This window comes from Dama dama, chromosome 5 (assembly GCF_033118175.1).
Source record: "Dama dama isolate Ldn47 chromosome 5, ASM3311817v1, whole genome shotgun sequence".
Lineage (NCBI taxonomy): Eukaryota > Metazoa > Chordata > Mammalia > Artiodactyla > Cervidae > Dama > Dama dama.
The window spans coordinates 29,010,783-29,082,871 of record NC_083685.1 but is presented as its reverse complement, the minus strand read 5'-3'; the positions used below and the strand labels follow the sequence as shown (position 1 = coordinate 29,082,871).

The 72,089-nt window shown below is 40.6% G+C and overlaps 2 protein-coding genes and 1 non-coding gene across 3 annotated transcripts; 2 read left to right on the top strand and 1 right to left on the bottom strand.

Moving 5' to 3' along the window:
- Positions 1-14,826: 14,826 nt before the first annotated feature.
- CTSO (cathepsin O) lies at positions 14,827-40,802 on the top strand. Its single transcript, XM_061140704.1, has 9 exons — positions 14,827-15,017; positions 16,204-16,528; positions 24,703-24,811; positions 25,361-25,500; positions 28,156-28,323; positions 30,048-30,169; positions 35,146-35,309; positions 35,947-36,039; positions 38,850-40,802. The coding sequence occupies exons 1-9, from the start codon at positions 14,827-14,829 to the stop codon at positions 38,882-38,884; spliced, it is 1,347 nt and encodes a 448-aa protein (XP_060996687.1). The 3' UTR covers positions 38,885-40,802.
- LOC133058096 (U6 spliceosomal RNA) lies at positions 38,367-38,470 on the top strand. Its single transcript, XR_009693219.1, has one exon. It is a non-coding gene; the product is annotated as a U6 spliceosomal RNA (small nuclear RNA).
- A 9,166-nt stretch (positions 40,803-49,968) lies between the features above and the next one.
- Positions 49,969-66,260, bottom strand: TDO2 (tryptophan 2,3-dioxygenase). Its single transcript, XM_061140876.1, has 12 exons — positions 66,226-66,260; positions 65,895-66,000; positions 63,998-64,088; positions 61,761-61,831; positions 60,585-60,712; positions 59,063-59,249; positions 57,695-57,802; positions 54,760-54,871; positions 54,130-54,187; positions 52,763-52,842; positions 51,841-51,931; positions 49,969-50,122 (listed from the first exon to the last, which is right to left on the bottom strand). The coding sequence occupies exons 1-12, from the start codon at positions 66,258-66,260 to the stop codon at positions 49,969-49,971; spliced, it is 1,221 nt and encodes a 406-aa protein (XP_060996859.1).
- Between the last annotated feature and the right edge of the window lie 5,829 nt (positions 66,261-72,089).

The following is a 72,089-nucleotide window of genomic DNA, read 5'->3' as shown; positions in this document are numbered from 1 at the left end:
CCTCTACAATACCGCCGCACACACTGTTAGCGTATAATAAAACGTCCTTAGTACTTACGTGCTCCAATAACGCAATTACTATTGCTTCCTTAGCGCTGTGGGCTGGTTTTCTGCTCTTCGGCCGTAGATGCCGCTGTGTGACAGGGGACTTGCTAATTGGCCTCTTCGGACCGCAATTCCTTCTTTTTAAAAGGAAAGTTTTTTAGAGAGTCATTATGAAGTCTTCCGTTTTAATTTTGTGCCTATGATTTCTATAGATTTAATACTAGATATCCCACCCCCCCGCCACGCCCCCGCCCCAGCCAGGCACTTCTGTTTTTAAAAGTACCATGCTGCCCTCATGTGGTCAGACGTGAAATGACACACATTTAAGGAAACCACAAGTACGATTTTTGTTTTAATTAATGTCAAGTGAAATCCTATACTTTAAAATAAAATTCAAAAATAGTAACAAAATCCATTTGAATCACCTGTCCACTAAAAGCGTCAAGGCTTTACCCACTCACACGGATGCAAAATTTCCCTGTAGGAATAATAATACAGATTCTAACGTGAGTTAACATGAATGAGCATTAGCTAAGAGCCAGGCAAGGTAAAATTTTACATACCTCATCTCTCTTAATTTTCAAGCATAGGCTGTTTTGATATATTATTTTTCAGTTGTGGACACTAAAACACAGGCTGTTAATAAATAAATGTAAAGGCCAGTATAAAGCTGATTTTTCTGACTCAGAGCCCAAATACTTTCACCATCATCTTCTTGTCTTGTTCCATTCTTTTATATTAACAAAAGTACATTTTCTAATATTCCATTATCAGGAGACATGCATAAGGAAAGGGACAAAGAATTCTTGAAAATAGGGTGAGATAATATATATGAAAACTATACAAATGCAATGCCTAGTATGAAAATAGGAGCTCAAAATATGTTAACTTCTTCCTGAATTAAGTATCCTATTGCTAACAGAATAATACTACTTTATTTAATAACTAATATTCACTACCAACCTATTGGGATGTGAATCAAAAAAGAGATTAAGTATCTTAAATCAACCAGTGAGTAATGATCTTCTAAACAGTTCAAACCCTATCCCTGGTAAGTGAAAAAAAGATCTGTTAAGAGCTTAGAAATGAAAGAGGATTTATTTCAGGTTTATATTTTTACTGGTTGACTGCACAAGGCAGATCAGCAGTGACTGCATTTCAAGTTGCAAAAAAAGAACTATTTTTAGTTTAAGAATGAGAGGACATGTCTACTCAGAGAAGCAGTAGCAGCCAAAATACCGTGTTAATCTCTCGCTCTCCGGGGGCTGACCATGTGAAATTTAGGAGTATTTCATCTCATTAGAAAATTTCTCATCTGCAAATTAAAGAGATTAGATTCTAGGGTTTGATCCTAGTGATTCTAAAAAGTCTTGAGTTCAGATCATCTTCATCTTTGGTCTACTTTGTTTCATAATTCTATAGTCATGTGACAGGAGGATTTGTGTTTGCTTAGGCTTCATTTAACTTTTTCAGTTATTTGTCAACCACCCACCTGAGATGTGAGGTTAACACTCATACCTTTGCCCATAATAAGTCAATGATAGAGCATGTGCTACCAGATCTTTTTAAAGCATCATATGGACAGAGAAAGCCAGTGACTGAATTTCACATGCCAATCTCTCTCCCCAGATCCCATGCAAAAATAGTGCTGCTGGCTCTGCCAGTCATGTTTCCTCTGCTTTGTTTCAAATTTCAAGAACCCTATTTCTTTAAACATCTGTAAAGGAAGAAATAAAAACATCAACAAAAAAATGTCCACATTTGTTGGGTCAGTGAGACTATCTAAGAAGGAATTATTATGGTATTTATAAAACCTAAACAAGTTAGTCATTAGGAAGTTACCATATATCCCTGATAATAATAATAGCTAGGTTTTATGATGTATGACTACTAGTCCACTGTTGAGATCAGTGAAGGTCACTAAGATGCAGAAAAGACAAGTAAGGCTACCATCTGCAAATATGGAACGATTTTCGCATAAGGACTTGACAATAAAGAGAGCAAAGTCTACAGATGTTGGTTCTGCATCTTATCCCAAAGGGAAATTTTATAGCCAAACAACCATAGCTGCTATTATGAATCAACGGCTATGGCTTAAGAACTCTTGACCCATTATCTCTATTCCTCATAACAACTCCAGAACTAGGAATTATATCTAACTTATACAGAACGTAATTGAGGCCCAAGAAAAATAAATAATTCTTTAAGGTCACACAGACAATAAGCAAACAAGAAGGGTTCATGTTTACCCAAATCCAAGGTTGTGTTTTGGGCTTCTCTGGTAACTAAGACAGTAAAGAATCTGCCTGCAATGCAAGAGACCAGGGTTCTATCCCTGGGTTGGGAAGATCCCCTGGAGAAGGAAATGGCACCCCACTCCAGTATTCTTGCCTGGAGACTTCCACTGTCAAAGGAGCCTGGCAGGCTATAGTCAATGGTGTTGCAAAAAATCGGGCATGACTGAGTGACTAACACTCAGCTGTGTTTTATCCACTTTTTGTCACATGCATTCTGGTATTGCCTAGGGTCTTAGTTCAAGAATTGTCTTAAAGACCATAATGAACAAATATAGTATTAAAAATGGTAATCATCAGGAACAAGGTAAGGATACTCTTTCTCAGCACTGCTTTCAGCATCATACTTGAAGTCCTATCTAATGCAATAGGACAAGAAAATTAAGGCTATGAAGATTTGAGAGGGAAGACATAAACTGTCTTTGTTCACAGATGACAGATTAATCAATGTAGAAAATCTGAAAAAATCAACCAAAAAAACTCCTGGAACTAGTAAGTGATCACAGCAGTGTTAAAAGATACAATGTTAATATGGTTAAGTCAATCTATTTTATGATAACAGCAATGAACAACTGGAACATGAAATTAAAAACATAATATCATTTATATTAGGACCCCTGAAATTAAATACTTAAAGAAAAATTCAAATATATTACAAGATCTGTATGAGAAAAACTACAAAACTCTGATGAAAGATACCAAAGAAGAACTAAATAAGTGGGAAAATATCTCACGTTCATGGATAGAAAGACTCAATATTGTCAAGATGTCAGTTCTTCCCAGTTTAATCTGTGAATTCAACAGAATCCCAAAGTCCCAGCAAGTTATTTTGTAGATATTGACAAACTGATTGTAAAGTGTAAATGGAGAGGCAAAGGATACAGACGAGCTAAATCAGAGAACAGACACTAACTGACTTTGAGACTTTGTATGAAGTTGCAGTAATCAAGACATCATGGTATTAGTGAAAGAACAGACAGCTTAAAGAAATAAAAACCTCAGAGAAGATCCATATAAATATAATATAACACACAAATTATAATCAACTGGTCTCTGACAAATAAGCAAAGGCAATACAATGGACTATCTCAACAACTAATGGTTCTGGAACAGCTATGCTTCCACATATAAAATAACAAACCTAGTCACAGACTTACACCTTTCACAAAATAGAGACCTGAATGCAAAAAGCAAACTATAAAAATCCTAAAAGATAACATAGGAGAAAACCTAGACTACCTTGGGTATGGTGATGACTTTCAAAGCGCAATACCAAATTCACAACCTATGAAAGAAATAAATCATAAGCTAGACTTCATTAAAATGTAAAAGTTTTGTCCATGAAAGACTATGTCAGATGAGTGAAAAGATAAGACACAGACTGGAAGAAAATAGTTGAAAAAGACACAGCTGATAAAGAATTGCTATTCAAAATATACAAAGAACTCTTAAAATTCAACAATAAGAATATATATATGTACACATATATAAATATATATGCTATATAAATATAATATATATTAAATATATTGTATATATATATATATATATAAACTACCCATACAGAAAATGGGCCAAAGATCTTAACAGACACCTCACCAAAGAAGATACATAGATGGCAAGTAACACATAAAAGTATTCAATATCATATGTTATTAACAAAGTACAAATGAAAACATCAGTGAGATACCACTTCACAGCTTTTAGAATGAATGAAATCCAAAACACTGACATCACCAAATGCTGTCAAGCCTGTGGAATGGTAGTAATGCAAAATGGGGCAGACACTTTGAAAGACAGCTTGACAGTTTCTTACAGAAGTAAATATACTCTTACCATACAAGACAGTAATGGCCCTTTGTAGTATTCAAACAAAATTGAAAACTTCTGTTCACAAAAAAAAAAAAACCCTGCACGTGGATGTTTATATTGTAGAAGCCTTAGTCACAATTGCCAAAACTTGGAAGCAACCATGATATCCTTCAGTAGGTGACTGGATAAATAAGCTGTGATTTATCCAAACTAAAGAATATTGTTTAGCACTTAAAAGAAATGAGTTATTAGGCCTTGAAAAGACATGGAGGAAACAAATACATATTACTAAGAGAAAGCTAAGTTAATTTGAAAAGGCTGAATTATGTTATGATGCCAACTATATGACATGCTGGAAAAGGCAAAATTGTGGAGAATATAAAATGATTGGCAGTAGCCAAGGGTCAGGGGTTGGGAAAGACAAATAGGCACACAGAGGATGTTTAGGGCAGTAAAACAATTCTGTGTGATTCTATAATGGTGGATACATGTCATTACACATTCATTGAAACCCATAGAATATTCAATAACAAGAGTGAACCCCAATGGAGAAGAGTGATGAGCTAATATAGATCATTGATTATAACAAACATACTATCCAGTGGGGATGTTTATGGTGCGGGAGATCATACCTGTGGGGGTAGGGACAAGAAATATATGGAAATTCACTGTGCTTTTTGTTCAATTTTGCTCTAAACCTAAAACTCGAAAAATACAATTTATTAATTTGAAAAAGACAGTGATCAACTAAAAATTCATTTAAGCTGAGTAATCCTTCAAAGCCATGAAACTGTGCCATTCTGCAGTTAACTGCCTCTGTAGTTCGGCTGCAAGTAGTTCTCTTTTTCATATACCTCCTGGACTATAGATTTTTCTGTGATTGTTGACTGTAAGGCTAGATTTATGGTCAGTAAGAGCCACCCTTATTTATGCAAATTCCACCTGAGGACAGTATTTTCTCCCTGTAAGTCTTCCTTTTTTCTCACATCTTATCTTTGCAGCACTGTGATTTTTGCACAGGCAATAAAAGTCAAAACATATGTAATTGTTCCAGGCTCCATCTAACTCCAGGGAATGGAGAAGTATTAAAACAGAAAATACATTAGTACTAATGACATGCAGATAATAAAGGATATTAGAATTACTTTTCTTATATTATGAAAAGGACACATTTTTGATACTTAAAATCATTACATGAAAGAGAAAGGGAGTTTTAGGCTCTTGCAAAGTACTACTGTCATGTGAAAAGTATTGTTGATACCTATGAGTCCTAGGTTTTTCTGAAATTCTTAAGACTATGGAATCACCCGGAGCTTCCCAGCTGGCACTAGTGGTAAAGAACCTGCCTGCAATGCAAGAGACTTAAGAGATGCGGGTTTGATCCCTGGGTCAGGAAGATCCCCTGGAGGAAGGCATGGCAACCCACTCTGGTATTCTTGCCTGGAGAATCCCACGGACAGAGCAGCCTGGCAGGCTATAGTCCATAGGGTCGCAAAGAGTCGGACCCAACTGAATTGACTTAGCACCGCACAGCACACAAGGAATCACCTTAAGTCTATGAGAAGAGAATTGCTACTATTTTGCAATAGTTAACAATGGTTTTAAGATAAACCCATTAGCTGTCACCATAGCCTACTTGCAGTGCAGCAAAGCTAAAGCTTTTCTCTGCTCACATTTACTCAAATGTCAGCCACATAGAAATGGATTGAAGTTTCTATGGAAACCATTTGTGGTTTCAGTTGTTTCTCGGGGTATTTTATTTCATTAATTGTTTGGAGAAAGGAGATATACATTAAGGCTTTTTATTAATGACATTTTCCCTCCTGGTTGGAAGCTGATGAGTGGAGTTACCACCTCGATCTTTGTTTTACCACATTTTTGGCAGCCCCCAGCTGCAGCTTTCCCTGTGGCTGAGAAAATGGGATGAACTACTTTTAAAGCCTACAGATCCTACCCATCAGCAGTGACTGTTGAAACAGCATCTCTCTTCTCTCGCCTGAAAGGAAATTTGAAAGTCTGTACCTAGAGATTTTTGTAATTTATTTTCTCTTTCAGGATTTATGTAGTTCCTATGATTCCCTGGTGGCTCAGATGGTAAAGCGTCTGCCTGCAATGCGGGAGACCCGGGTTCAATCCCTGGGTCAGGAAGATTCTCTGGAGACGGAAATGGCAACCCACTCCAGTACTCATGCCTGGAAAATTCCACGGATGGAAAAACCTGGTGGGCTACAGTCCATGGGGCCGCAAAGAGTCGGACACGACTGAGCGACTTCACTTCACTATGAAATGCAGCCAATGCAGGATGTCAATACAACTTTGATGACTGTATGAATTCAGTTAGCAACAACAACAAAAGGGGATGCATGGTGGGGGAGGGTTTTGTGGCATTGATAAAGCTTTCAGTGCAAAATTCAAGACCGAAGAAAATAAAATATTTCAACCCAAACATTAGCTAATTAATTGGCTGGAGGAATAGAATCCCCTCCTGTGCTGGGTGGAGAAAAGTCAAAAAGGAGAAAAGCAGCTCTTCAACCCAGAGGTGATAGAAGGACTCGAATACACTATCGAGTGTCATGTTGTCCTGTAATCATATCAAAACATAGAAAACTTGTGGTAGACTACAAAAATATTAATAATAAAGAAAAGTCAACACAAAATAAAACTAAGAAGAAACAACCACAAATGTTCCTTGGAATAACTGAGGGCAATATGGGCTCTGAAGCAAGAGCTTAATTTACATCTCATCACAACTACAGACTACCTAGGATCTTAAATAATTTTCTTTCTCATTATGCAAGTCAGTTTCTTCATCTGTGGAGGGAGGATGAAAATTCCTACCTTGCGGAGATGTTGTAAGGATCAGAGGTGGTGGGTAAGGGTCCTTCTCATCAGTATATTCATTATCTGAAATCCTGAAATCGTGAGGTTAGATGTTACACAATTCCCCATATCATGAAAAACATCACTAAAGTACTAATCTCTTACAAAATTAATATCCATTGACGCATTTCCCCCAGTTTAAAGCTAGCAACTTCCTCAGCTTATGCTTGACAAACTTTAGCTGATTAAAGTTTACAAAATCTCATTCAATGAGTACTGTAATGCATCTCTTAAGAATGTTCAGAATTTAATAAAGTGTTCAAAAATGAGGATGAAGAACTGGAAAGGCTGCATACCAGAGATGAGAGCCAGACTCCGCTGATTCAGATGGACCAATTTCAGATGCACAACCTCAAGCAAGTACCTCAACTTTTCTGTGTCTCAGTTTCCCAAGTACACAGCAGAAATAATGATAATACCATCTCCTACAAGGGTTTGTATGAGGATTTAATAAAGGTAATACTTGTAAAGTACCTAGAATAATGCTTAGAAAATCAAAAACATGGGTTTTTATTAAGAAAAAATAAAAGCAAACAAAACAACTCTATAGCAAAGTCATTTTATTTATTTTCATTTTTTTAATTGAAATTTAGCTGGTTTACAATGTTGTGATAATTTCTACTGTACAGCACAGATTCAGTTATGGATATATATATAATTTTTTCATATTTTTCCTGTATGGTTTATCACAGAATATTGAATATAGTTCCCTGTGCTACACAGAGGACCTTGTTGTTTGTCCACCTCATACAAAATAGCTTGCATATGCTAATCCCAACCTCTCAATCCATCCCCCCCACACACCCCTCCCCTTTGGCAACCACAAGTCTCTGTGTCTATGAGCCTGTTTCTCTTTTGTGGATAAGTTCATCTGTGTCTTATTTTAGATTCCACACGTAAGTGATATCCTATGATACTTGTCTTTGTCTAGCTTACTTCACTTAGATAAGCAATCTCCAGGCCCATCCATGTTGTTGCAAGTGGTGTTATTTCCCTCTTTGTTATGGCTGAGTAATATTCCATTGTATATGCGTACCACAGCCTCTTTGTCCATCCCTCTTGTCAATGGACAGTTGGTTGCCTGGATGTCTCAGCTATTGTAAACTGTGCTGCATAGCAAAGTCATCTTAAAGTAAAATGATTATAAGCTAAAGAAAACCCAGAAGGTTTATGACAAGATAGAAGCAATAATAAATAATGATTTGACTGTCACAGAACTTGAGAAGCATTTGTGAAGCAGACAAAGAGCCGGATTATTTTCATGATTATTGTCACACACACACACAGGTGACCGTGTGGGCCGTAGGACCGCTTGTATCCAGATGAGGCCTTGGCAGCTGGTTTCCCAGACACACCAGTGGGCCCAGCTCCTGGTATTCACAGCCTGTGTCCTCTCTGCCCCTCACCCTGGACCAGGCTTGGTCTATGTAACCCTGGGCAGCAACATGCCATGCGACTTCAAAGTCAGGTGGTCCCAGAAGACGCTGCTGCCTCATCTCAGTCACTCCCTTGCCTGTTCTCCCCACACCTCCAATCCTCATGCTGGAGGAACACAGCTTGTAGGCTCCGTGGAGCCCTGGGGAGAGCCCAGGTGGTGGGGACCTGAGGCTTTTGTCCAAAAGCCTGAGGACATCTGAGAACTCCTACCAACAGTGACATGAGCTTGAAATCTCCACCCCAGCCCTGTGACGCTTTCAGAAACCACAGCTGCTCTCAGCAGCTTGTCTGTGTCCACTGGGTTGGGGGGGGGGGGGCGGTGGTGGGGAGGCACAACCAAGAAGTTGAGAATTATGTTTTATTTGGCAGACATCCTGATGAGGTAAGCCTGGGACAGCCCTCTCAGATCACTCTGAGGGACCTCTTCAAAGAGGCAAGGGAGGAGCCAGGGTATATAGGAGCTTTTATAACAAACACCAGGGAGTAGGAACTTCAAAAGATTACTGTTCATCAAAGAAAACCAGACATCTCAAGTTAAGGAATTCAGAGCTTTTCTATGTTTGGGAAGATGCAAGAGTCTGGGCTCACTGAAATCATTCCTCTAATGTACACCTCAGCAGTCTGGGGCCAGTGTCCCGTGTTTTCTCAGCCTGTCACCCTGGGGTGCTTTAATGAAGTTTGGCTTAATGCTGGGTGGTAGGCACCCTCTTTCCTTCCTGTGTTTCCTTAGGACTCACTGTCTGGGTGGCTGTAATGTGAAGGCTTGAAGGTGACAATATCTTTTGCTCAGTGATATGGCAGGCTTCCTCACTGACATCTGCAACTGCATGAGACAGCCTGAGCCCAAACCACCAAACTAGGTCCCTCTTAGCTGCTTGCTCCACAGAGACAATATGAGATCATAAAGGTTAGCGCTCTAAGCTACTAAGTTTGGGGTCACTGTTGTGTAGCAACAACTAACACAGAAGCGAAGGAAGTCCTATGTGCTATTCTGCAAAGTTAATGAGAAAAATTAACTCCCACATAGATGTAATTGATAGTGTTTATTCTTAAAACTAGCAAGCCTTTGACTTGTGGATCACAATAAACTGTGGAAAAGTCTTCAAGAGATGGAAGTACCAGACCCCCTTACCTGCTTCCTGAGGAATCTGTATGCAGGTCAAGAAGCAACAGTTAGAACCAAACATGAAGCAACAGACTGGTTCCAAATTGGGAAAGGAGTACGTCAAGGCTGTATACTGTCACCCTGCTTAACTTATATGCAGAGCATATCATGCGAGATGCTGGGCTGGATGAAGCACAAGTTGGAATCAAGATTGCTGGGATAAATATGAATAACTTCAGATATGTAGATGACACCACCCTTATGGCAGAAAACAAAGAAGAACTAAAGAGCCGCTTGATGAAAGTGAAAGAGGAGAGTGAAAAAGTTGGCTTAAAGCTCAACATTCAGAAAACTAAGAGCATGGCATCCTCTCCCATCACTCATGGCAAATACTTGTGGAAAAAATGGAAACAGTGAGAGACTTTATTTTCTTGGGCTCCAAAATCACTATAGATGGTGACCTCAGCTGTGAAACTAAAAGACACTTGTTCCTTGGAAGCAAAGCTATGGCAAACCTAGACAGAATATTAAAAAGCAGAGACATTACTTTATCAACAAGGTCTGTCTAGTCAAAGCTATGGTTTCTCCCGTAGTCGTGTATGGATGTAAGAGTTACACTATAAAGAAAGCTGAGGGCTGAACAATTGATGCTTTTGAACTGTAGTTGGAGAAGACTCTTGAGAGTACCTTGGACTGCAAGGAGATACAACCAGTCCATCCTAAAGGAAATCAGTCCTGAATATTCATTGGAAGGACTGATGCTGAAGCTGAAACTCCAATACTTTGGCCACCTGATCCGAAGAACTGACTCATTGGAAAAGACCCTGATGCTGGGAAAGATAGAAGGCAGGAGGAGAAGGGGACAACAGAGGATAAAATAGCTGGATGGCATCACTGACTCGATGGACATGAGTCTGAACAAGCTTGGGAGTTGGTGATGAACAGGGAAGCCTGGCGTACACAGTCCGTGGGGTCAAAAAGAGTTGGATGTAACTGAGCGACTGAACTGAACTGAACGTGCAACCTTCCATTTTCAAGATAAAAGCTTTTTCAATCACTTTTCAAAAAACATTTTGATAAATAACTTTGATTCCCCCTTAACCTTCAGAGACTTTTACAGTCTGAGAGTTTCTTGCCCCCCTCATCCTCTGCTCCCTCCCACTTTCTCTCCTCTCTACTTACGCTGTCTTTGATGTTTTGGGAAAGTGCAGTCACAGTCCCACCTCAAGGATGGGCACTGACCCTTCCTTCCATCTGCTACTCTTCCCCCAGATTCAGGAGCATCTCACTGTCACTCCTTAGTCTCTTCCTCAGGGAAATTCATCCCAAACATCTTATTGAAAATTGCAGCCCCACCTGCTCACACTTCTGACTCTCTGTATCCCATTTCATTGCCTTGTAACACATTTTGCTGGTTTTCATGCATATCTTTCTTCACTGGACACCAACTCCATGAGGGCAGGAAATTTTATCACTTTCATCACTTATTTACTAACAGATCCTCATCAATCAGAACCATGTCTGGTACTTAACAGGTGCTCAACATATATTTGCTGAGGTGAGCTTAGGGAGTAAATTTACTTTAAATGTCCCCCCCCCCCATACCAATATTCCTGCGGTAAGGTGGCTATTCTATTTAAATATGTTGACTCAGTAGGTTGTCAATAAACAGTAGCTATGATCTGAATGCAAACTTCTGTTTATATTGGGTTGACCAAAAAGTTCCTTTGTTTGTTTGTGTTTTTTTGGTAAGATATTGCAGATATGCACACATATACACACACAGTAACTCCCCTAAATATGAACAAGTTCCCTTCCAAGAACATGTTTGTTCAACTTGTTCATAAGTCCAATAAAGTTAGCCTGGGTACCCAACTAATACAATTGGCTATATAGTACTGTACTGTAATAAGGTTTATATTTTTCACACAAATAATACATAAAAGGCAAACACAAAAAATAAAGAAAACATTTTTAATTCTACATTACAGTATCTTGAAAAGTACAATAGTACAGTACAACAGAGCTTCCCAGGTAGCTCAGATGGTAAGGAATCTGCCTGCAATGCAGGAGACCTGGATTCAATCCCTGGGTTGGGAAGATCCCCTGGAGAAGGGAATGGCAAACCACTCCAGTATTCTTTCCTGGAGAGTTCCATGGACAAAGGAGTCTGGTGGGCCCACGGGTCACAGAGAGTCGGACATGACTGAGGGACCAACACACACACACACACACACACACACACACACACACACACACAGTGCATCAGCTGGCACGCAGGGACTGGCACGGAGTGAACAGGCAAGAAGAGTTACTGACTGCAGGAGGGAGACGAGGTGGGAGATGGCAGAGCTGAAGCGTCATCAGCAACAGGAGACAGAGGGCAAGCTGCAAAGTCACTCACTCCTGACGTTGATGCCATAGGTTCTGGTTCCTCGACGGATTCAATTCTATCTACCCTTGATAGCTTACAGTGAACGGTGTCGGATTCTTGATCTCCGAAGATTTAGCTTCAGGACCAGGGACCAGGGACCAGGCTTGATCACTCAAGAGCTTTTGTGTAGCAGAGTTTTATTAAAGTATAAAAAGGGACAGAGAAAGCTTCTGACATAGACATCAGAAGGGGATGGAGAGTGCCCCCCTTGCTAGTGTTAGCAAGGGGGTTATACATTTTTTTAATTGGTTATTACAATAAATCAAAAGAATGTCTCAAGGTTGTAAAGATCTCACTAGACCCACTCTCACAATATACATTTTAAGATAACAGGATTAGTCAGAAGTTTTTCAGGAAAGAGAAACATGTCCTCAACAGGATACATTTTTGTTATATAATCCTTACTAAGGAATATAGAAAAAAAAAGTTTGTCCTGTCCTCCTAGAGAATTCCAGACCCCTATCTCCTCCTTGGATACCCCGGACTTCTTGTCAACCTGCCTAAGAATTGACTCTCTCCCCCTCTTGAAAAAAATGACCCAGTAATGTCTGGCTACTGCCGCTGCTGCTGCTGCTAAGTCACTTCAGTCGTGTCCAAATGTGTGTGACCCCATAGACGGCAGCCCACCAGGCTCCCCCGTCCCTGGGATGCTCCAGGCAAGAACACTGAAGTGGGTTGCCATTTCCTTCTCCAATGCATGAAAGTGAAAAGTGAAAGTGAAGTCGCTCAATCGTGTCTGACTCTTAGCGACCCCATGGACTGCAGCCTACCAGGCTCCTCTGTCCATGGGATTTTCCAGGCAAGAGTACTGGAGTGGGTTGCCATTGCCTTCTCCGAATGTCTGGGTAGTAACTCTTTTTTTTCTCATCATAGGTGACGGAGTAGCACTGGGTTGAATTCCGAATGGCTGCTGCAACCTCCGTGCACCATTCTACATTCAGGCCGTTGTGCCTCAAAAGCTAACAGTGCCGCCTCAGATAAAGAAGATTCCCCTGCCATTTCCTGTGTCCTGGATCTCTTCTTAACGGTGCCAGCTATGTCACCGTTGCTTTCACACTTGCTTCTGGACATCCTGAACTTGAAATAAAGATACAGCCCTGCTGTACTCTATGCAGTACTGTACAGTCAGGTACACAAAACACAACCACGTGCAGGGGATGCATGCAGGTGACAACGTACACTAGACATGTGAGCTAGTCTCTGGGATGGAACATGTGAACCCATGTCCGTGTCTCTGAAAGTTCGCCACTTGAAGGTTTGTATATAGAGGACTCACTGTATATATATTAGCCTGAGTGTCTTACAAGGAAGGTCTAGATGCAGAACTGCCAGGGATGATATGAACACTTACGTGTGAACTCACCATTTAAATTAAATCTTTACCACCTACATTCTTAGAGCAATCATCTCATCATATATGCATAAAAAAAGTTTCCATGTCTTTACTCCTAATACATTATCTTTATTAACATACATTATCTTTATTAACAATTTTCTATCAGAGAATAGCATGACTCCCTGTACCTAGGTAAAAACTAAAGACGTAAATCAGATAGTGAGTCTAAAAAGTCTAAGAGGGCTGCCCATGACATCAATTCAGAAGACTTCTGGAAGCCATTTAGAAAAGATTATAGCAGAGAGACCCAGTAAGCTGCCTGTGTGGGTGTGTGGCCTGGGTAGCCACATAGGACCCTGTGCAAGAGAGACTCATCCTTGGTTTAATGTTCTACTGTTGCCATCCTGAAGTCCTTACTAACACTGTTTACACGGGACCCTGCAAATCACATAGCTGCCCTGAAGCCAGAGAAGACAATACTACTCACTACTGTAACCAAAAGTGCTACAGCTGCTCACTGCTCAAAAGCCATTAAGGAGACTAGGTTGGTGAAAAGGAAAATTTGCTTTTGGATTCTGGCAACCTGTGGGGAGGGTGCATGCCTGTCCACACACACACACACACACACACACACACACATGTACACATACACATACACCAACAGTCAGGGGGCAAGAAATTTTATAGATAGATGGAGGGGGCTACATGCAGAAACAGCACAGTCAGCTCTGACCATCATCCTGAAGTTGGTCGTTGGAGATCTAACCAGTGTCATCTTGTTTGTTTTAGGTCCAGTTAATCTTCAGTTCCAGGGTCGGTTTGTTTCCATTTCTTCAGGCCATTTCTCAGAACTGTGGCAGCTACCATGATGGCTACAGTCTGGTCATCACACAGTTAACTTCTCTTACCTGGTGGGGGTTTCAATATCTATAAGACAGCTCACAGGCTATGGCTCAGAATATTATCTATAGCCCTTGAGAAGGAACAAAATGTCCTTGACTTTGCTTACTGACTGAATTATTATTGCTTTGTCCTGTCAGACTGTTTTCCTTTGTGTCTGCATTTTCCCACTTCTCTGATTAAACGTATTCTTTGGCTAAAAGTTTTTCCACAAACAAAGGCAGGCAGAGGACATAAGGGACAGGGACCACAGGACCCTCTCTGTTTCAGTACTATTCACTGCTCAAGGAAATGAGCAGAGGTAGAATGACCAGGAAAGAACATGAATTTTCCCTGGGGGAGACACTCCAGCCTTCTCCCCTGTGTCCCTCCTGAGTTAGGGGAGCGGAGAAACAGCACCAAGTTTGGTTCACTGCTTGCTGTTCCAAACGGGAACCCTGATGCCACCAGCAGCAGGCCCGGGAGACGGTTAGAAAAGCAGAATCCGGACGCACTCCAGAACTCCTGCATCAGAATTTGCATTCAATGCACGCTTTAAATTTGAGAAACAAATCTGTGCCGTTCCAAAAGCCATCCATGCACGATGACAATGCACGTTACAAGTGGCCTGGTCTCCTTGTTACTACTGAACTCAGGTCGCAGCTGCTCCCAGCTCAAAAGCCAAGAGGCAAGTGTGAACAGAAAGGATAGGTGCTTTAATCAGAAAAGCCAGCAATCTGGGGAGAAGGTGGATTCATGTCCTGAGATGAACTCTAAAGATTTTGTGCAGTCACGGTACGTTTTCAAGGGAAAAACAGATGGGAGCACAGAGTCTCAGTAAGTCAGGGAAGCAGGAGGGTGGGATCAGCGTGGTCCTCCATAGCTGCAGGCTGGCTGACTCTTCAGATGTTATCTTGCCTGTGTGATCCACCAGCAGGACTGCTCAGCCGGCTGTTCTGGGTGGAGAGTGAGCCACATTTTAGCTGCTGAATTCTTCATTCTTACCTCTTTTTATTTAGGAGAATCAACAGGTCAGGCTAGGGATGGTGTGCGTTCAGGAGAGCATAAGACAGGAGTTAGTTTCACTGCCTAGGGATCTCATTCCTAGAATTAGGTTTTTAAGGTTCGAAGGCATAGAAACGGGCAAACAAAAAAAAAGAGCAAAAGAGCCACTTTCACCCCTAAAGGGGATCTTCCACCTTCACCAGAACATCCTTAACCTGAAATGCTGCCAGAATGGGATGTTAACTGATTTGAACATTACTTCTGTTGTGTCTGTGGTCCATTCTCTAGGATTAAGTTGATATGAAGTGAAATGACTTGAAAAGATAATAAAAGAAAACATGAAGAATGGGTTACTATGAACTAAGCTGAGCAGGGGGAAAGCAATGTAATGATAATAAGAGGGGGAAGTGAAGTCACTCAGTCCTATCCGACTCTTTGCGACCCCCTGGACTGTAGCCCACCAGGCTCCTCCGTCCATGGGATTCTCCAGGCAAGAATACTGGAGTGGGTTGCCATTTCCTTCTCCAAATAGGAAGAAAGCTACCTTAAAAACAAAATAGTTAATAAACCAAGCGCTTAAAACGTGCTGGGCATCTTACAAAGCGTTTGAAATACTTTATTTAAATCTCAACACAAACGTTAGAAGTGCCACCTTCAGAAACTGATTTCCAAAGTTTGAACTGGCTATGATCTAAATCATCAAAATGTGGTGTATTATTTTCACAACTGTGTGTTTTGATACACAATTATAAACTCCTGCTGAAGGAATGTCTGTGTAAATTCACAAGCATTTTGGGAATTGGGCTCCAAAAGTCAGGGCCCATCACAAAGAGAAACAGAATTAAGGTGCTTTGGATTCCACTGTTGCCTGCATCCTTCCACCTGAGATAAAGGAAAAAGAAAAAAGATCAAACTTCACTTGATGCGGGAAGTGCAGGTCCCACAGCTGTCTGCACGGTCACACTTCCGAGTAAAGAAGCTCTTTTCTAGCAGAAGTGAGACTACCCCAGGGCACGTGGTCCTGGGCAGGTGCTCGCACTGAAAATAGCGTGAACCCTACAGTTTGCAGCCTACCCGACATCCGGGCTCAGAGCCGCCAGGACCGAGGGGGCGTCACCGTCCCAGCCCCGCGCCCCGCCCCGGACCCGCCGGCGGGGAGGAGCTCGGAACCGAAGAGGAAGCGCGGGATGGAGCTGCGGCGCCTCTGGCTTCTCTGCTGCTGCTGCTGCTGCTTCTGCTGCTGGGCCCCCTGCCCCGCCCTGACCCCGCCGCTCGGCCGCCACCCGCTCGCCGCCTTCCGGGTACCGCGCACGCCGGGGGAGCCCTTCCCGCGCTTCCAGTCCCGGGCTGGGCGGGGCGGAGGGGCCGCGCGAGCCCCACCCCCGGGGTCGCCGGCCGCTTCCGGTCCCGGGCGGAGGGCGGGGCCCTGGAGCTCCACACCGTGGAGTCGCCTGTGTTTTCCAGCCCCGGGGGAAGGATGGGCTGGCCGGAGGTGCCACTCGAGCCAGTCCCGGCGGGTTACCAGCCCAGTCCTTTCCCGGGGCGGGAGGTGGGGCTGGGGCACCTGGGCGCCACACCCGGGGCGGGGAAGTATCTCAAGCCCTGTCCTGTCCTGGGGCTGAGGGGCCACGCGAGCGCCACCCGCGGGGGTCGCCTACCCTGTCTGGTCCCCGGGCCGGGAGAGGGGGCACCGGAGCTCCACCGCGAGGGGTTGCACGCCCCGCCTGTCCCCGGGCTGAGCGGGATGGAGGGACCACGCCAGCACCACCAGGAAATACCTGCGCCGTCCTTTCCCGGGGAAGGGGTAGGGGGCACTCGAGCGCCATCCCCGGGGGGTCGCCTAAACTCAGTCCGGTGAGGCGCCCTGGTTGCAGACCCGGACTCCGTCTTAGGGTGTCCCAGGGCATGCTGACCCAGCATTGGTCCTCCAGGAAGGATGTGTGCCTGAGGGTTTATACGACACGTCCCAGGTTGCCCACTGATTATGTCCAAGCTGGTCCTAATTGAAAAGCACAGCCTCCGGGCGTTCTCTCAGCCTCCCCAGACTGTGCATTTCAAGGACTGGAACCAGAAGTAGGCAGAAGAAAACTGGCCGTTTTCGGAGGGAGAACACTGATCACCTCCTCCTCAAATCAGAGTTTTATCGGCCAGGAGCCAGCATTCAGAGCTCAGGGAATCCTGCCAATGATTTTCCTGAACCCAGGCTCTTGGACTAGCTCACACAAGTTCATCTGACTTGGTGGAGACTGATTTAGAGAAGGGGGTAGGGTTTAATTTCCTCTTCAGATTATTTTGAAAAGGCTTCATGATCTCAGATTGCACCCCAGCGTTAAAACTCAGGAGCACACCAGTTAGCAGAGTATCAATAAGGTTTTTCCTCAAACCGAGGAAGCTGCAAGAGAATGATTTAGAGTGTACCTCACTGTGTTCTATTAATATATATCGCATACTATTTAATAGTTTTAAGTTGTGAGAGGTCATCATCTTGGTGTAATTTTGCTGTCAAAGAAAATTCATTCCTAATTGGGAAGTGTGAAGTCAGTAATCCTGCTGCTTATTTGAGTTGTATTTATTCTTTATCCTAGTATTTTCTTGGGGTTTGCCAGAGATTCTGAAGCTGTGCACCTTTCTACCCCTCCTGCTGGTCCCCTGGAGCCCCAGTGTGGGAAGTGCCAACCTCTCCTGATTCTATTTGTATTTTTGCCCAAACCAAGATATATATTTTATCTCCTACTTATTGCTCTAGCTTTCAAAACCAGAAGCACTGGTATAATCGCTTAAGAACGAAGTTTCTGTTCTGTATTCTCTTCCTGCTCTGAGCTTAGTGACATGTGATGGTGAAGTAAACCCCTTTGGGGGAAAATAATCAGTCCCACCTATCCTGGTGATGTGTTCACTGACTGAAGAAATAGAAGCACTGCAATACTCCTCAAAAATATATTTGAGGATTGGAATCACAAGGAGGCCAGAGTAATGAATATATCTTAAATATGTGTTATTTGTATAATTTATAATTATGTGTGCATTTGCTCATATCATATACTCATACTAGAGGCCCTACCCAGACAATGACAGCTAGGAAATACAGCTAGCTCATGTCAAGAGAAGTACAAGAGTGCTTGTTGGAAGACGTAATTTCTCTTTTAAGTGGAGAAGGGCAGAGTGATGAAGATTTTCAGCACATTTTAAAAATCTTGAGAGAACCTGAAAAATTTCCAAAGCAATTGCCCCTGGTGGGACTTGGCTTCATGAGATGTTGTGACTCCTTTCCACACTTGCTGAAAACTGTGTTTGAACCTAGATGGCTGTTTGAGCCTGGAGCAGACTGGACATGAACAGTTAGAAAGGGCCTTGCTCGAGCATTAGGAAGCATCCCTAATGCTAAAAATTTCTTTACTAATATAAATCAAAATCTGAAAGATCTACTTTCTAGTCACTCAGATTCTTCACTCATAATATCCTTTACAGTGCTCATCCAAAGAAATTACTGGAACAGATATGCTAGTGAACTACTGTCAAATCAGAAGAGTACAAACTCTCAAAGATCCACAAGGTATATATACATTGGGGGCTCCAGCATCAAGAAGAACAAATGACACTGCTTTCCAGGAAAAGAGGTGGTGTGGATTAAAAGCAGAATCTTTCTATCAAAAAGGGCATTACGTATTCACTTGCCCTTACCTTAGAAAAATAATAATAAGTTGGTTTGGGGGGGGAATATTACCATTTTAAAGTGAAAAGGCATACATAAAAAATATAACCCTTTAAAGAAATTGTTAAAAAAGAATTCTTCACAATGAATTCTGGCCATTACATTAAAACTAAAGATGCTCCTTATTAAGCTTGACTCCAATGTATAAAACTGCTGTTGTTCTCTATAAATCTTTTAAGACTGAATACAAACACCCAGTTTTTAATGGGTGGTGTTTGATCTCATCCATCTGCTGTGAGCAGTGGATGCTTATATGTACACATGTGAGATGGTCCTTTGGTTTCACACCTTCTAACAACATTAAAGACATTTTCCAAAAATAGTTTGTCCTCATGCCCTATTGGGATCTATTACTATTCACCGCAAGAACAGAGGAGAAGGAAGAGGGGGAGCCTAGAGTCCTTTAGAAACAGAAGAGCTGTTTGTGCTTAATGTTTGGTAATTTTTAAAAATTATTTCAGTCCCCGTCTCCCCCAGCAAGCAGCAATACCTAAAGTGATTTATAAGAAATCCTCCAAAGAGAGCTCTGCAAAAGGGTCCTTTCCTGAAGCTCTGTGAGGACTGTGACTGGAGGGGCTGGAGGCTGCCGACAGCTGTTTTTCTGTGCTGCATGAAAGGATTTTTTCGTGTTGTATTTCTCCCACATCAAGCAGAGCACTAGTTACGTGCAGCGTGTCAGTTGGTACCTGTGCTCCTGATACAGGGCCAAAGGGGTTTGGTGGTCTCATGACAGGCTGGCTGTATATTAAGCTTGGCTGTGTCATTACAGGTACACTTCCCATTTGAGGAGGGATTCCATATCCTATCATGCCTGTTGGTGTAGTAGCAGGATAGGCCATTACAGGGGGGGCCATTGTTGCAGCATTCCACGCAGTTGTTGGTACAACCTTTGGTTGCCAGTTAGATCCTCCAGTTAGCTTCTTTTCACCTGGCTGACTCCAAGTTACATCATTCTTAGTGGTTCCATTTCCAGTGCCAAGATTGCCCACAAGGTTGGCTAAGGATGAATCCAAGTCATCAGATACTAACTTGTTAGGTGGGAGTTTGGCAATGGGAAGACTCTGGTTCTGAGAGGCCACTGTTGGTTTGAGAAGTCCACCCCCAGAATCTACAGTAACATTGGTAGATTTATTTCCAAACACAGATTCAAAGTCAACATTAAGGCCAGCTGAAGGAGGCCTTAATGCCTAAAAGGCCACCCTAACAAGAGGGACTAACATGTGTTGTGACTGATGCTCAGTATAACTCTGGAAAGCTTTACTCCTTAAAATTATGTCAGATTAGGAGTTGGTTGAGTTGAAATTCTCTATTTACCTATCTGGCGTAAATTACAGACAGATTCTAGAAAATTCCCTGGGTCCATAATCAAGTTAAAATTTTAAAAGTTTAAAAATTAAAATAGAGTTATAAAGTGCTCTCTGTGATGTGCTAGGGAGAACCCATAGGTTTTAGGGTGAAAAGTAAATATGGAGGGCCAGGAGCTGTAGTTTTTGGCTCTTTATATCTTATTTAGGGAGACTAAAGAGGTCTCATGTCTGCAAATGCATTGATGAACAGTGGCTCCTGAAATGTAGCGTGGAAAGGTATTCAGGGAACTGCAGCTGTTGACACAGCTGGAGAAAGGGTCTGATTGATTAGTAATTTTTTCACGGTCTTAGGTTCACAGTGAAAGGTTTTGTGCCTGCCTTACCTGTTTTCCTAAATTCACTGTGAATATTCCGTGAGTGGAAGTTAGGTGGCATCTGTGATCCTTGCTCACAGACTGTTATTCAGTTACTGTTGAGTGAAGACCACACTCCTCCTGGGATGATTATGGGATGCCTCTCAGGATAACTGACAGGGAAAGGGGGCGATAGCACTCATGCCCCCCCCACCCAGCCTTTTCACTCCTTAGAAGCTTCTGGTGCTCAGGAAGCCCCTGCTCTTCTTTCACGCGCCTGATCCTTATGCTGGAACCCAGCTGTGCACTGACCTTTATTCCTGCTCCCTATTTGACCAAGAGCAGCTGGTCTCCTGACCACTTTGGGGCTACAAACCCAATAAGGGAACCAATGACCGTTGTATGTACTCACTTCAGAATAATGTTTATATGCCAGTACACATGTGATTTTGCCTAAAATTTCAGAAGCTTCACTTTTAAAATGCTTACCTTAATGATACATGTGCAAGTTTTTAAAAAATTAAATTATACATACTTGGAGGCATGTTTGTTTACATGTAAATAGATCATTTTGCAATGAATGATCCTAATGAATGAGCCACAGACATTTGCTATTAATAGCCCCTGAAGATCTGGATTATTTCCTCCAAATAAACTTTATCCAGAATTCTTTAAACCACAATTTTCATCTAACTGAAACATTAAGAGGTGAAAATGATGTAAGAGACTCTTGTTCAGGTGGTAATTTCTAATGGTTCTAGCTTAATGCATATACTGCCAAAATTAAAATATACCAGAAACTTGAAATCTTGGGTCAAAATTTATTCATTCATTTGTTCATCTGTCCATCTATTTATCTCTTACTTTAACATTTACTATGTATAATGTGCTGACTTTGAAAAAAAAAAGCACAATATAAGAGTTTCAAGTTAAGTTTTGTTTGGGGCAAAGTGAGAACTATAGCATGGGAGACTGCATCTTAGATAGCTCTGAGAAACTGCTCCAAAGAGGTAGTGGGGGAGTTCAGTATATGTGTAATTTTAGTGGAAAGGGAGTACATGCAATCAAGCACATATTTTTTGCAGAAGGTTTCTGCTAATCATGAGGAGCAGATGTCATCATGTAGGAGATGCAAGAATTGGGCTCATAAAATCGGCTCCTGAAGATACCTGTCTGAAGAGCTCTCCTGCCAACTTTTTCTTGAGCACAGGCACGTCATTTCTGATCTTCACAGAGAACTTCTTTCGGGGGTGTTGAAGGTCAGCAGCTGAAACGGCACATGATTTAATCCTTCTAGAGGAAGACATGCACCTGTGGCAAGTGCCAATTTGTAGTTGATGATGAGATGGTCTAGGTTTTCTGATTGATTCAATGGCGTATAAGACACAAATGGATTCTGTTAGAAGTTGGCCTCTGGTCAAAGTAGGCATTTCATCAATTCCTTCCCTCAGGTTGATCAAGTTTCCTTTCATTCACTGCTAAGAGTCCTTATCATGAAAGGATTATGAATTATGTCATATGCTTTTTCTGCATCTATTGAAAATATCATATGGATTTCCTGTTTTTATTCCGTGAGTAGGGTGTATTATGTTGATTATTCAGATACTAAACCAACGTAGTCTCTTTTAATGGACCTCACTTGGTCATGATCTATTGTCTTATAAAGTTTTGAATTTGATTTGCTGATTTTTTTTTTAAGGATTTTACATCTACAGTCATGAGGGCTATTGGTGCATATTTCACTTGCCATGAGGTGTTTCTGTCTGGTTTTGGAATCAGGCCTTATATAACCAGTTGCAAGGGGTTCCCATGAATGTGTGTGTACAATTGGTAGTGGCATTTCTTTTTTAATTATATGGAATTCACCAGTGAAGCCATCTGGGCCTGGAGTTTTCTTTGGGGGATGATTTTCAGTTAGGAATTTAATGACTTTATTTGATAAAAAGTTGTTCAAATTCTCTATTTTTGTTGTATCCAGATTTGGTGATGTAGGTCTTCCTTGGGGATTGTCCATTTTGCATAGGTTATCAAACTTGTTGGCCTCAAGTGCTCAAAATATGATTCTTCTAATGCCTGAAGCATCTTTGTGGTCCTTCTTTCCTTCCCAATAATGATGATTTATGTGTCTTCTCTTTCTTCTTTTTTCTTTATCACAGGAGTCAAGACTGAGAAAGTGCAGGGGAGGGGGCCTCAGGGAGAGCATCTGACTAGAGCAAAGCTCTAAGCTGAGAGAAGGGGGAGAAAGGGCCTGGGGGGTGTGCCCTGGACACCTTGCGGGCGAGGGCAGGGTCAGGAAGCCATAGGGATGCATTAATCACAAACCAACCTTCAGGGGAGCCCCTTACCCTAGTAGGACACCTGAGTGCTTGGTCGTGGGCCAGGTTGTGGGAACCTGGGTCTCCTCGCTGCAGTCTGTCTGTGAGGCCCACCCTCGTGGCTGCATGTACTTTCCTGTGCATCCATAAAGGTCCTGCACCCTCAGGACCTCCGTCATCCCTCCAACTCGCAGTGAAGTCCAGGATGCCTTTAGGACCTAGGAACCCTCTGAACTGCTCAGCAGTTTGCAGTCACTGGCTTATATTTGTCACACACTCATTTTGTGGTCCAGTTCTATTTTTAGATGTATACATCTTCTTCCCAAATTATATTCAAAGCCTTGCTTCATCAAGATTATCTTTTGAATGCCTGAAACTCGATAACTGTTGATAATTTCATAGATTAGCAATCCTTCCACATATGCTCAGTAAGGAAAAATACAATCATGATAAATCCCAGGAATAATTTGCTTAAAAATAAACAGCTTATGCCATTTGCAGCAACAGGAATGACCCTAGAGATTATCATGCCAAGTGAAGAAAGTCGGACGTTGAAAGCCAAATACCCATATCACGTATATGTGAAACCTAAAAAATGGTACAAATGAACGTGTATATATAAGCCAGAAATAGACTCACAAGACATAGGAACCAAATTTATGGTTTCCAAAGGGTAATTGGGTTGGGGGAGTTATAAATTAGGAATTTTGAATTAATGATATACACTACTATATATAAAATAGATAACCAAAAAGGTCCTACTGTATAGCACAGGGAACTATATTCATTATCTTGTAATAACCCATAATGAAAAACAGTCTTAAAAATAATTATATATACATATGTAAAAAAAGTAGCTTAGAGCTATCAAGGGCATGATGTATATAAAATATAATTATGCGTTATTCAACAAAAAATGCTAATTAAGCATCTGTTATGTGCCAGGCGTGTGCTCAGTGAGGCGGAAATGGCGATGAATAAGACAGACCAGCCTGGCCCTCATTTTGCTTATAGGTTGATGAGACAGACACACAATAAACATATAAGTGAACAAGTAAGTTTAGAGTAGCTGAAGTTAGAAACTTAATGAATGGTGGTCTCCTGAAGTTGTTATTTACTCCACACAGTTGGTTAGTACTAGCAAATTGAAGCTTGTTTGTGTAAAAGATGAGCCTAACATACTTACCACAAAATTCAAAGTGGAGGAATCTGTAAACAAAGATCTAATTTTCAGACAGACAAACCAAGCCATTTTCCTGGGACATTTCCAGGATTGAATCTCTTTCCCAAAGCCTTTTACCCAAGTGAAATAGAGATCTCTGTAAAACCCAGATAGAACCACACTGATTTATCCAGTAGTTATTTATTCCTTTTTTCATGCTTCATTCATTGTGCTAAGACAAAGACAAAGATCACATAAGTACTTACTGGTTACAATTCCTACTAGTGTCTGGTATTTATTTGCAATTTATTTTCTTTTTTTCACTATATTAAATAAGCACAGTTAGTGCTTTGAAAATTCTTGGTAAAGATGAATTATAAATGGATAAGACATTCCTTTCCCAGCCTCAGAAATTATTCCTAAAGTCAGATAGTATTTTTAATACAAAATATTTATAAATCTAATCTATTATTTTAGGTAACCTTTCATTGTGATCCACAGGAAATAAATCAAGCATTTACTTTTGCATCTGGAAACTATTTCTAAGTCAGTTATATGCACATTGCTCCAGAAAGTTAACATAGGTGATAGAAATTGGTATATTTTGTTTTTTTTTTTTCTTCTAGGAAAGTCTTAGTAGACAGCGATACTTGAATTCTTTATTTTCTCATGAAAACTCCACTGCCGTCTATGGAATAAACCAGTTTTCTTATTTGTTTCCTGAAGAGTTTAAAGGTATGGACTCTGGGGTTATTAGCTGATTAGTTTCCTGATTTTAATTTGTTTCCTTAATTTTTAAGAATCTTCAGTTGTGAATCTAGTAAACTGAGTAATAGTTAACATTGATTAAATACTTAAAAGTGTCAAGCAAGTACCTGATGCTGACAGTTGGAGAAAAAAGTTCATGGCCACTTTCTTCTAATAATCACTTAAGAACTAAATACTATAAATGCAGACATTTTCCTGTGGCTCAGAGGAATAGCACCTCATCCCTCCTCCAGTTTTCTATGCTATTTCTGTTCGAGACCCCCCCTGGTTATGATAAAACAGATGTCAATTATACTCATTTTTTTATTGACTGCTTCTGTCAAACCATTTCATGTGACAACCTGGCCCTATTGGAAGAATTCTCATCTTTTATAGCTTTTGTCTACACCATTCCAATTATGGAAAAGAATAAAAGGCAGACTTTATCAGAAGCTCCACTGTTTCTGTTGAAACATCCCTCTGAAAGGAATCCCTGTAATAATGTTGGCTGTCCTTTCATCTTGTGTGTGTCCTCAGCTATTTATTTAAGAAGCAGCCCTTCCAGGTTTCCCCGATTTCCGGCAGAAGAGTACACGTCCATCTCCAACCTGTCTTTGCCATTAAGATTTGACTGGAGGGATAAGCATGTCGTCACCAAAGTGAGAAACCAGAAGACGGTATGTCTTAGGTTTTTTTTTTTCTTTTTAATCACTTTAGGGTGGGAGTCACTTTTGGGGTCAAGTTCAATCAAACTTGGAATGGAACCATACTTTCAGTAGGTAAATTCACACCTCGGTTATCACAAAACAACGAGAACAGGAGACCACCCCCCCTGGAGGGAGGAGGCGCTGTTAGGCCCAGCTTCACTCAGGGGATGAGCTCTGGGGTGTCCCTCTCTGCCTGCCCGGCCCCCACTCAGACTCCCAGGACTCTGCAGAACAGTGGGTGGAAGGCTGAAGGAGGGGAACCAAGTTAAGTAGCTCAAAAGGGAAACAACTTGAAATCAGGAGCCTGGTCCCTCAGTGCCCCCTGAACCCTTGGGCCCATCCCTTGAGCTCCCTCAGAGACCCTGCCCCCAGCCCCACCCCTGCAGAATCACACACCTTTTATCTGTGGTCCTTAAAAAAGCTGTCAGATCTGCTTTGATCTGACATAGACGTGCCTGGAAATTACCAACTGTGCAAAATCATAAAATGAAAATGAAAGGGATTGTAGGAGAAATGAGGTTAAGACTCCGCACTAAAAATTCATGACACATTAAAAAAAAAAAAAGAACAAGAAAGTAATAAAAGTCACAGCACAGTTTTATCTGTGTTAAATGATAAAGAAATGTGTAGGCCCTGCAGTAAATGCAACCATTTACCACCATGTGATATCACTTATATGTGGAATCTAAAATATGACACAAATGAACTTATCTACGAAACAGAAGCAGGCTCAAGACACAGAGAGCAGACTTCCTCTTGCCAGGGAGGAGGGGTGTAAGGGGATGTATTGAGAGTTTGGGGTTAGCACATGCAAGCTATTACATATAGAATGGATAGACAACTAAGTCCTCCTGTACAACACAGGAAACTGTATTCAATATCCTGTGATAAACCAGAATGGAAAAGAATATGAAAAAGAATGTGTGTGTGTGTGTAACAGACTCAGTTTGCTATACAGCAGAAGCTAATACTACATGTAAATCAACTATACTCAATGAAAAGATCAATTTAAAAAATGCAGCCATTTACCTTACAGAAGTCCTGGGTGTGCCTATTAAGATTATCTGGAATCAGGGAAAGCAGAACCCCAGATGCGGGGGGCGGGGGGGGGGGGGGTGCTCATAGCCCACAATGAGCCGTCTTGCTGGCAGACACTAGAGGACAGGTGCGTGTGCCCTGCACCCCTGCCAGGCACAGGGATGTCAGCTTACCAGGAAAGGTTGACCCCTAACTACAGGGATGTGGTCTCAGTTTGTCTGCAGTGGGAACCTCAACAGGTCACTCAGCATCCTCTTGTAAGGCCAGCATTTTGGATCCAACAGTTCCCCAGTGACCATCTCATTAAGATGATCTTTTGTTTCTCAGATTCTGTATTTGTTGTTGTGGATTGAAATAACCACCATATCATGTGCTTTATTACTGGATTCTAATGAAGAGTGATGCAGTTTGCTTACGGTGTCTTAAAGTAGAACTTTTATTTAGAAATCTTTGTAGTAAAGGAAAGATGTTTTGGAGCAGCCACCACCCTCTTGGGGCAGCAGTAGGTGGGTGACCTGAAGCAATATGCATTTACCTTTCTCAAGGGGTGCAGAGCCTGCAGTAGCCTCCCTTAGTGAATGCTGTACTCTCCACATGCCCTGGAGCTAGAGATGTAGATAAGGCCACGTGAGATCCCTCAGAACGTCACTCCACAAGGACCACCAGCCGCCCTTCCTCTCTTTCCTGCAGCAGCTGGTGCCAGGATTAAGGTGGTTCCACCCAGTTTCAAATCCCACTCTCATCTCTGCCTTTCCTGCGATTCTTTCTTATGTGAAATTCTTGATTCCATTCCCTTTCATTCCTTTGTTCTAGTTTATCCAATAAAAGCAAGTTAAGAGACCCAGAGTCAAAAAGATTGTTAGTATTTCAATGAGGAACGATTACTGTGGGTGCCTATAGTTGGGACATTACCTGTGCGTTCATAATCCTGATGGGCTAACAAGTCTTTTATCCAGGTCCTGTGCTTATCTGTTAATGAGAATAAATATGCACCATGCACCCCTGCTCTGCTCACCTTTCCCTGCCTTCTGCCCTTGGAGGGGAGGTGTCGGAGGGCAAAGCAGAGTGTCAGGGTAGAAGCACAGACACACTTTTTCATGTTTTTTCCATGATGGTTTATCACAGGATATTGAATATAGTCCCATGTGCTATACAGTAGGAGCTTGTTGTTTATCCGTCCTATAAGTAATAGTTTGCATCTGTTAATCCCATAGTCCCTCTCCACCCCTCCCCCACCCCCTCCCCCATGGCAACTACAAGTCAGATACCTACGTTTGTGCTGACTTGTTTTTTTAAAAAGAACATCAGTCCAAGTGTTTTCCTAATCTCTAAAGTTCACTTTTATTTTGCAATGTCAACTGGCAATAGTGATACTCCCAAGTTACCTTTAATGAATAGTGCATTTGGATGCTTATAAGAGAATTGAATTGAAAGTCAGCAGGATTGGCCTTTATATTCTGCAGGCCTCCAGATTCTGCTCACTTGAGTTGATCATTTGTGTTGTCAGAGATGTCGCTAGATGTGATTGGCACATTGTTAGATAACAAATATCATTCTATCTCTGTTTCTATCATCATTCTATCTCAGTGTGGTGGATGCTGGGCCTTCAGCGTGGTGGGTGCGGTGGAGTCTGTGTGTGCGATAAAAGGGCAGCCCTTGGAGGCGCTGAGTGTCCAGCAGGTGATAGACTGTTCTTACAGCAACTATGGCTGCAACGGAGGATCCCCGCTCAGCGCTTTGTACTGGCTCAATAAGGTGAGTGGCTCTGCGGTCTTTTAAGCTGCTTGTTCACTGTGCATTCAGTCTGTCATTTACTCAGTAATATTTTCAAGTTTGGAAATGTAGCTAACCAGAGCTTGAATTAATCCAAAGATTTCCCAGATATCTGACTATGTATATTTAGAAATGGGATCTTTAGGAGGTAATTGAGGTTAAATGAGGTCATAAGGGGCTTCCTTGATGACTCAGCAGTAAAGAATCGTCCTGCAATGCAGGATACGCACAGGAGATGTGGGTTTGATACATAGGTTGGGAAGATCCCCTGGAGGAGGAAATGACAACCCACCCCAGGATTCTTGCCTGGAGAATCCCATGGACAGAGGAATCTGGCAGGCCATGGTCCATAGCATCGCGGAGTTGGACACGACTGAAACAACTTAGCATGCACACACGAGATCATCAGCCTGGGACCCTAAGTTGATAGGACTCTGACAGAAGAAGAGGATGAAGAGGGCAGGGCCTCTGTCTCCCGTGTGAGGACACGGTGAGAAGGTGGCCGTCTGCACCTCAAAGAGAAAGTTCTCACCAGACACTGACCCTGCTGGCACCTTGACCTTGAACTTCCAGTGTCCAGAACTGTGTGAAAATAAATGTCAGTTATTTAAGCCCTCCACCCCAGAAAATAAGAATTGCTTCTGTGTAGGGCAGCCATCAAGAGAGAAACCAAAGTGTGAAAAATCTTACCTGCCATCTGTGTTCAGAAAAATATTTATGTTTATCCCCTAATATTATTTAGTAAATGCTTTTTTTGCAGATGACCCATAAAGACAGTGTATGATTATTCATTTCCATAGAACTTCTGAATGCCCAGATTAAAAGGGGACTAGAGGTCAGCTGGTTGGGTGCCTCTGTGTAGATGCAGAACTGAGCCCTGGGAGGTGAGACCCTGCTGCCAGGTCAGTAGCTGAGATGGGCAGCACCCTGGCCCTCTCCCCACCTCCCACCCACCCCCAGCACACACCCTCTGACACTGTCCTGGTCCATCAGTAGTGGTGTTGAAGCCACTGATGAAGGTTCTGTTGTGTAGTATGAAAAGCTGTCAAGACAGAGTTCCCAAAGCTGAGGATCCCTCTCTTCTTCGTTTGCTGAATCTGGAGTCACCGCCAGATGAATGGCACAGAGAGCAGCGATGGAAGGATGCTTGTAAGCATAATGGATGACCTCAAAGACTTGATAACCTAGAGCCAGAGCTGTGGAAGGAAGATATTTATGCTCTTATACCTTCAGGAGAAAGATGACCAGACTTTATTATTGAATCAGTGGAGGTTCTAGGAACGGGAGATAGAGAGAAAACAGGAGCAAAAGACAAAGACAAATAGAGTTTAATTACCTAGTGAAGTGAAGTCGCTCAGTCATGTCTGACTCTGCAACTCCATGGACTGTAGTCTACCAATCCTCCATCCATGGGATTTTCCAGGCAAGAGTACTGGAGTGGGTTACCATTTCCTTCTGCAGGGATCTTCCTGACCCAGGGATTGAACCCAGGTCTCCCGCATTGCGGGTAGACGCTTTACCATCTGAGCCACCAAGGAAGTTTCCATAAAAAATACTTTAAGTTTTAACTTAAGATTTTCATAACTCAGAGAATACCCAGATAATGAACTGTGACCAAGTTGAATCTTAGACTCCTTGTAGTAAGTGGTTTGATCTTTGACACAACCATGTGACATAGATTATGTTGGATGATGATTTTCTTTCAGCTGCAAGTCAAGCTGGTGAGAGATTCAGAATACCCATTTCAAGCCCAGAATGGCCTCTGCCGTTACTTTCCTGACTCATATTCTGGATCTTCAATCAAAGGTTATTCTGCATATGACTTCAGGTAAATGTCTCCTCTTGTGGTTTTCTCTGTGTTTCTTAAGTTATTATCTATTGACTACTTGGAATTAATAAGTTGATTGGCAGCATTGCTTCATACTTTTAAATGTTTTAAAATACACTTGATTCCCTGGTGGCTCAGGTGGTTAAGAATCTGCATGCAATGCAGGAGACCAAGGTTCCACCTCTGGATCGGGAAGATGCCCTGGAAAAGGGAATGGCCACACACTCCAGTATTCTTGCCTGGAGAATTCCATGGACAGAGGAGTTTGGTGGGCTACAGTCCATAGAGTTACAAAGAGTCAGACATGACTAAGCAACTAACACTTTTATTAGAGAAATGAATTGGCAGTCACCATGGAGGTCTATGGATGTTGTTTCTTAAATATGATATACTTTTTTTCCATGTCTCTACCAACAGAAATAATGCAGTTAAATCAACACATTTAAATTCATTTGAAGGTATAATTGATACTTAGCACCTCCTACCAAGTTTGTGTCACAATTACCCTTAGCGCATTTCAGTCTTACTCTTGAATTAATAATAATAGTAAAAACTTGCTTTCTGTAGAGTCTGAAGCTAATGGCAAGCAGTCTTACTTACCAAGAAGCATTTTTGAACCCCCCTCCCTGTACCTTACATTTTTCAAGTCCTTGACTGTCAGAAAGATATAAAATGAAGTTTTCCTATTAGAGGCAAGTGGACAGAGTATATAACCGGGCAGGTGACGAGCTCATCCTGCAGGCGTGATGGGATGCGTGGGTGGGTGAGGAAGGGACTTGTGTGGGAGTGGGAAGGGCGTGATGACTTTGAGTGGGTTCAGTGGAAACAATCATTTAAAAATGCTTTAAAAACACATGGCACTCAAAGCCAGCTAAAGTACCATTATGACCATTTTATTTAGTGCAAAATAGGTGCTCAGGGATGAGACACAGAACCATCCAACTCCTTGCTTCATTTTTTAGAAGTATGAAGGAAGCTTTGCACAGGGTTTTGAAACAGAGAAAGTAAAAAAAATTAAATTTGGCTAAGGTGACAGACTGGTCTACTACTTACTGAATATAAAAGCATCTCTGGGTCTAGATGGCATGCCCCCATGGAATCTGAAAGAAATCATAAGTGACTCTGGATCCTCAAAGTGGAACCCACGCCAGCATCCATGTTTCTGAGGACGGGCTGGCCATCCCCTCGGCTCCTGGCTGCCAGAGCAGCTGTCACCTGCCAGCTCAGTCCCCAAGGGCAGGATGCACAGAATCGTGATAAACGTGCAGGGTCCCTGAGCACGCTGGTCCCTGCCTCCCTTGAGGGCGAAAGTCACATACTTTCTAAGTGAGCAAGTGAGCCCCTATGCTGCCAGATCCTGGAGAGTCTAAGGTTAGTGTGTGCACAGGATCCTCCCGAGGTTGACAGTGTGATCAGAGAGAACTCAAGGCATCCCTTGTCACAAGGAGCAGAGTGAGAAAGTTAGGGAGAAATAAAAGAATAATGGGCATCGGTCTACTTTAGAGAGAGAGACAAAGCGAAGGTGACTGCAAGATTCATCTGTCCTTGGATCAGAAGGCAGAGGCCGCTGTGAAAACCCACCCCCCATTACACAGAATATTAAACTCTGAGAACATGGTGCCAAGCTAACCACATTAGACTCTCTCTGCAAGAATACCTTCCTTTGATTTATTCATTCATTCACATATTTTACTGAACCCTGTTTCAGGTTCTGGGGATTTGGCAGTGAACACAGCGGACAAAAGCTCTGCCCTCTGGGCTATGTTTTAGTGATAGAGACAAGCAGTAAACCAAAGAAATAAAAATATGAATGGTCTGCTAGATGAAATAGCTTTAAAGAGAACTAAACAGCCATGAGGTAAAGAGGAAACAACAGCGGTAGAAAGTTGCAATCTCAGGATGGAAGCCCAGGAAGGGGGTTCCTGGAGAATGTAACATTTAATGAAGACTTAACTCTGCAGCTACCTGGGGAAACACAGCTCCTGGCAGAAGGGATTGTATGTGCAAAGGCCCTGTGGCAGACACTGGTCTGGCATAGCAGTAGATCAGTGAGGAAGCCACTGTGACTGTCCTGTCATCTCGTGTGGCGTCATATCATGAAGAGACACACTAGACTGGAGGTGATGAGGTGACAGAGCTCGTCAGGGGATGATCTTGGGGCAGAGTTGGACGAATGGTCTTAGATGTCTTAGATGGGATGGAGAATAAAGCCCCACAGGGCGTATTGAGGGATATCTGTGAGGATAAGCGAGGAGAATGTCAGGGAGTACTCTGGGATTTTTGCCCTGAAAGACTGAAAGAATGGAATTGCCAGACATGAAGCTGGAAAGTCTAAGACAGGAACAGAACAACAGGTCCTCGTGAGACAGACACACAGAAAGTAATCCCAGGAATCTGGGAGGACTAGGGTGTGAAGCAGAACCAGAGAGCCAAGTGTCCTCAGGAAGCAAGTTGGTCCTGGGGGTAACCTGGCTCTCAGTCCCACCAGGACCTCCAGAGCTGGGCAGACTATGCATGTGAGAGATGACGCCCCACCCGTGTTGGTGTACATCATCTCCCGGGAGTTTCCCCTGACCTCTATTTTTACCATCATGCTCTCTTAGTTTTTTAGTATGCCCAGACAACACCAGCCCAGATCATAGCTCTCAGCCAAAAAGTTCACAAAATTGTCTTCTAGCTCTGAAAAGATATATTTACATTTAAAACCCTTCTGAATCCTAAAAGCCTAATCTAGCCTTAAAAGCAGAATGATCATTCATACACAGGCTGCATCCTGCATTTTTGCTCATCAGAAACAGACCTCAGGAAAAACATTTCAGAAGCCAAACTAGAATATGAACATGACTATTTAAATAAATAAAAAGGGAAAGAACCTATCACGTATAACTAAGGATGGAAAAACTAGGATGCCATAGGGAAGATGAAGTGTAAACCCATGTGCTCATCAAGGGTCTGTAACAGGTAAGAGTCGCCCTAATCTCCAAATCTTTATGACAGTAACGTTTAGGAGAATTCTTAAAGACTGCAGGGTTTGTCTCTTACTGATTTGGGAAAGTGATGGTAAGCTCATGGAATATGATAGTAGTTCCATATTGGGCTAAAATGGAAATAAAGATACTTTTTGGAATATATTGTAACTTGTGTCTAGACCACACCTCTCTGAAAGATGAGTGACAACAGTTCTGGGGCTAAATGGATCCTTTCCCTGGAGCCTTTCCCTGCTGGTCTAGACCACAGGTGCCCTCCTATTTCCTGTTTTCCAGCAACTATGAAATCTTTTTCCTGGTCCTCCCTCAAGCAGAGATCATAACTGAACTGTTTCCATGACCCCATTGTGTTCACCGCCTTCTGCAATTCCCTCAAACGTCTCTCTTTCATCCTTCTCCTTCCCTCACACCATCTCTGTAAAATGATCTTTGATTTTACTGGAATAATTTACTGGATAGCTTTTGTTATCTCTCAAAGGTGGAGGCAGTTGTCTTCTTGTTAACATGGAGAGTATCATGTTTGTCACTGTTGCATTACAAAACATTCCACAAACTTAAAATAGACAAAATACACTAAAACCGGTGCTGAAGAAAACTAGTTTATTAGATAACTTAGAAACGAGGGAAGGACACAATGTTTATTGTAAACCTGGGGTATAATTTATGGGTCAAGCAGACTATGAAATCTATGCCTATAATTGTATCTTTATGTTGATTCTGAAGATGGGTACAGTGGCTGTGTCATGAAACTGGAATTTGAACCAACTCTGTGGAACCTCAAATCCCATACCCTAGCATGTTCTCCTCCAGAATTTTATAATTTTGACTCTCTTTAATGAATACCAATTATTTTTACAGCAGCAAAAATTAGAAATGCCTGCTTGTAAATCTCCAAAAACATTGTCTCCTTAACAGATAATGTGAGTGATTGTTTAGAATGAACTTGTGGTTTCTATTTCAGCAAACCCCATTGGTAGGCACTCATGTTTTTTCCTCTTCTGTGGACACAATATCCCCTTGATAGAAACTGGTCTACAGCTGGCAGGATGAGGGCTTATCTACTCTTTCTAGCCACTAATCCACCATGCTTTGCTACAGCAATAAACTATCAAACGCTATCTTAATGGGCTGAAATATCAGTAACTTGGCTTCAGTGTCCTACACCCACAAAGCTGACCTTTAAAAATACAATTAATGGTGTAATTATGTACTTTTAAGATTGATGAAGGCGACATGTTATGTAACATCAGACTTTACCAATTCGGGTCCAGGTGGGAAGGCAGAACTGCACGCCCTGCTGTCTTCCCAGTTCAGCCCTGGTTCTCCTGGCATCTTAACATCCCTCCTCCCTATAACTACACTCCCCGCCGCCCACATTTTTGGGTAGCTCTTTTCTATAGTTTTCTTTATTTGATGTTCACTAACCTAGGCTGTCTGTTCTCTTGATTTTTACTTGGTGTGGCAGAGGTGATGTGATTCACCACATCCAGGCTTTCCACTCTCCTTATTAAGAGAATCGCTATATTTTAGCGTGGTACTTTGTCAACCAGCTATAAAATTTAATTTCCCATCTTCCTTAAAACTAACCTTGGCCGTAGGACTGACATCTAGCCAGTGAGACCCATGCAGATGTGTGCAGAATGTGTGATCACTTCTGGGATCTCAACAGGGACATAGCACCTCCCGTTTCTACTTCTTACTGTCTGAAATATGAGTGAAATGGCTGGCACTCTAGCAGCCTTCTTGGATCATGAAGTGATCTTGGGAATGGAAGCCTCTTATAAGAAGAACCCAGATCCTGGTATCCTGGAGCCCATAGTGCTCCTGGACTGCCAGTCTTCCAGACTTCTTACAGCCTCCTTTGTTTAGAACTTGATAATTGCCACCAAACCTACTCCTTGCCATATACTGATTAAATACATCACTTTTGTAAAATATTTTTACCTTGGAAATTAAACTTCTTAACCAATTTTTTTTTTCTTTTGATAGTGGCCAAGAAGACAAAATGGCAAAAGCACTTCTTGCCTTGGGACCTCTGATAGTGGTGGTAGATGCCATGAGCTGGCAAGATTACCTGGGAGGCATTATACAGCATCATTGCTCCAGTGGAGAATCAAATCACGCCGTCCTTGTAACAGGCTTTGATAAAACAGGTGAGTGCTGGTGAGACATGACTGATTGCTTTGCAGCTTGAACCCCAGCTTGACACGTGATTCCATCCTTTAAAATGCTGAACCTTGGTCCTCTTACATCTAAGTTCTCATGAGCTTTATACAGCTTTGCCATAAACTTCCAGGTATACACGCCCTGCAGATCCCCTGGTCAATTTTTGGTAGATGCCATGTTAAAATGACACTAAATTCTTGATCTAAATATTGGACATTCTCCATCTGCAATGTTTAGGATAATTGCTGGGAAAAGAGAAGTGCTTATTATTTCATCATACTTACTTGGCTAGTTTGTTAGCATTTTGTTATTTTTTTTTGTTTGTTTATTTGCTTTCTTAAAACCACTCTACTTTTCAGGAAGTGTTCAGTCATGTCTGACTCTTTGAGACCCCATGGACTGTAGCCCACCAGGCTCCTCTGTCCATGAGATTTCCCAGGCAAGAATACTGGAGTGAGTTGCCATTTTCTCCTCCAGGGGATCTTCCTGATTCAGGGATCGAACCCACATCTCCTACATCTCCTGCATTGGCAGGCAGCTTCTTTACCACTGTGCCACCTGAGCTTTAAGTGAACATTCTTTCACCACAACTATGTTCTCCAGGGTCTGATTTATATTTTGTAGGAAGTATCCCATACTGGATTGTACGGAACTCCTGGGGAACTTCATGGGGCATCGATGGCTATGTCCGTGTGAAAATGGGAGGAAATATTTGCGGTGAGTCTTGAACTGATATTGAAAATTCCAAGCTCAGTGTCAAGGAAGAGAGTGAATAGATTAAAATTATGAGCCTGTCCCATCCATAGTATGCATTCAGGGTTCTCAAACCACTGTTACAATAACAATGGTCATCCTTCAACTAATTGATAAAAATAAAATAGTGTTTTTAAAAAAAGACACTACTGCACATATTCATGTTTTTAAGAGGGACTGTAATAAAAAAAAACCAATGTAATGAGCAGAACATTGTAAGATATAGCAATAATTTACCAAAGTTAACTACTTCCAAAAACCCACTTAAGCTGAACTTCTCCAAAAATGTCTCCAATTCCAAATTTTCTTTTTATAACTATATGACTGTCCATTATTTTATGTATTATAATGTCTACCTTAGGATCATCAAGAATCACTTCTTCTTTGTATCAAACTGAGTGAAAATCTGAGCATTTGTGTTGTTTCAGATTTAATATACCTCTTGCCATCTACAAAATTCTAGCAAAAAATTCTGTTCCCTGGAATTGAGAGGCTTAAGAAAATACCAGACACACTCTTTTGTTGAATAATAACATTTTTGTTAAAGAACAACAACTTAAAATAGCTATTTAAGTATTTTAAATGTATCCTTAAAATCTATATTCAAACCCTATTCTAAAACTTTTGATCTGGAAAATCAGCAAGTTTTCTGAATTGAGTTGATCCAAACTATATTGTGTATGAGAGCATTTATTTTATTTCTCATTAGTTCTAACAAATATACAACTTTTTAAAAGCTGTGGAATGCCCCCGGTTGTGATATTTATAATAGAATGATAGTCATTTTTAGATGTTTTTTATAATTAATTTGGCATTGCTACTGAAGTGGATAAAATATGAAACAGTGGTCTGTTGCCCATAGCTGGAGCCCAGTTCCCTATTTGAAAGTGCAAAATTCGCACAGAGAAATTAGAGCAATGAAACAAATATGCTAATTTAAGCCAATCCCCTTGAATAGGTCCAAATAGATTTTTTAGCTGAGGAACAGTTTACTGAAGCTTTTACAATAAATTCTGAGTTTAAAAAAAAAAGAGTTATGGAAAACTTTGGGAGCATATATATTTTTTTGCTTCTTTTATATATATTTGTAAATACATATATGTATATATGTGTTACTTTGGCTGTGCGGAGTCTTCTATTCAGCCTGCAGGCTTTCTCTCGCTGTGGCACGTGGTGGCTTCTCGCCCAGATCAGGCTGGCATGGTAGTTGAAACACGCAGGCTCAGTTGCTCCACAGCATATAGGATCTTGGCTACCCAACCAGGGATTGAACCCACACCCTCTGCATTGCAAGGGCATATTCTTAACCACTGGGCCACCGGGGAAGTCCCTGAGAGCCCACATTCTGATTCAATCTAGCGACAACAGCTCCATTGTTCCACTAAATGGCAACTAGAGCGTTGCAGCCGGAGCACCAGACCCCAGCCACGCCTCTCCTTTCAGCATCCCTGAGGGGCTTTGCAGGTAGAAGGCTGATGTGGTTCCTGACCCCTTGCTACCTCCAGTTTATCTCTGACTGTGGAGGGTGGTGCCTGCATCTGGACTGAGGGGCGGCTACTGTTAAAGCTCTAGAAGGAGAGTTGCAGGAACATGATTCAGACACTGGTTCATCTTCACCTCGATCATGACTCTGTTCCCTGCCCCCACTTCTCCCAGCCCCCAGCTACAAAGGGTGGTTCGGATCATTTCTTTCTGTTCCCCAAGTAAGTCTGCACACCCTGCCTGGTTAGTCATTATATAGGAGCCCACATCCTTACCGAAAGTATTTCCTGAAAGTTAAATCCCTGATACGATCACATTACTCTCATGAACAACCACTGAAGGCAGGTAGCAACTCTGTGGCCCCAAGAAATTTTAAAGACACAGCTAATCACAGACAAATCCAGTTTTCAAATAGGATGTTTCATCGCTTCTGCCATGGCATTGTGATCCCTGCTCTTTCATGCTAAGGAAGCATCACACACTTGTGACTGAAATTTTGTTGAAGTTCAAGTCTTAGAATTTAAAGGTTTTAAGTTATATTTAAAATAATGCTATAAATTATTGTATTGTCTCTAAAATATATACAAATGCATTCCATATTTCAGATACATTAATCTGTTCAGTTAATAAGTTTTGAGTTTTTTTTAATAGTGTCTTGAAATAAAAACATTAAGCATCTCTGCTGATACCTGCTTTTGAGTTTGCCATGTTTATGTGGACAGGTAGCTAGAACCAGTAAGCTATTTTCTTACTAGATATTAACTTTCTGAACCCAAATCAAAACTGTCTTAATATTTAAAAGAGATGTAGTGCTCACTTCAGCAGCACATTTACTAAAATTGGAACAATACAGAGATTAGGATGGCCCCTGTGCAAGAATGACATGTGAATTAGTGGAGCATTGCATATTTTTCGAATGGAGAGAGTGGCATGGAAACATATACACTACCATATGTAAAATAGATAGTCAATGGGAATTTGCTGTATCACTCAGGGAACTCAAACTGGGGCTCTGTAAAAACCTAGAGCAGTGGGAAGCGGTGGGAGGTGGGAGGAAGTTTCAAGAGGGAAGAAACATATGTAGACCTATGGCTGATTCATGTTGATGTATGGCAGAAACCAAGACAATATTGTAAAGCAATTACCCTTCAATTAAAAATAAATTTAAATTTAAAAAATTAGTGATGAAGGGTTAAATCATAGTGGTGCATAAGAAACTCATTCACATTAGTGAAAAAAACAGCATGTAAAGAAAAAATAGAGTACTACCAATGATTTCCTTTTTTTCTTAGGTATTGCAGATTCTGTTTCAGCTGTATTTGTGTAATGTGTTTGCCACATTGAGAGTCGAATACGAAATTGAAGGTTCATGATTAGAGCTGACACTTCATTCTTGGCATTTCATCATTATGCTTTTGCAACTTCCGACAAAAACAGGTTCTAGGACCTGGTCATGTTGAAACGAAGCTATGAAAATTTAGAGAGAGGTGGACCGCCCACCTCTGCAGGAAGAAGACCAGCACCACGGCCTGGGAGGAAGACTGGGAACAGTTTCCTCCTGGGAGGAAGGTCGGATCAGGAAGTGTTTTAGGTCTCTTCATTCTGAAGCACCTATTATCTGGTTTTGTTTGATTGTTGTCTCTATTTGTCCTTTGTTTGTTTTTAATGACATATTTCCAACAGGATTAAAGAAAGGATAAGCAGTCCTTTTCTTTTATGGGATTCAGTCACCAGCCTCAGCTGCCCCCACACACAAGAACAGCCAACTTAGAACTGTGTGTGCCTGTCATAGAGGTATTCCCAGCCTCCCAGAGGGAATTTCATAAGAGTTGTGAAATGCCAATTGCTTTTCCCCCCAAAAATGGTGCTCACCCCTTGACCTATGCAGAGGTCATGTAGAACGAGCCAAAAAGACAATCACTTTTTAAGACAAACGATTGAAACTAAGTAACCCATATGGCAACCATGTAATGGGAAAACCTCAAGTAGCCTTGCATGAGAGATAATGTTATTTGTGAATTCTCACTGTCAGTAGGATTTCAATGCATTTTTTTTTTTTTTAATGTGGACCATTTTAAAAGTCTTCATTGAGTTTGTTACAATATTGTTTCTGTTTTATGTTTTGGTTTTTTTGGCCTCATGGCATGCGGAACCGCAGCTCCCGGACCAGGGATCAAACCTGCACCCCCTGCTTTGGAAACACCAAGTCTCAACCACAGGACCACTAGGGACATCCCTCCAGCACATTTTATTTCCTCCTTGGTTCTCCCTGGATTGAGGAGCAGTGGGCCTTCCTATATTTTCTCACCTTTTCTCTTTACTCTCAACTGCAAAACTTTAAATCTTCCTCATGGTCTGGCTTCCTTGGCTAAAGTCTCATTTTTTACCTTCCATTTCTATTTTATAACCATTTATTTGACTCCAGTAGTCTCTAAGACTTTGTCCTTGTCAGGACTTCACCTGTCTGCCCTTCTGTCGTGTGGAGGCACCACTCCTTTCAAAGTTCAGTCTCAGTAATCTGAAACTGTATTAGCCAAAATGTGAGCTCCCCAGCCCCTGTTTTTCCAGTTTTCTGCTTGTTTTTTTGCAGACTCCCATCTTAGCTACTTTTCTGTGCATCCTTTGAGGTTTCAGCTCATCCCTGGTTCTTTAGGTCATCTCCTCTCTTGCTAAGTCAGTGTGGCTGTGTAAGAACCTCAGAGCATGAAATCTGCTCTTCTGATTGAATATAAGTACAATCGTATTGTAGGAGTTAACACAGCTGCATCAAATACTGCATATTTAAGCATTTCCTGTCTAAGATGCATGGTCACTTTCCAGTCTCAATAGAAGCAAAATTGTAAAGGTAGCAACAACCACTGAAAACAATTGAGATATCCGATTTTTTTCTCTCATGGTTGGCCTTTATTAATCTCCTTATTAGAAAAAGAAAATCCACAACAGGACACTATTTTTTTTCCTTACACCAGCCAGAAGCAATTTCAAATGATTATGTGTTGACTCAGGTTTAGAAATGCTTCAGAATGAAAATTGATATTTTATTTGATTAATATTCTAAATATCCAACTGTACCAGAAAGGAATATGTCTTGATTGTCCTAGTTTGTGATGATGTACTAATTCTTTTAAAATGTAAATGATTTTCTGATACTCTTTTACAAATGATATTTTTAATTACAGAATGATGCATACTTTTCAGCTCTTGTGGATTTTTATAAAATTAATAATGAAACAACCTATATTTGACTCTGAGTTGAGAAGACTCTGTCCTTGTGTATGGCTTACATTTTGTGAACACAGTGTTAATGTGTTTTATATTCACACAGGAGTTTCCTCAGTTCTGAACCCATATATTGATTTTTTAATTTTCTCTGTAGACATGTTCGGCTTCCCAGATGGTGCTAGTGGTGAAGAACCCTCCTGTCAATGGAGGAGACATAAAGACATGGGTTCGATCCCTAGGTCGGGAAGATCCCCTGGAGGAGGGCATGGCAATCCACTCCACTATTCTTGCCTGGAGAATCCCATGGACAGAGGAGTCTGATGGGCTACAGTCCATAGGGTTGCAAAGAGTCAGCCATGACTGGAGTGATTTAGCATGCATGCACATAGACACCTTAACTGCAATGTCTGCAAACCATCTCCTTTCCCTCCTTAGAAAAAAAACACACACACAAACAAAGAAATTCCCCACACCTCTTAGAGTCTCTGTTTTTGGTAACATCATGAGCATTATATATTGACCCAATCAGTAAAATTGAGGGAAATCTTGAGTGTTCTACCAGTTAGGCTATACCTGATCCATCACCTGATCATCTGCCACTTCTCTATTTCCTCTCACCATCCTTCCCTCAGTGCATATTCTTTAGCATCTCTCACCCCCACTGCCCAGGAGTTGACCCATTACATCCATGTCCTTTAATCCAAGGCTTCTCAAGTCCCCAGACCAGGAGTCACCTGAGGATGGGAAACTGTTTCATCAGTCCCACCAGGTGTTTGTGATGGACAGGATGCTATCTATTCTGTGTTCCCTGGGTTGACAGTTCTAAAAGACACCACAATCATGTTATCCCCACCCCCACCCCCCATTTTAGCCTTTTAAGGGTCTCTCCATGCCTAAAAGGTCACACATCAGCTCTTCTAAAAGAGATTTCCCAAAGAAGCCACTTTCTGGTGACAGCTCACAGTAAATGGTGCCACTGGATTCTGGTCTCCAAAGGAGAAAATTTAACTCTAGGACCAAAGACAGACTCAGAGCTTTGTGTAGATTTTATTAAAATAACAGGGATAAAGAAAGCTTCCAGCAAGAGGCAATGGAAGGGGGAGGAGAGGACCTGCTCACTAGTTTAAGTGGGACCTTATATACTTTTCAACTACCTGCTGAGAATAGATAAAAAGAATACCTCAAGGTTGCAAGAATTCTAAGCCCCTTTCCCAAAGCATGCATCCTGAGATAACTTTGACACAAGATTAGCCAGGGAGAAGGGTTTCTGGCAACTTCTCCAGGTGAGATACACTGTTGTTGTGTAATTAGGGGTACAAGTCTTGAGAAACAGGTTCCCAGGCAAGATCTGTTATAATCATAGTCATTAACATAGAGCCTAAGAAAAGCATTTCCATGAGTAAGACATTGCAAGCTGTATGATCATTAGTTCCTGGACCTAAAGAAAGGCCAGTTCTCAGGCAAGATAACATTGTTGCACAAGGCTTAAGGAAAGCCTGAGTGAGAATGTTCACCTCCTCCTTAAAGGGCCTTGGACTGCCTGCCTGAGCTTTAACTCTTTCATTCCCCCCTTTTTCTTTTAGGAGAATATGGTTACCAGGGATAGGGGCGGAGAAATCATTCCATAACTTCTTCCTGCTGGTAAGGGGTGCAGACCCTAAATGGTTGAGGCAAAATATTCTCCTTACCCTCATATTGAGGATCTCTGATTCAGTGGCCCTGAGTAATAGCTAGAGAAGTAGGAACTGTAGGATCATGAACGACCATTTGTAACTTAAATCCCTCAAGCCACTTATATACAAATTTCATTATACAGTTACAGATATAAGGAGAAAACAGGAAGGATAAGATGATTACAATTTTTCCAGTCAAGCTAATTTTCCACCAAGAAGGGCTTGTAAACCAAGATTGTATCTGTGACCAGAGTGGGACATCAGGGAGTCCATTTTGAAGAGTGACCAGAATCTCTGCATCACTGTTACTTTGTCTGGAAAGCCGTTGTATCCTTTAGAAAGAACAAACAAGTAGATGAAAAGGCAGAGACCACAAATCAGTAAAAGAATTAATGTAATCAGCAGTCCAAGCAGTTGCAAGCAAGAGTCAACAAATCAGCTTACATTTGGTAGTAACTTTGATCATGGTCTAAAGAGAGTCAACACTCGGGCTGCCCTGTTTATAAGAATGGAACCATTTGGTGTGTTTATTTACATTTTGAATGTAGTAGTAGTTGAAAGAGTGACAACCTGAAACTTAACAGGCAAAATAAATATCACCATTTCTTTTTAAAAGAACAAGTCTGAACCCCAATGTAGACAGCTGTCTTAGGGAGACTTAGACCACTTGTCTAAGTTTGTCCAAGTAGGCTTTAGCCTCTTATTGTGGTATTAACATATCAGCCAACGTAGTTGTCACCACTAACAATTTTAGCATTTTTCTAGGTATGAAAAGATGCAAAAATTTGGGCTTAAGAAAATGTTTACCTGAAAATATCTAACTGTCCAAAGGCCTGTTTTATCCATTTTTCCAGAGCACAGAGTGAGACCTAATTTCTGATTTCTACCCTGAATTCCATTCAGGGGATGTTGAAGGTCAGTAGCTGTAATATGCATGATTCAATCTTTGTAGAGGCAGACAGCAAGTGCCAGTGTTCAGTCACATGGCCCCTTTATGGCCATGAGTTTGACCATAGTTTGGGGGGCATATAATGACCACCTTGTCCCACAGTGCTGAGAAGGCTCATTCCCAGATCTGTTGAAGATTTCACTGACAGGCCACTCAATGTGCTGTTACTGGACTAGGCCCTGTGAGTAGCAAAAGTCTCTGGACTGCACCTGTCTCACGAGTCTCTTGGTCCAGGGAAATATTCCCTGTCGTTGCTTCTTTTCATATACAGAGTCACACCATTATAACTATGGATTTCATATGGAACTGTATACTATCATATCAGTGGCTCAGTCACACACTTCCTAATATAAGGGACAATACTTCTTGAAACAGGCAATACAGAAAACAATGTAGTTAGCAGTAATAGTAAAATCATAAGTAAGAACTTAAGTCAAGAACTTCCATTAGGTGTAGCCCAGTGACATCTCCAGGTCACCTGACTTAGTTTGTTAAATGACTGTAGCTTACTGTTAATCTCCTGGTTGTAGGCCCTGGAGCATCTGATCTTTATTCAAAGATTGGTTACTGAGATAAGGTTTAGAAACAAATTCAGAGTGTCCTTTTTAATAACTTAATTAAACCTCTTAGCAGTGTAACATAACCACAAGGAACTATCTCGGAAGTGAGTCTTAGTAAACACAAGTGTGTGTTAGTCACTCAGTTGTGCCCGACTCTTTGCGACCCCATGGACTGCAGCCCACCAGGCTGCTCTGTCCATGGGATTTTCCAGGCAAGGATACTGGAGTGGGTTGCCATTTCCTTCTCCAGGGGATCTTCCCGACCCAGGGATCAAACCCGGATCTCCTGCACTGCAGGCAGATACTTTACCATCTGAGTTATGAGGGAACAAAGCTAGAACTTAATATTAGTGAAACATAATAGATGCCATAGGCCTGACATCAGTTGGGTAGGTTTTTTCTTTTAGAGCTCCCCAGTATACTTTGAGATTTCTGTATATGTCAGGAGACAGGTGTGTTTTTTTTTTGTTGTTGTTCTTTTTAAACCTTAATGAGGCTGTTCAGAACCCAAGTGTCTCCAATTTCTGGAGGGATGAGACAGAAAACAAAAATGTTTTAATTTTACCCACAGGGATAAATCATTAAACTGTTTTAAACCATCAGTAACTTAAGGAGAAGAACTTCTTTATATCTGAAAACAAAGATTAGAAGCCTGTAATGTGTCAGATAAAAAAATCATAAAAATTTAGTCATATTTAGCAGCCTATTCAATCTCATGTAACCAATCCCTTTGTTCTGCTGTCCCTGCCCAATGACCGAGGACATCAGTGAAAACAATAGCCCTCAAGAAGCTCGTGACGTTTTTTGCCAATGTCTGTATGACCTGGCCAGCAAAGTGGGTGCCCCAATCATTGGAGATTGTAGAAAACATATTTTAACCATTTTTATCCAGTGTGAAATATTAACCCTGAAGCCAGGAAAGGCTTTATCTTATCAAATAAAAGTGAGGTTTGTCAGGGAGCTGGGAAAAGTCAAGTGGCTGTCTTGGATTTCCCATAACCCCAACTGTTTGGTTTATAGCCATGGTTTATCCATTTTATATGCCCTATGAGGGGTTAATTTTTGTAGAAGCAGAATAAGATTTGTCTATGTGTGCCATAGTCTTTTATCATAAACCACATTCCAGGAAAACTTTGTTCTTTCAACAGGAAGAGAAAACCAAATTCCAGATTGGTACCAGCTTTAATTTACTGTGAAACAATAGTTATTCACTTAGAGTAGCAATAAAAGATTTCAAAGGCAGTTTAATGTCTTAAGAAACTTGTATCATGCACAAAACTCTCTTCCACTTGCCACAAAACCTTTTTACACTTTCTGTATTCATCACTTTATTTGCCCATTCAGAGGACAGCCACCTATAAGTTCAGATTTACTTCCTTTTTCCTTAATAGAATATAATTCCATTCCTTATAGTTTTTTATTGAAAACACATGTCCTACTTTCTTTCAGCAACCATGAACTGTACTTTATATCATCATTTTGTAGGTTGGTAAATATAGATCACCCAAAGCTATATCATTTGCAAAAGTATCTTCACACTGTCTATGTTAATTAGATCAATAAACAAACATCAATACCAGGTATCAATTCAATAGTGAATATTTCCCAGTTCACACAAGCCTGAAATTCATTTTAGTTTAATTTATTGAATTTAGAAGTGTTTGATATGTATGCGCTTACTTCTCTTCAGGCCAATCAAATAGAGCTCATTGACCAATTAGCCTTTAGCAATGTTGTCAAGGATGGAAATACACACTGAGACACACATAAATCTGGACCGACAGAAACCTCACAGTTTTCCACTTAAAATTTAAAATGTCTCTTTGCCTTTTTTTCCTTGGCCTGAAGTTCTACCAATTTGCTTATGGCTAGAGTCCCAGACAGAGTGGGCTGTGTATCTCAAGGACATGATAAGAGTTAACTTCAGGTTTTCTCCCAGGCATGATTTGTTTCTCAGGCAGGATCAGACCTCCAAAAAAAGTATTTTAACAAGCCAGCTTTTTCCTAAGAACCAGTTCTGTAATTTCAAAAGATTTCATTTTAACCAGTTTTCTCTGGGGTCTAAAGAATATCATGGCCATTCAGTGTCAAAAATGTCATCTCTCCTTTTTGTAGTCATAGTTTCATAGCTAAACTTTAAACCAGAGAGTGTTCTAGTTGGCTCTGATGACAGGGGTAGACTTGACTGATAAGATGTTGTCCAGGCAGAAAGTGTCTCTCCGGGGAGGTGAGGTCTTCCTTAAAACAAAGAAACCCTGTGTATAAGGGATATTTTAGTCTCCAGGGATCAAATTTATCCCAGTTTTTCAAGATACAATTCAAAGGGGTGGTTCTGGAACTGTTAGTTCCCATCTGTAAGAGAGAAAAAAGGGCACCCAGTGTCATGGTTTTTTTCTATGGGAGGCATCCCTCCTTGCTCTAGATGGGGGTGGAGACAGGTCTTCCACCTAAGCTTCCTTCCCTGGCCGGAGTTAACCTGTCTCTTACCAACGCAGGTATGTCATTACCATCCCTCCCCATTCTACCACTAAGGTGGGGTGGAGATGCACTAGGGGTAGACCTGATGGCATCTCAGATTGATATCCAGGTCCTCACCATTAAAACCTTGGCTTGATTTTTTGCTCCTCCTCTGATGCCACCTGGGGTGATATGTGATACAAAAAAGAGGTGGTGAAGGGCCAGCCAGCAAGGAAAAAGTGATTTTTGTCCTTGAGCTATTAGGGCCAATCCTTCCAGTTCATTTCCACAGATTCCGCAGAAGAATATCTAAGGAGTTGAGACAAAAGCCAGCAGAGAGCATACTCTGGCCCACTAGGAGCCAACCTTACCCAAGGAAGAAGCCCATTGCACTTCCAATCTGACCAGATCCTAGAATTCCCAACCTATGTCCTCAGAAATCTCACAGTTGCCAGCAGAGCCTCCATCCATATGGACTGGAGGCACAGCCATGACAAGAACTCACTTTCAGGTCGCTGACCCCCAAGGCAGGCAGCTCAGAGAGCATTTATACTGAGATATTCCTGGAGTCAGAGCTCCACCCAGCTCTTGAACGTGCTTCTGTCTGCAGTGCATGAAAAGACAAGCCAAGTGTAACTTTTGGCTTCTAACAAGCGTAAGTGCTTTGTGACTGTCAATCCAAATTTGGGGTCTAAGTAATAGTACACAGTATCAGTATGGATTGCAAGTCCCTTGAAAGTCTATGATTCAACAGTTTAGGTTAGTAATTTAAATTCCCCAGGCAGTTATGAAATGGTCAGAGGGACAAGGAAAAGCTGACTGGGGAAAAGAAGTTTGGTTCATATGCTTCTGAGCTAGTAAAGTAGAAACTTTACAATAAAAGAGTAAAAGAGTCCCAGCTCTGAGTATTCTTACCTTGTCTTAAAGATCCCGGACAAGCCCGCAAGATGATAGCTTATGGTAAATGGTGCTGCCGGATTCGTGGTCTCCGAAGTAGAAGATTTAACTCCGAGACCAAAGACCATCTCAATCACTCAGAGCTTTGTGTAGATTTTATTAAAGTAACAAATATAGAGAAAGCTTCCAGCAAGAGGCACTCGAAGGGAGCAGGAGAGTACCTGCCTCAGTAGTTTAAGCGGGACATTACATACTTCTCAACTATCTGCTAAGAGTAGATGAAAAGAATGCCTCAAGGTTGTCCTAGTTCTACGAGACCCTTTCCCAAGGCATATATCCTGAGATAATTTTGGTACAAGATTAGCCAGGGAGAACAGGTTCAGGGCAACCTCTCTGGGGAAGAAATATTGTTTCTGTGCAATCAGGGGTACAAGTCTTGAGAAACAGGTTCCCAGGCAAGATCTGTTACAATCATAATCATTAACATAGAGCCTAAGAAAAGCACTTCCATGAATAAGACATTGTGCTGTGTGATCATTAGTTCCAGACCTAAATATGTATCTCAGGCAAGATATATTGTTGCACAAGGCTTAAGGACTGCATGAGCAAGACTGTTCACCTCCTCCTTTAGGGGCTTTGGACTGCCTGCCTAAGCTTTAACTCTTGCACTGGCTTCTCAGTCTCACCAGCTACTATTCCACGTGGGTGTGTGCTGGGGTCCAGCTCTGACAAGCTGCTGGGCACTCACCCAGTGAGGCCAAGAGCAGAGCAATGAAATCGTCATGTATTTAGTAGAAGTCATAATGAAAAACATCAAGATGTTCCTGGATGTGATTTCACTGGGATCTCAGAGTGAATACTAAATTGGGCAGCCATGATTTCTTGATTTATTTAAGAATTATTAAAAGTGCATTGTAGACACTAGAAGCAAGTTTAAATGAGGCATTCTAAGTGGTTTTGGAGTAGGAAATGGCAACCTAATCCAGTGTCCTTGCCTGGAAAATTCCATGGACAGAGGAGGCTGGTGGGCTACAGTCCATGGGGTTGCACAGAGTCGGACACGACTGAGTATGCACCCATAGTACATAAGTGGTTTTGACATTTACATAAGAATTAGTGATACATCATTTGAAAAAAACACTTACAGCTGTATAACCTAGCACACCAAGAAACGAGATAAAAATAATTAAATAAGATTACTTATTAAAAGAATAAGTCTTGACAAATAACATTTATTTCAAACTTCCAAGGCATCTTGGTGACAGAACATCCATTAACATATTTCTTCACTACCTCATGAGAGAAAGCAAAAATTGTAAACTTTGTCCCCATTAAACAGATAGGAAACTGGGCATTAACCTCATTGTATCAAAATAGGTAATTAATAGATGCATTTACTATCAAACTTAAGGGACTACCACTGGCCACCATGCTATTTGTCTTTGGATTTTTCAGCCTAACCACCATCAGGTACTACATAAGTATACACACACACATACAGCAAAAGCAATTATATGTAATTTAGAGATAAACTAGACAGTATGATTCTTATAAGAAAAGTTGCAATTGAGACCAAAGAATAGTTCAGTTCCATCAAGAACTTGCTTCTTACAGAGATAATCACCCTAGGTCAAGTTTACTCTACATCCCAAATTTTTTTATAATATTTTCATAACAGAAGTTCCACTAAGTATTGCCAGGCCATCCTAGAAAGAGAAGAAAGGAAATCCTGTCTGATCTAAACTCTGGGTCTCACACTTTTCATGACAAATGAACTTGGTCATTTCTTAGTTTATCTGTCTCCTGTTTTCTGGAAAGAATACCCCTGGTCACCTCAATTCTGCCGTGCCTTAGGGTGCGCTCTGCCTCCCAGACCATGAGCCTTGGGGCTGGGAAGAGTACTTTTCCCTCTGGGAGTCTAGAGGTGCTAAAGCCTGGATGCAGCCTGAGGACAGAACTGGGAAGAGCAAGGCCAACCCCTACTGAGAAAGAGAGGTGAGACCAAGTTCCCCCCAGGTGCCAGGAACTGAGGTCTCCAGGGCCCGCATCCATGCCTGGGGGCTCCAAGTTTTCCAAACTCTTCTCACATATAGGATCTCCTGGAGTAACTGCCCAGTGAACCCCTCGAGGTAAGTTTCAGATAGATTTCTGTCCTTGGTCACCAAGAGTCCTAACAAATGCAATCTATGTTTCCAAAAGAATACACGTCAAAAACAATTTTAATACTTGCAAAAATGTTTGACTGAACACCTCTTTGTACAGAATGACACATTTTATTGCATAAAATATTTGAAACAGCTGAAGTTTACAAGCTTACAAAGTTTGAAATGAGATAACCATTACATTACATGGTTACATTAAGATAAGTACTAGGATATTGTTTTTAACAGGAAAACACACTATGTACACTATTATAATTTAACCGAATTTCTTATCTTAGTGTTTAGTCTGTTATCACAAACATGAGATGATAAAATTATTTCTAGGTTTGAATCAGCGCTACAGTGCTATATGTTTAATATATGCTATATATGTATATATATATGTAAGTACATATATTACATTAGGACTCTGTATAGACATGAAAATTCATAGAAAATTTTAAAATGCAGACTGAGAAAGCAATATTCTTCATGGATTTTTGCAGATGATTTTAATCTGATTCATCACTGCTGAAGTAAGAACTGTCACAGTATTCAGCCGTGTAAAGGAACTTATGAATGACTGGGTTCATCTTCGGAATCCAGTGTCGGGGAACCAGATATGTTGAGAGATTAAATAAATCTACAAATACCTTGTACCTATCACTGGAAAAACACATATATACAGATGTTTTAGAATTATTGATATGAAAGATTTTTAAAATTTTCAAATAATGATATTTTACCATAAATTTCTATATTCTATCATATTATATATGTTATGTGTAGTACATATCAAGTAGTGTTAGTATTAAGATTGCTTCATTTTTATTCCATATCCAAAGTTTATGTCCATAAAACAATATTACGTGTTTCAGTGATCAGGACCAGACTGGGCCAGAACAAAACCTAGAGTTATTACTGTCATGCTACCTTCATAAAGATAAGGATGTGTTCCTGTTTCTGACTTTTAAAGGGGTGGGATGCAAAACAGTAAATTGAAAGCAAATAAAATTCCCAGTTGTTCACTGGAAAATATTTCCCACCTGTAAAGTAGCCGCCAAGTAATAGACATGAGTGCATTGATATATTGAAACAGCATCTCAGATTATATAATAAAAGTCTGTAAGAGCTGTTTTCACTTTTAAGATTGCTTTTGTGTTTGTTAGACAACTATTTTCACTTGTATTTCACTTGCAGAAGAACACTTGTCTTTAAAATCAAATTTGGGTTCATATTTTGCTGTCATTTGCAACTCATGTGACTTTGGTCAAGTTGTCCAAAGCTTGGTGTTTTGGTTTCCAACTTCATAAAATAAAAACCACAATCCCTTCCTCTCACCAGGGCTTTGTGATGATTTAATGAGAAAGTGACACACTAGGAAGGTGGTTTGTATTCACTATTCCCACCACCACTGATGGGTGTGCTCACTTTCTATGATCATTTATTGTTTCATGCTCACAGAATTTATTTCCAGGAAAGGAGAAAATGTGTAATGATTATAAAAATTCAAACTAATAAATTTTTAGAATCATTCAATCTAACTTTTATTCCTGGGAAAATGAAGATGTATAAAAATAATGAAAACAAACTGTGCATTTTATAATTTAGTCAATCAGGTGGTAAGATTAGGGATGAAAATAGGTGAATTACAAAGAATTTCAGGGTCACTTTGCTATATAGCAAAAATTAACACAGCATTGTAAATCAACTATACTTCAAAAAACTTTTTTGAAGAAATTTAGAGATTAAATGTGAACACCTCATTTATTCTCGAGCTGATTCTCCTTTCCCAAGGGGCCATATAAGTTTTCCAGTTTTCAGATGTGTCTATATATCTATCTATCCATAACATTGGGAATACTAAATAAGAAAATGAGTGTCCTTGAAATCTCTCTAGCATGTTTTGAGTGCTCAGTAAATGTTGCCCTCTTTCCTTGTAAATAATATGAGAAGGGCACTCTGGAGACATGGAAGTGGTTTTTAATACTGTAAAAGTCATTTCAGTAAACAAGCTGTGTCATTCATCTGGCCAAGAGGACATTGGTGATATTAATGATACCTGTTTTAGTCTAGCCCAAACCTGAGGGAGAATGAGTTGAAAACACTTCTCCTTGGGTTAACTTGGTTCCCTCCCTCACGGGTGATGAAAATATTGGTACCCTGCCCCCTCTCATCCCAGGATCCAATTGATGACCTTCCGGAAATAAGGATGTTTACAATGATCTCCAGAAGCTTCTGTAGGAATTCCTTAATTTAAGGATAAATGTGTTGCCAGCAGTTCAGACAGGAGCAAGTGTAAGTGTCTTGCCTAGATAAAGCACCTCTCCGTGGAGAAACAGGCGCTGGCAGCCCCGTGGAGGTGAGGGGGAATGCCGGCTTACCTCACGGTGGAGCGCAGGTACTGGTACCCAGAGGACCCGCCGGTGCCCGCCTTGCTGCCGAGCATCCTGTGCACCATGCACACGTGGTTATCTAGGTGAACACACACATTAGCTCCGGGGCGTGAGGAGGAGGGGTCGGAACTATTATTGCCTCTGCGAAAAGGCTCCCCTTATCATTCCCTATGGGAGCTTCGTGTGTGAGCCAATGCAGGTCAAGGGGAGACTGCCCGGCGCTCCGCCTGGTCCCCGCTGCGCGGTGCATCCACTCTTCCCTAGGATTAGCTCTTGGATGCCAGGGCGGGGGTGGGGGCACACTGTGACTTTTATGAGCACTTGTTCCTATCGCCTTCATGGGGCCCTTCCTCCATTAAAACAAATCTACTGGCATTATATTTTCAAATTGCATTGACACAAAGACGACTACATTACTGTTATGAATTAAAACATGTTCTTTGACCTAAAGTTTACTTTTTCCTTCTGATGATCCCTGGTGGCTCAGACAGTAAAGCGTCTGACCCGGGTTCGATCCCTGGGTCGGGAAGATCCCCTGGAGAAGGAAATGGCAACCCACTCCAGTACTCTTGCCTGGGAAATTCCATGGACTGAGGAGCCTGGTAGACTACAGTCCGTGGGATCACAAAGAGTCGGACACAACTGAGTGACTTCACTTTTCTTCCTGATGATCAAACACAACATTTTCCTGGGCCCGCAAAGAACATGTGAGCTCTGAAAACTGCCTGCCATTTGCACTGGGTGGGTGGCCCTCAGAGAAACTGCTGAGCTGTTTTTTCACAAAGTAGCCCATCCCCCCCAACACACACACACACACACACACACACACACACACACAAGTGGAGGACAGAGGGCTAATGGTGCTTGGAGGGAGGCAGGGTTGTGGGTCAGGTTGGGGGGAAGGGCTTACATCTCCACTTGGTCATGAGTGAGTCCACATCCATGAGGAAAGTCAGGAGCTGGAAAGGGACCTGGAACCTGGGCTCTTCCCTAGGGAACAAAACCACCATCATCATCTGGACCATAAACATGTCCAGCCAAGTCCAGAGTGTCAGAAAGAACACATACTCTGCAATCTGCTGGCCCCAAACCAACATCCCCTTTGCCTCTGGGGAGCTGTGACAGTTTTGATCACTCTCCCAGGCTTAGGGGATAACACGATTCATCTTGCAGTGTGTGTTTAAAGACTCTAGAAGATTCCTTGAAGTACATGAAATAACCAGAGTCACACCCCACCCCCATTCTCATAAAAGGCAGACACAGACACCATCTCAGGTTTTCTAGCCAGTAATAGCCTGGCATGCTGCGAATCATGGGGGTCGCAAAGAGTCGGACACGACTGAGCGACTGGACTGAACTGAATAGTCAGAAACTTCTTCCAGGCAAGGATATTAAACTGTGAAAACAAAGGCTGCCTGTTAAAGTTTCCTCTAATACATATATACATAATAAATATATATAAATAAAATAAAATATATATATGTATATTTTTATATATTTCTTAAATTTATACATATATATATAATTTTATTTACATATATATATTTCTGTTTTCATCTCCTTCATCAGCTCCCTCTGTGTATTTTCTGCAGAGGATACATAAGCCTGAATGGCATATATTTACTAAGAATTGAGGAAAACAGTCAAAACTGTTTTTTATGCTGCTGCCATTCTGAAAAGTAGGTGAGAGAGGATTGAAAAACTAAATGAATTCAAGTAAGACATGCAGTAAACATAGATTTTTGTTTGTTTGTTTGTTTGGCTTTATACCAGCATGGCATCTATTGCTCTGACACATTCAATTTATGAAACACAAAGATGGGCCTCAGACATGGTGGGCGGTGATGACAATTAGACTTGAAATTGCAGAGCAAACAGAACAGCAATTTATATGGTGCTTCTACTTCATTCTTTTTCATTTTATAAACAGGAATAACAATGTCATTAAATGACAGAACCTATTTCATGGCTAAGATTCTGAGATAGATTCAACTTCTGGTCCTTAGGACACAATGTCACAGAATTTAATGAAAAGGATATTTGATTAACTTGTGTGTCTGTGTGTTTTTAACCCATGACAGGGATAACATTGGACTCTTACTATTTAAAATAAAGAAAAACCTCATGAAACTTCACAATTATTTTCTAAGCTTTCCCCCAAATCTAAATGACTTTTTAAAAACTATGATTGCAATGTATAAGCTTTATACTGGATACATTATCTATATCTACTCCTCAATTTTTGCTTCAAATTCTCTTCTTTTGACTTGTTTTTACCTGTAAAAATATATCATCAAGGCCCCCTGAAGTGCTTTGTACGATAGCCGTCTTTCTCCTGCAAGACATGGAACAACTTTTAATTTAATAGATAATTTAAGGCCCTCCTCTTAATTTGGCATCATCACCTTAAGTAATTGTTCATGTTTTTAGAAAATAATGTGAATGTTAATTAAATATTTAATCCCTTAGCTCGAATTTGGAAAACTATCATTTAAAACATTATTTTAGTATTAGATTTTAAAAGACAAAATAATACACACATGTATACACACACACACTTTAAATTCTCAAAACTTTTAAATAGAGCTAGAAATCATGCAATAAACAGCCACAGACAAAAGGACTTGACCTTTTTTCCTCTAAATACTTAGTTCCTGTATCATTTATGAATATCTCACTGAAAATAATGCAACTAAATTATAGAATTAGAAAGTTTATTAAATATACTTTGTCACTTTCAAAATAAGAAAAAATTGATGAAGATAACTTGTAAGATAAATTTTAAAATTCCTTACTTCTATGAATGGAAATATCAATGTCCATTTTATCCCCCCAAAGTGGGGTTTGGTATTTTGGTCTCAAAGTCTTATGTTCCAGGGGAAGGATCCTCTGAATAGAAATGCCTACCTTTACTAAGGAGATGCTCATGACGTTTCTCATCAAATAAGGACAGTAATACCTCTTTCTGCTTCTGATATTCAGCCATTTGTTCCTCCTTTTCCTCTGACTCTTCCTTAGCCTTTGGGAGGAAAGCTGCATTAATATTCCCAAGAGAAAATAAATTCTTATTTTAGAAAATATTGCTTGTGAGAAATAGACTAGCCCAGGTGCAGAAAAGGTGTCCCTAGGATATATATGCACTGTATCATCTTAGAGTATAGCTTGGAAATTGTGAGCCAGGCCCTCCCTCATGCCCACTGGTTCTACCCTTTTGTTTAAGTTTAAATGATTTGTTAAACTCAAATACTCTTTTCATAAATGTCATGATAAATGAACTCAGGCAAAACTGGAGTGACTATGAGTGATCAATAATGTCTAATTTTAGACAATAATTATTTAATACAGGGAGTAAATTAATTCCACTTAGGAAAAGTTAAGAATTCCTAGTCAGAGAAACTACTAATTCTACTGAAAATCTATCTTCAGTGCAGTATTCTATAAATACAATTCCTTAGATATTTTTCACCGTTGTATTTTTATTCATTCGATATTTATTGATTTGTTTAAGGAAATTTGCATTTTCCTACCTTCAACACATGCTCTACTTAGGACTCAATTACTTAGAGCAAAAATCAGTTACTCCAGCTGACTTCCATTTATCAGATCAAGCATATCATGTGGTCAGAATGTGTGTGTCTTGTATGGCCAATGGACTATTCATTTATTCAGTAAATGTCAGCTAGTGATAGAGAAAAAATAGTGAGGAAAAACTGAGACTCCTGATCTCTATCTGGTGAAACAGTGAAAACTTATTAAATTACAACCATACAACTAGGTTCATCCGTACCATTTTTCCACATATATGCATTAATATACTTTATTTTTCCTCTTTCTGACTTACTTCACTCTGTATGACAGACTCTAGGTGCATCCACTTCTCTACAAATGACCTAATTTCGTTCCTTTTTTATGGCTGAGTAATACTCTATTTTATAAATGTACCACATCTTCATCCACTCTTCTGTTGATAGACATTTAGGTTGTTGCCAGATCTTAGCTATTATAAACAGTGCAGGGTAGGAATAGAGATGAATATGTAAAGAACAGATGTGTGGGCATGGAGGTTTGGAAACAGAGGGCCAGACAGCGAGATAAATTGGGAGATTGGGATTATATATACACTATGCATGTTTGTGTTCAGTCACTCAATCATGTCTGACTCTTTTGTGATCCCATGGACTGTAGCCTCTGTCCATGGGATTTTCCAGGCAAGAACGCTGGAGTGGGTTGCCATTTTCTCCTCCAGGGAATCTTCCTGACCCAGGGATCAAACCTACTTCTCTTGCATCTCCTGCAGTGGCAGGAGGATTCTTTACCACTGTGCCACCTGGGAAACCCTATATACACACTACTATAAAACAGATAGCTAGTGGGAAGCTGCTGTGTAACGCAGGGAGCTCAGACTGGCGCTCTGTGATAACTTAGATGGGTGGGGTGGGGGATTTGGAGTCTCAAGACAGAGGGGATGTATGTATACATATGGCTGATTCACCTCATTTTACAGCAGAAACCAATACAACATTGTAAAACAACTATACCTCAATTTTTTGAAAAAAAAATTTTAAATAATTGTAACCATGGGCAGTGAAGTAAAGGAGCAATGTCATATCATCCCAACTTATAGTAGCAGAGAGGTCAGGAAAGACCCTCCTGCTGAAGTTTTCCTTGAACCAAGACTTGAAGACTGGGAAAGAGTTATCTGAGAAAGAAGAATGGAATCTGAAATTCAAAGAGCCATATAAGCTAGAGGTAAACAATTAAGAATTACCGGTGTCTAAGCAGATGCCGCAGCAGCAAGTGTAAACAAGTTCACCCAGTGGAAGAGGAAAAAGAGGATACAAGGGACCTGAGCCCATGCATTGTGAATCTCCATCAGTTACTGGTTTCACAAAGAAACATGAACCCATGAAAGAGCTGGAGAAGTAAGGGTCAGAAAACTAGGTGAGGACAAAATGTTGATACCAAAACTATGGGGGGAAAATGTTCAAGAAAGTGTAGGTAGTCATTAGTATTAAAGCCAGTAGGAAGTGAAATAACATGAAGATAAAACGGCCATTGGATTTACGTACGGGGGTCATTTGTGAATGACAGGAAGGAAGACTGAACCAGGGTGAGAATTAGATGGAGAAAAAGAAATAATTACACTCACTGCTCTTCAAAATACCCTGCAAATCTGAATGCAATGTAATGTTCACAATATCCCTATGAGGTAAATACTCATATTTTACATTTTGCCAATGAAGGGAGGGAAGCAAAGAGAACTGGGTAGCAGAAGGGTATGTTACACGGTCACCAAGAAGGGAAGGGGAATTTGACCCACGACTGTGATAACACTGCATGGTGCACATAACCTCTCAAGATGCAGAACTGAAACAACTCTTCCAAAAATTTGGTCATGAAGAAAGGATGAGGGCCCTTAACATGAGAGAAATTGAGGAATCAATGGTATTGTTTTAACTGAGAGAAGCTTGCCATTGTCTGAGGAAGAACTCAGCCAATAGGAAGAACTCAGCACACATGAGTGAAGGGGAAGTTAACGTGACTTAATGTATTGGTTGACTGGTCCTTTGGGAGCCCACTTCTGTCTAGAAGCAATCATAACATGAAACTTTCAATTAAAATGAAAAATGTCTATTAGTCTCATCTCCTCAAAATCTTACCTACAATAAACTCCTTCATTTATTTTTTATTATGCATCAATAAAATTACTTGTGCAATATATTCCAAGCAGATGCACATGTAAAAGAAAAAGAATATAAGGAAAATGAAAGACTAAGAGAAAATAAAATTCCCAAAACTTCTCCTGTAGTAAACTTATGTTTACTTATGGTTTCAGAAATACCTGAATCTTCATGAATTCTTCTTCCAAACCTTTGACAATGTTCTTTTCAAGCTCTCCCCAGAAGTTAAATCCATGCGGCTCTAAACCTGGGGTTCTTTCCAGCCATGCCTGAAGTAAATATTTTTCAAGTGAATACATTGTAAAATTTAAAATATGTAAAATGCTTTGTAACAAACATTTGTGAACTTGAAATATAAAATTTTCCTGGTTTTGAGGAAAATGTCAATACATCCTTAATCTTTTTGTGTGTAAATATTTCTCTTGCCTTTCAATTTCTGCAGTCAAATGCTCTACCGCTGAGCTACATCCCCTCTCCCCTTCAATTTTTTCATTTATAAAACAGCAGTGTTTTTTTCTCCTAATCTAGAAGACAATCATATTAAAAATTTACTTTTTATTAACAAATTATTACAGAAATCCCAATTTTGTTCTGTAAATCTATGAACATATGTATATGTTGTTTTAATGAGGTATACTAGTTTATTCTCAAAATAGTTTATGTCTTAGGAGCTGAAGGAATCATAACATATATAATTTTATTTGATCTAAATGCAAGGACACTGTGTACTTAGCAACTTTGAAATCAGCTAGCTACTCAATTATTTCAAGATTCCACAGGATTTTTAATCTAGAAATAAAAACGAGTCCATGCATCTCTGTGAACTCTCATGTAGCCTATTCTTGGTTTTGAATTTAACTTTGTGATTCTTTGTCTATAGCCATTAAGTGGCATTAATAGTATATTAACCTAAATCTGTATTTAAAATGCCCAGGGGATTAGTGAGCAGAGCATAATTTGATAAAAGTTTGATTTGCCAAGTAAAACCTTTGTCCAGGAAATCAAGACTGTACATCCTTATTTAATAATTTTCTTGTGCAGAAACTAATAATTCCTCAGGACCATGTACAGACCCACAGAGAATTAGATATGACTGGGGGAAATTCTGAAGGACAGAACCTTAGTGATGAACCTTAGTGATGTAGTTTAATTAAGAAACATACTCAACTTGTGGAACTTTTCAATTACGGAATATTTTAAAGTAAAGCTCATTAAATAAATAACCGTACCCAATTTAAAAACCAGCTAACCCAATGCTAGTTGCTTAGCAGGAATGTTTAAAAGGATTGTTTTAATAAAATATAGAGGTTATTAAATAATCATTGACTATAGAAATATCTCTGAAGTTCTCAAGAGAGTTCTTAATATTTTAATTAGTGGAATTTACCAGTTGAAGTATTTTTATAAATTCATTCTTCTCTTATTTACAACAAATGCAACCCCATTTCGACAGGAGTTTTGAAGTCCGGACCTCGCAGAAGCTCAGTGAACAACACGTGCTGAGCGAAACGTCCCGTCTGCGCACGCACCTCCACCAGCTGCAGAAGCGTCCTTTCCTGCTCCGACTTCAGCAGAAGCTCGTTGTCCTTCCCTCCGAAGTTGTCGCGGTAGTGTCTTCTGTTGTAAGGGACCCTCAAGCTCTGCAGAACCCCTATCTTATTTTCTAACAGGCGGAACTGCAGACTCTGGAAGCCGGACGCCGGGGATAAGTACTCTCTTTAAGAACAGGTCCCGGGAGAGAAGAGCAGGGGAAGGCGCACATTGTAAATCGCTGTAACACTGCCTTCTTGGGGAGAAGGGAAGGTGGTGGTCATGTGATTCTGCAGGTGTCACCAGGCAAAGACACGCAACAGCTCGGGGCTGAACCTGTGACTTGGACTTGATCCAAATCAGGACAAGGAGCACCCAGCCATCATCCTCTCTGTAGGCTGATGTTTGTATAGTTTGTGAAAGGTCCTATGTGTACCAATGTGTGTTTATATCTGTGTATGTATGTTCACATGTGCACTTATATATACACATGCATACATGTACATGCATGTGTGTATACTAAGTTTTTTCTCAAGATAAAGACAGATGAACATTGAGCAATACTTATTCAGTAGTGCTAAAAAGTCCTTTATAAATTTTCTTCAGTTTCTCCTTAAAGTTCAATTCTTAAAGTTCAGCTCTGTGAGGCTCTACAAGTGAAGTGAATGGGGTGTTGCCTAGCACAAAACAGGGCATCACAAAATGTGGTTACTCCCACCAGGCACAGCCCTCACATTGCTATAAATGGTCTCCCTATAACTGGTACTAAGACTTCAATTTGTTAAGTATATACTAAAAAGGAATTCCACTTCTTTTCATTTGATTTCCAACCATGTAGAGGACATTGCTTCTGCACCCCATGCTCTTAAAATTTCTTCTCAAATCTTAATTATGAAAAAAGTTTTCTTATAAAATTTATAGTTTGACTGCTAAACATTCCATAACAACCTAAGTGGGACAAGAATCTGAAAAAGAATAGATACATGTACATGTATAACTGAGTCACTTTGCTGAACACCTGATGCTAACACAACATTATTAATTAACTGTAGTCTAATATAAAATATATATAAAATTATAAAATAAAATTTTAAAACATATAAAAAATATTAAAAACATATAAAAATAATATTTATTGTTCAGTCCATAACTTATACTGTCAGTTTTGGGACTTCTTTATATATCGTTCCTGTTTCTCTTGTACTTTTGGTTTCTAATCATTTAAATTTAGTTATGTGTATTGTATCAGCCTTTTAAGCCATGCTAAGCTGTCTAAAATCCTTTTGGGATAAAACCAGGGTATGCATGATGAATTGAATTTAATAGGTTCTGTTATGACTATATGCAAAAGGAAGAGACGAAATATTTTCAATAGCTACTCAAATGCTTCGAGACGACGGCTCCCACGTGCTCACAGTGACAGAGGGACTCCTTAACGCCACACAAAACAGCAGGCTCGTTCTCCCCAGCCCATCAGAAGGGAAGGGTAACCCCTGCATGCTGGCAAAGCCACGTGCACACCTGAAGTCATTGAAGTCCAAGGCTGTCATGGTCTCCAGGACAGAAAACTGCTGGACCAAGAGTTTGAGGATCACCACCACTCGATGCATTCGGGTGACCACCTTCAGCATGTTCCTCTCATCCCTGACCTGGGTGTTAGGAAACAAGACACTTGAGTAATCAATCCTCAATTCTGGGAGACACTAAATAGAGTATAAGTAACAATGCACTCCTGTGGATGTTATCTCTACTTTAAAGAAAAACATTTGCATTAAAATGTGCCTTAGGTAGATGCTAAACTAATGGCAACTCTGAATTGTTTGCAAGGAATGTCTGCAACATTAAAATCATCTTTTTCTTTAAAACTAGAAAAATTCTATGGAAGTTCAATTTAAGTAAATTCTGGAACACAACTCCCACTGATTTCAAAGCAAATGTCTCTCTTAGTTTTGCTCTGAGGAATAAAGTTTAGGAGAACCTGGAGACTTGTGGGTAAGGATTAAGCAGACCCTTGGGTTCCTCTGTTCTGTCCCAAGGGCAGGAGTTGCCATGGAGATGGATGGGGATGATGTTCACTGTCTGAGGATGAATGTTCTCTCCTTCCCAGCCGCCTTGGCTCAAGGGCTCTGAGCTGGGGAACACAAGGCTGTGTCCTGGGTCCTCCAAGGATGGAGGAAGGTATGTGTGCAAGAAGTGGGCTGGAAGGGAGGCTGAGGGAACATCACCAGGATTCTGACTCTTCCTCCGCCCACCCTGTTCCTCCTCATCCTCTTCTGGCTCATCCTCCTCTCTTGTCTGTTCTCTTTCCCTATCTCCACCTCTCCTCCTGTCTCACCTCCCTCATCATTGCTCCTATCTTCCCATAGCAAACATTCATTAGAAATACAATTCTGATAGCTATTTATTAAAAAATCTACATTAGCTGTCCTGGCAATCCGCCATCATTCGTAACAACTTTTTGCAGGGGAAAAAAATTGATTTCTAAACAAAGGACTTGAAAATAAAATTTGAAAGGAATCTTAAAGCAAGGGCATGGTGATAATTACACTGGAAGAACATGACTAAACTCTCTACACTACAAACATTTTTCCCCTTAAATACTAATTCCACCATTTGGTGTTAAGCTTTTCCCATTAATAATATTTTCTACACTCTCAAAGAAAAGTATGAAAGCAATATAGTGACATAGCAACTCACATGGCCATTCTGAAAGATCTCACGAACAGAGTCTAATTCCCACAGGATCTGCTTAAACCAGAGTTCATAAGCTGCAAGGAGAAGATCATCATCAGTCAGGAGCCTTTTGACCATAATTATATGAAAGACAAGGCTAACACATTGAAAGAGAAATAAAAATGTAATTTAAAAGTCAGTAAATGCCAACATAGTCCTATTTTATGCTACAAACAAGTATTAGTGATCAAGTTAAAATAGCCTCCTTTTAATGAATGTTTTAATATGTCAGGTATGTTATCTATATGCTTTATGTTATTTTCGAACTGATTTCTTTCAACAAAATATTGTAAATGTCTTTTTGGGATATAGCAAATAATCTTATCTTCCCATGTGGAAGCTGGAGGTGTGTGGAGAAGCAGAAGTAATACTGAATATCTATAAAGTGAGATATTAATATTCATTAACCTTATGAATGGGCTTCCCTGGTGGCTCAGACAGAAAAGCATCTGCCTGCAATACAGAAGTTTGATGCCTGCAACATGGGTTTGATCCCTGGGTTGGGAAGTTTCTGTAGAGAAGGAACTGGCTATCCATTCCAGTATTCTTGCCTGGATAAACCCATGGACAGAGGAGCCTGGTGGGCTACAGTCCATAAGGTCGCAGAAGTTGGACACCACTGAGCAACTAAGCGTGCATGCACGCACCCCAATGAGTATGACAACATTTTTGTTTCTAGAGATTTAGACTTTACAGGGAGAACAAGCTATGAATAGGCTGAAACTCTGTCATATTCATCAGTTTCCCTCAGCTCCTGGCATAATGTGTGAGATAAGATAAACACTGGGTGATTATTTTATAAATAGATAAATTAAACAGCAAACATAGTCATTAAGGGAACATGGAAATGAATCATTTTAATGATTGCTCATGCATTCTGTTTGGGCAAAGGCTGTGCTTCTGTACTAATGAAGAGAATAAAATTATACCTTTAAATTAGAGCTAAGGAGACTTTAGAAATCGAATTTCCATCTTTAGACAAAAAGAGCAAATCAAATATTTTTTGATCAGTTTATTTATCAATTTTTCAAGTTTGACTTTGGGTAGCAGGTCCTGTGACCTGCTGACCTTGTGTTCTGATGGAAGGAAAGTTTCTCCATCAAATGATGCAAGCTACCATTTACTATGAGCTCATTGCATGGTGTACCTTGAACCAAGTGTGTAACACACTTTATCTCATGTCATCCTCACAGGAGCTCTGTGAATGAGAAGATGTAATCATTCTTCCCATTGTACAGATGGGGAAATGGAGAGAATTACTGGTCCAGAAATCAGACTGAGGTTGCATCATCTTTAATGGTAGAGATGGGATTCAAAATAGATTTCTGATTCTAGATGTATGCTGACCTGCTGTCATTCTGCCCTCATTGATTTTGTCTTGGTATAAGCCACCAACAGAATGTCAACATAAAAAACAGAAGAAGTAACACAGTAAGTCAATTATTTTCCTTTTTTTTTTTCCTCAAAGGAGTTGATTATATTAGCCAGTCAGTGAAGAAAACAATCATTTGAGGAAAATATAGAAAGAATTGATAAGACAAAGAAACGTCTAGAAATTTAGCACTGATCAGCATGAGACACGGGGCCATGATCAACCAGAGGACAGTACTATAACATGAAGGATTTAGAGTAAATCTTAATGTTTTGGGGTAACAGAGTTCTGTAAGACACATATTTGTGAAATCTTGCATACAATTCAAAGAGTTCTGAGAATTCCTAAACTTCCAAAGTCAGGGACTCCTATGTTAAAAAAACCACTTCCCAGAGGTTAGAAGTCTGGAGAGAATGAATACATGTTTTAGATAAAATTTATATTCCTGTTTCATACCAGATTTCTGTAGGACATGTAAAGTTACAGTAAATGTGAGTGATCTATTTCTTGAAAACAGCTCTGAGTTGACAAGTAGTGACATCTTAACTTTCAGATTCTTTGTGAATTCCAAGAGATAAAAAGTCTCTTCGGATTAAGGACAAAGTCCTACCTGATCCAATAAATAATGAGGTAACAGAAAGAAGACTGTAATAAATCCCAGAAGGAGGACCTATGATAATTTATCTGACAGCAGAGCATTTGCAAGCATCCTAACAAATGTGATCCTTTACTTTTCCACCGTTCTACAGTTAAAAGTGTCGTAACTTTCCTCATTACTAATGGGAAACTACTATGAATAGTTAACTATTCAACCCTGTGTGCAACTTACCTTGATGAGTTATGATAAAAAGATGTTCATCATGGATTTTATTTCCTTTTATTTCACTTTGAAGCTCCTGTGCATTCAAAACTTTTTCCAACTTCAAACAAAAAAAAAAAAAAAATAGAAAAACTGATTTTGTAGAAACTTTTATTTACATGATGAATAAGTTACAGTTAGGATCTAATGTACACCATAGTGATTGTAGTTAATAACAATGCATCATATACTAGATCTTAAGTGTTATTACCACAAAAAAAAAAAAGGTGATTATGTGACATGATGCAGGCATTAGTTAATGCTCTGGTAGCAATCACTATGCCGTATGTAAGTGTAATCAAGTCAACATGTAGGCAACTTAAACTTATGTGAAGTTATATGTCAATTATATCTCAATAAAACTGGAAAAAAGATTACAAAAAGACTGATATTGAAATTGCAAAACTTGATTTTTACCAACTTTAATAAATAGAATATGATACTATAAAGAGAAGTCTACCAAATAGTCAGGAACCAATCTACTTTCTTTTAAACAATTAATGTCTCTTCACAAGGAGTGAGTTGAATTTATGAGTTTTATTCTTTTCAGAAGAAATTATATCTGTGTATGTGTGTGTGCTGTCATGTCTGACTCTTTGCAACCAAATGGACTGTAGCCCACCAGGCTCCTCTGACCATGCGATTATCCAGGCAAGAACACTGGAGTGGTTTGCCATGCCCTCCTCCAAAGGATCTTCCCAACCCAGGGTTTGAACCTGAGTCTCTAGAGTCTCCTGCATTGGCAGGTGGATTCTTTACCACTGTGCCACTGGGGAAGCCCAGAAATCTATCCAAATATATACTATTACCCTCACTGAGAAATCACATCCCTTCCATCTCTTGAAGCCCGTGCCATAAAGGCTCTATAACTTGCTTAGCCTACTGTGTGTCTGCTGTTCTTTTATTCTCCTAAAGAGTCAGTTCTAAGAAGGTCTTAACATTGCCTATCAGCTCATCCTTAGAAACCCATCAACAAAGTCATCAAGGACTCTAATCATTTCACATCTTAAAAATAATCTCCAGCAAGTTCCCTGGTGGTCCAGTGGTTGGGACTCCATGCTTTCACTGCAAGAGGTGAGGGTTCAATCCCTGGTCAGGGAACTAAGTTCCCACATGCCAAGTGGCCAAAAAAAAAAAAAAAAAAGATAAAATAATGTTCAAATACCTCTTTGTAACACCCTTCTTTCTTCCAAACTTGTGTCTTCAACATTTCCACTTCACAATAAAGAATTTAAAAGAGAAGCTGTCTGGCTACATTTGCAATTCTAGGCTGGGATTTAGTAACCAGGTCTCACGTGAACAGGTCATGCAATGCCAGCCAGTTATTTATGCTTTCTCTGCCGTTATTGTACTTTTGTCAGGAAGGTAAAACTTCACATACAAGTCTTTAGAATTTTCTAACAAAAATGTATGCTCGAAAAAGCATACATTTGTATAAAAAGAGATATCTTTAGATCCATAAAACTATTTGGTGACTGAGAATCTTTATGACCCCATGGACTATAACGTCCATGGAATTCTCCAAGCAAGAATACTGAAGTGGGTAGTCATTCCCTTCTCCAGGGTCTCTTCCCAACAGAGGGATCAAACCCAGGTCTCCCACATTGCAGGCAGATTCTTCACCAGCTGAGCCACCAGGGAAGCCCAAGAATACTGGAGTGGGGAGCCGATCCCTTCTTTAGGGGATCTTCCTGACCCAGGAATCAAACCGGGGTCTACTGCATTGCAGGTGGATTCTTTACCAGCTGAGCTACCAGGGAAGCCCAAATGCAAAAACACAAAACAATCTCCAAATATGAAAATGTCACGTAGCTGAGTTTAGGGCCTAAAAATGACAGATAATCCTTGTAAGGACCCTGCCACTTACTTGCAGGTAGTTTCCATAGATAAGTCCTCCTTTCCGGGCTCTATTCACACCGGCCTGTGATTTGTCTTCTTCATTGTCTTGTGCAGAGAGTGGTTTAAAAGCATATCTGCAGGTGAAAAAAGTGAAGGGGGCAAAAATAGAGCTTGAGAAATCACAGTACTGAGTAATAGGAGCGACAAGAATTCTCTTATTCCTAACTTTTCAAAGTAGCTGATTAAACAGTGGGAGAAGGCTGACAGTTTTCACACTTGCTCTTGAAATTCTGAAATTACTGTTCCTATTTGACACTCTTAAGAGCTTTACCATACTCAGGATAGAGGTAAATACTCACCCAAAGTTGTTTCCTACAAAGGGGCACCCACTCATGGTGAAGATGTCAGGGAAGCCCAGGGCTCTGACTATAGCTGGATGATGAGGCTGACCTTCCCAGATGGTCCACAGCTGCTTTTTATGTACCCTGCCCTCCCTGCCCCAGCCAATCAGCCCCTTTGCATCTCCTGGTGGGACTTCTGTTTCAGTTGGTACAGAAGCTGAACTTTGGCAAACTGTAGAGTGGATTTATGTCTGGGGCAGTTTGTTTGCTATTGACCTGAGTATTCTGCCAACAGTATTTGACTTGCTAAGTTCTGCTGTCACATCCAAAGTAACAAGCAGTAAATAAATCGATGAGAGGCAAAGTTTAAAAACCCGAAGATTTAACTAATCTATTCCAAGAACACATTTGCATAGTGTTAGAATGTATTAAAGAATGAGCTTGTTAAAAAAACAAATATTTAAAAAAAAAAACAAATATTTATTCTCTTGGTCTTAGATTTAGATATTCTTACAACTCCAAAGCCAAAGAAAGACCTTGAATGTCTCTGGTGAAATAAATTCATTAATCAATAGAGGCAGGATTCACGCTTAAACCCCAATTTCAGCCCCTTTTCAAAGTTTTTCTGGTCTGAATCTCATCTAATAATTAGCAGCAGTCAGGCTGCTGTACTGTATTAGAACTTAAATGCATATTATTAATTTACTGACACTTGGGCATACTGACTATGCCTGGGTACTGGGAGTCAACCCACTTTGTCTGCAGATAATTTTAAAACAGTAATAACATAACTGGAGTTCCAAAGCATGCCCACGAGAAAGTATTCTTTCTAGAAAATATTATTGATTGGCCTAAGTTCTAACTGTTGCTTTGAGGTCCATGGAGCCAGAGCAGGAACTCCATCCTCCCTATCCATTGCTACAGTGCACAAAGAACCACACAGAGATGGCTTTTCCTATTTATCTCAATGGTCAGTTGATGTCTAATTCACCAGAGTCGCTAGAGGTCAGAAGCCTCATTTCCATTCTTGGCCCTACCACTGACTAATTTGTGATATGGGGAAATTAACATGTATATGTATCAACTTCACCAAAAGAAATGAAGATGTTTAAAATTAACTGTAGTTTCAAAGATCTTGAAAGTGAAAGTCACTTAGTCGTGTCCAGCTCTTTGTGATTGCATGGGAATTCTCCAGGCCAGAATACTGAAGTGGGTAGTCGTTCCCTTCGCCAGGGGATCTTCCCAGCCCAGGGATCGAACTGGGGTCTCCTTCATTGCAGGCGGATTCTTTACCAGCTGAGCTACCAGGGAAACAAAATTCTGATTTTATGATTATAATAAATCATAACATTAATGCAGTTTTACAGAAGGATAAACAGAATGAAAATGTTATAAGAACTTGGAAATCATGTAAGCCACATCCTTGGCCCCCATATTCCCTTGGGGGTTTTACACATATACAGGTGTATGTGCTCAGTCACCTCAGTTGTGTCTGTCTCTTTGCAACCCCATGGTCTGTAGCCTGCCAGCCTCCTCTGTCCATGAGATTTCCCAAGCAAGAATACTGGAGTGGGTAACCTTTTCCTACTCCAGGGGATCTTCCCAACCAAGGGATTGAACCTAGGTCTCCTGCATTGCAGGCAGACTCTTTACCAGCAGAGCCACAAGGGAAGCCCATTGAACCACCTGGGAAGCCCTTTTTACAGACAGATCTGGCAATTGCTTATTCCCAGGACAGGGGTTTGTCAGCAGGAGAGACAGAAATAGTTCCTGGTATCCTGGCCTGGAGTGGTTGGAAGCAGAGAATATTTAATAGCTCCTCTTTCTACACGTGGTTAACTAGCTATGAGTTTACAAAGAGTACAGCTAAATAATCTATTCTATTCTCTTTAAGGTTGAGAATTGTTCTGCACATACTGGTCTCTATACTAGTGAAAGAAATAAGGAAACTTCTTTCACTATGAATTAGAAAAATTATTTTAGAAGCAAAAAGTTTTCTTCTTTTTTAAAATAACATTCCACTTGGATCTTGTGTGTGTGAGTCACTCAGTCACATCCAACTCTTTGTGATGCCATGGACTGTCGCCCACCAGATTCCTCTGTTCATAGGATTCTCTAGGCAACAATACTAGAGTGGATAGCCATTTTTTTCTCCAACGGATCTTCCCAAGCCAGGGATCAGACCTGGGTCTCCTGCATTGCAGGCAGATTCTTTACCATCTGAGCCACCAGGGAAGCCCTCAGACCTTCTAAGTAGGGTCAATTCAGTTACTTATGCAACATGAGAATTAATTAATCAAAAATGTGGATTCAGTGCATCAGAGAACACATAAGTTAACCTAAGGACAGTAATTACAATAATGATCCCTCACACACAAATATTCCTATTTATTTTTGCAATAGAAAGTATAATGCAATTTTAGGACTGGTTGTATTCTGGCCAGTGTCTTGTTAAAACTTACATGTTGCCACTTGGAAATCAATCTGTCAGGCTGATCCCTACCTCATAGTGAAAATTTTTTCTTCATGATCAGATTTAAAACTTCTATAATCAATACAGTGCTTATTGCTCCAAATATATTTTATGTACTGGACAGTTTATACAGACATTGTAGAAAGATAATTTTAACTCCAAGAAATCTCATGGTGAGAACCTCAGACATCAAAGAAGGTGAAAAGAGAAGACAGACTTATGGGAACAGACAATGTTTTGTGGTAGTCTTCCAAACTCATCATGTGTTCTCACACACGTAACTCTCTGCACACATGAATTTCAGAAGGGAAACGCTGGACAAAAAGCTGGCTGATGACCATGCTTAGAAGACAAGAATCATGCCCATTTTTTGACCCAAAGGAAACTACAAATCACCCATCTGTTTATAGGTAAAAACACTGAAAACTTGGGTAGCAAAATAACCTTGTCCCCAGGTATGTCCTAAAACGATTCTCCTGGTAGCTCAGCTGGTAAAGAATGCACCTATAATGTGGGAGACCTGGTTTTGATCCCTGGGTTAGGAAGATCCCCCGGAGGAGGGCATGGCAACCCACTCAAATATTCTTGCCTGGAGAATCCCCATGGATGGAGGAGCCCGGCGGACTGCAGTCCATGGAGTCTCGAAGAGACATGACTGAGCATCTAAGCACAACACAGCATAGCACATGTCCTAAAAATATTAAAAGTATTTTTAAAATGAACTATTAAAAACCAATGTCTCTGGTTCTTTCTTTGGTCTAAGATTAGGTGAAGAAAGGGAACCTATGAATGATGGAGCAAAGAAAAGAATTGGCAATAACTGGTATTGGGCTAAATCTAGAAAGTGAAGGAAATTTGCTTTATTCCTTCAACCATCGCACTATCGGTTTTGAAAGACCATCTGTAATCTTCTGTGGAATGTCCCATTTCCTTCTCTCACTTAGAACTGGGACAACCCCCGCAACCCTACTCCACAAACCACCTGTTCCCATTTTTCTTGCTCAACAGTTAAAGATGGTGCAGATAAGGAAATAGGGAGTCAAGAATGGAAGTTCTCATGGATAAATGACCCAGCATTCTATTTTTCAGAAGATAATTCTAAAAAGTACCCTGCACCCATTTCAAAACATCCGCCAGGAAACCTCAACTTATCTACCTCCGTAAGGAATCTTGGTTTTGGCTTTTCCCCCTTCCCTGCCTGTCTCACCTCCCCCACTCCTCACTACCTCCTCCTGGGACCAGTTTCCATATAAGCTCCCCCTGCTCAAGCCCTTGCCTCAGGCTCTGCTTTGGAGAAAACCAAAGCAACATGAAGATCTCTTATCCATCATGAGATTTAGAACATTTAGGAACTGAGTAGTTACCTTTTTGTTTGTCAAAATCATTTTCCTTTCCAAGCAAAGTTCTATAAACATAGCAGCCATTCCACAATCCATTTTCACTGATTTATTTGGTGTGACAAATCGCCACTTGTTATATGAAGTAGTCTTTCATTGGTTGTTCTTGTATTGTTATTGTTGATATTTTGCTTTAGTCCCATAGATGGGAGTCTCAAGAGAATTAAAATGCATTTTAGCTGATATTTAAATTTAGTCATACAAGTAGGAACTATGCAAAGTCTATTTGATAAAACTTGGAAAAGTCATCAATAAGTAAATTTTGCTCAGTTGTAATTATTATGACATACCCAAGAAAAAAACAGAAAAGACACTATTAGAACACCAATTTAAAGAGAAGGGGTACTCATGTTGCTAATCATAGATCAATTAAGGAACTATTTCTTCCCTCGGTGTGGATTTAAAATGACTGTGACCGCCTAGAAGAGAGCATAGGCAAAACATCCTCTGACATAAATCATAGCAATGTTTTCTTGGATTGGTCTCCCAAAGCATATAAATAAAAATGAAAATAAACAAATAAGAACTAATCAAACTTAGAAGCTGTTGTGAAGCAAGGAAAATGATTGAAAAATGAAAAGACAATCTATGGAATGACAGAAAATATTTGGACTTAACCTCCAAAATATACAAATAACTCATATAACTCAACAACAAAAGACTAAAACTTCAGTCAAAAAATGGGCAGAAGACCTTAATAGACATTTCTCCAAAGAAGACATACAGATGGCCAGTAGGCACAGAAAAAGATGCTCAACACCACTAACTTTTTAGTCAGTTCAGCCGCTCAGTCGTGTCTGACTCTTTGTGACCCCATGAATTGTAGCACGCCAGTCCTCCCTATCCATCATCAACTCCTGGAATTTACTCAAACTCATGTCCATCAAGTCGGTGATGCCATCCAGCCATCTCACCCTCTGTAGTCCCCTTCTCCTCCTGCCCCCAATCCCTCCCAGCATCAGGATCTTTTCCAATGAGTCAACTCTTCCCATGAGGTGGCCAAAGTATTGGAGTTTCAGCTTCAGCATCAGTCCTTTCAATGAACACCCAGGACTGATCTCCTTTAGGATGGACTGGTTGGATCTCCTTGCAGTCCAAGGGACTCTCAAGAGTCTTCTCCAACACCATAGTTCAAAAGCATTAATTTTTCGGTGCTCAGCTTTCTTGACAGTCCAACTCTCACATCCTTACATGACCACTGGAAAAACCATAGCCTTGACTAGATGGACCTTTGTTGGCAAAGTAATGTCTCTGCCTTTTAATATGCTGCCTAGGTTGGTCATAACTTTCCTTCCAAGGAGTAAGTGTCTTTTAATTTCATGGCTGCAGTCACCATCTGCAGTGATTTTGGAGCCCAGAAAAATAAAGTCAGCCACTGTTTCCACTGTTTCCCCATCTATTTGCCATGAAGTGATGGGACCAGATGCCATGATCTTAGTTTTCTGAATCTTGAGCTTTAAGCCAACTTTTTCACTCTCCTCTTTCACTTTCATCGAGGCTCTTTAGTTCCTCTTCACTTTCTGCCATAAGGGTGGTGTCATCTGCATATCTGAGGTTATTGATATTTCTCCCAGCAATCTTGATTCCAGCTTGTGCTTCCTCCAGCCCAGCGTTTCTCATGATGTACTCTGCATATAAATTAAATAAGCAGGGTGACAATATACAGTCTTGACGTACTTCTTTTCCTATTTGGGACCAGTCTGTTGTTCCACGTCCAGTTCTAACTGTTGCTTCCTGACCTGCATATAGGTTTCTCAAGAGGCAGGTTAGGTGGTCTGGTATTCCCATCTCTTGAAGAATTTTCCACAGTTTATCCACTACCTTTTAGAGAAATACAAATCACAACTACAGTGAGGTACCACCTCCCACCAGTCAGAATGGCCGTCACTATAAAGTCTACAAATAGCAAATGCTGGAGAGGGTGTGGAGAGAGGGGAACACTCCTGCAGTATTGGTGGGGTTGCAAATTGGTACAATCACTGTAGAAAACAGTAGGGAGATTCCTTAGAAAA

Excerpts from the sequence above, each read along its gene's own strand:
- TDO2 (XM_061140876.1), bottom strand. The coding sequence starts at position 66,260 with ATGAGTGGGTGCCCCTTTGTAGGAAACAACTTTGG. Across the intron at positions 57,803-59,062 it reads CGCTTCTGCAGCTGGTGGAG|GCATGGCTGGAAAGAACCCC; the intron begins GTGCGTGCGCAG and ends TATTTACTTCAG. Across the intron at positions 52,843-54,129 it reads TTGATGATATATTTTTACAG|GGAAGAGCCCAGGTTCCAGG; the intron begins GTAAAAACAAGT and ends TTTGTTCCCTAG.
- CTSO (XM_061140704.1), top strand. The coding sequence starts at position 14,827 with ATGACAATGCACGTTACAAGTGGCCTGGTCTCCTTGTTACTACTGAAC. Across the intron at positions 25,501-28,155 it reads AAGTGAGAAACCAGAAGACG|TGTGGTGGATGCTGGGCCTT; the intron begins GTATGTCTTAGG and ends ATTCTATCTCAG. Across the intron at positions 28,324-30,047 it reads CTTTGTACTGGCTCAATAAG|CTGCAAGTCAAGCTGGTGAG; the intron begins GTGAGTGGCTCT and ends ATTTTCTTTCAG.